General features: G+C 45.5%; 1 protein-coding gene across 1 annotated transcript; it reads left to right on the top strand.

Annotated features, from left to right (window-relative positions):
• Positions 1-35,133: 35,133 nt before the first annotated feature.
• LOC126161564 (glutathione S-transferase-like) lies at positions 35,134-69,551 on the top strand. Its single transcript, XM_049917505.1, has 5 exons — positions 35,134-35,271; positions 64,607-64,754; positions 68,016-68,183; positions 68,602-68,744; positions 69,231-69,551. The coding sequence occupies exons 2-5, from the start codon at positions 64,619-64,621 to the stop codon at positions 69,396-69,398; spliced, it is 615 nt and encodes a 204-aa protein (XP_049773462.1). The 5' UTR covers positions 35,134-35,271; positions 64,607-64,618; the 3' UTR covers positions 69,399-69,551.
• Positions 69,552-72,089: the final 2,538 nt, after the last annotated feature.

The raw sequence follows: 72,089 nt of genomic DNA, 5'->3' as shown, positions 1-72,089 counted from the left end.
GGATGACTTGCCATGAAGGACAACAAAACGGGATGTAGAATATCGTCGACGTACAGCGGATGACAACCAAAAGTGTCCTCATACGAAATAAAGTAGCACCCCAGACGATCACTCCTGGTTGTCGGGTTGTATGGAGGGCGTCAATCGGACTGGTACCCCATTGCTGTCTAAGGTGTCTCCAGACACGCCTTCGGCAGTGATGAATCCCGCTGCGAACTGATCCCCGATGACCAAAGAACACGTGTCTGAAGACGCCTCAGACAGTGGTGGGATTCCAACCGGACTGTCACTCGCCTGACCAGCTGACATCCAGGAGTGATGGTGTGGGCTGCCATTCCTTTTCATAGCAGGAGTCTTACAACACAGCGGTACGTCGACCATGTTCCACGTCCCATTTTGTTCCCATTTATGGCAACCGTCCTGGGTTTAAATTGCAGCAAGATAATGTCCGCTCGCACATGGCGGGAGTTTCTACTTGTTGTCGTGTTTGCCAGTCCCTACCTCGATCAGCAGGGTCGCTGGATCTCTGCCCAATTGGCAACGTTTGGAACGTTATGGACAGGGCCCTCCAATTATCTCAGCATTTTGACGATTTAACAGACATAATTCTGCACTATATCTCTCAGAAGGACATCCACTATCTCTGTCAATCGATGCCTAGACGAATTACTGTTTGCATAAGGGCCAGATGTGGACGAAAGCACTGTTGACTTGCTGAATTTGTGAAACTCTTTGTCTTCAATAAATCATCCAATTTTTCTGACAGTGTAATCAATTGTTTGTCTGTACATGCACATCACATCTACCGATTTCTGTCCCTTAAGGATAATCCCTTCGTGGTACGTCTTCTTTTTGTTTTAGAATGTATTTCCACTGGCCAGTATCCAGTTGGTTCCTGCCGCAGGGTTAACCCACGACGCCTGTGGCGTCTGTGGCGCTTATCTCTGACCATGACCGCCAACTGGAAACTGTCAACACTTGCGTGTGACGCAACGGCACGGGCCTCCAGCGGTGTCAGAGCAGTGACGAGAGCTGTCTGCTGCACTCTTATCGTACAAAGCCGCCTTTCAGCCGTTTTGCGGTAATACGTCGAATATAATCTCCCCGGATGAATATTTCCTGCCAGATATTTCTGCACACCAAGTCGCCTTCTGCAAGTGCTATGCCTGGTGACAAAGGAATCGTCCAATTGATTACAAAATGCCGCTGTCTCCGGTGATTAAATAGCACTTGAGCATTAACATACTTCGAACTCAAACATAATTAGGTATCTCGAACAGACCAAACTCGTCGATGCCTGCCGAATGGATTCCTATAATATCGACCATGTTGAACCTAAATAGCGCTTTTCATACGCGAAATCCTGGAAGTCATGGATCAAAGCTATGGATCAAATATAGCACTTCCTGAATCCCGAAAATCATTTGACTCGTTCCTACACCTGCGTCTATTAACAAAAGCACTATTATATGGGGTATCAAAAAAAATTGTGACTGGGCTGAGAATTCATTGGTAGGATGGACGCAGCATGCATCCTCGATGGATAGCCAAAACTGAAGTGGAAGAAATTTCAGATGACCACATTAAAATATGTTGAGATCCTTTTTGTTCATGTAATATACTAACGATGTGGCAGACAATATTAACATAAACCTCAGCTATTTTTTGCAGACGATGCAGTTATCTGTAATAAGTTTATATATGGGATGATTCCCGCCGGCCGGGGTGGCCAAGCGGTTAAAGGCGCTACAGTCTGGAACCGCGTGACCGCTACGGTCGCAGGTTCGAATCCTGCCTCGGGCATGGATGTGTGTGGTGTCCTTAGGTTAGTCAGGTTTAAGTAGTTCTAAGTTCTAGGGGACTGATGACCTTAGAAGTTAAGTCCCATAGTGCTCAGAGCCATTTGAACCATTTTTTGGGGTGATTCCGTCATGATGTTAAAAACTTTAAGGGATGATGGAGAAGGATAAATGTATCAATCTGAGGTAAAGGATCTGTCTGGAAATGACTGAGTCGAAAGTTATAAGCGAATATCGTGAAGGTATCTCTGACAGACGACCCCTTCTACTGCAAGTTCTTTGCTTTCCGTATTTTGTGAGGACGTAGTATGCTCAAAAACAAGGAAAAAATGTCCAGTAGGCATGTTGTCTAAAGTACATACCGTAAGAGACAGGAGCACTCGTCCATCTCTTCTACTGAATGAGTGCTCATAGCTTTTGAGATAAAGATCTTACAGCCCATGTCGTTTCCGGACCAGAGTCCCTTACCTCAAATTGATACACTTACTCTTCTCCATCGTCTCTGAAAGTTTGTAATAACATCACAGTATACAGGGTGACTCAGGTGCTCCTATCGCTGGGTTTTATTCAGTCTGCAACCCCTTCAAATATCACATGCAAGATTTTCATATTCTCTCGCTCGCTGCATGAAAACTATTAGTCCTACAGAAAAAATGAACTGGACCTTTTTGTAGAAAATTTATTGTAGTTAAGGTACGTATTTCTTGGATAATTCGAAAACTATGGCCTCTAGCAAAAGCACATCCCAGTACAAAATTTAACTACATTAAATTTCCTACAGAAAGGTCCTGTTCATTTTTTCTCTGTGCGGCTGATCCCGGCGGAGGTTCGAGTCTCCCTCGGGCATGGGTGTGTGTGTGTTTGTCCTTAGGATAATTTAGGTTAAGTAGTGTGTAAGCTTAGAGACTGATGACCTTAGCAGTTAAATCTCCTAAGATTTCACTCACATTTGAACACATTTTTTCTATGGGGTTAATAGTTTGCATGTAGCGAGCGAGAGAATATGAAAAATCTTGTGTGTGGTATTTGAAGGCTTTGTGGGCTGCATAAAACCCAGCGGTAGGGGCAGCTGAATCATCCTGTGTAAGTGTTTGTGGGTGAAGGTGACAGTTTTGTCAAGAACTACCAATCGCCAGTCACTGATTTTTGTATTGATGCTGCCCTTGATTTCCCCCTTGTGCAGTATAACATTTGTATATTTAGAGAAAGCTTTTGATAATGTTTACAGGCATACATTCTTTGAAATTCAAAATATAGTAGAGCTAAGATACAGGGAGCAAACGGTCTTTCACAACTTGTACAGAAACCAGACTGCAGTTACAAGAGTAGAAGGATATGGGAGAGAAACAATAGTTGAGTGGAGAATGATGCAGAGTTGTAGCCCATGTTCAATTTGTACACTGAGTAAGCTGTAGAAAAAACCGAGGAGAAATTTTGGAAGGACATTCAATACCAGGGGAAGCAATAAAAACTTTGTTTGCCGAAGGTACAGTAATTATGTTGCAGATGGAAAAAAGATTTGGAACAGCAAATGGTTCATATGGTTCAAATGGCTCTGAGTACTATGCGACTTAACTCCTGAGGTCATCAACCGCCTAGAACTTAGAACTAATTAAACCTAACTAACCTAAGGACATCACACACATCCACGCCCGAGGTAGGATTCGAATCTGCGACCGTAGCGGTCGCTCGGTTCCAGACTGTAGCGCCTAGAACCGCACGGCCACACCGACCGGGAACAGCAATTGAATGGATAATGTCTTGAAAAGAGATTATAACGTGAACGACAAGAAACGAAAAACAAGGATACTCTAATGCAGTCGAATCAAATCAGGTGATGCTGTGGGTATTAGCTTAGGGAATAAGACACTAAAAGTAGTAGATGACTTTTGCTAACTGGGCAACAAAATAACTTTTTAAATGAACACATCGCCATTTGACTGTATTGTTGTTTATTTAAGGCCAGACCAGGTTTAGGGCTTCTATGTCATTTTCAAGTGATTGAGTTTTTCATTAACACATTTTGCAGGACATAAACTCAGTCACTTGAAAACGGCATAAAAGCCGAAACCTGAGTCGTAATTAAATAAACAACAATACAATCAAATCGTGGTGTGTTCATTTAAAAATTATTGTATCACTGTTGCTCAGCAGCACCAAAAATAACTAATAAAAATTGCAGACTGGCAATAAAAGGAAAACTATTTCTGCAACAAGAGGAATTTGTTAACAATTCATATGAAATTAAGTGACGTGAAGTCTTTTCTGAGGGTATTTGTCTTGAGTGTAGTTTTGTATGGAAGTGAAATGTGGTCAAACCCCAACAGTCAAGACTAGAAGTGGCTAGAAGCTTTTGAAATGTGCTGCTACAGAAGAGTGTTCAAGATTTGATCAGTAACTAATGAGGAGGTACTGAGTCGAATTGAGAAAAATGAAATTTATGGCACAACTAGACGGTTGATAGCAGACGTCCTGCAGCGTCAAGGGATCATCAGTTTGGTAATGGAGGGAAAAGGAGGGAGGCCGTAAAAATGTTAGAGGAAGACCGACGATTGAGTAGGCTACAGTAAGCAAGCTTAAATGGATGTAGGTTGCAGCAGCTGCTCAGAGGCGAGACATGCACAGAACAGACTAGTGCGAGGAAATGTATCAAACCAGTCTTAGGACTCATTCACGCCGTCCGTTTTTGGCCGAGTGGTTCTAGGCGCTTCAGTCTGGAACCGCGCGACCGCTACGGTCGCAGGTTCGAATCCTGCCTCGGCCATGGATGTGTGTGATGTCCTTAGGTTAGTTAGGTTTAAGTAGTTCTGAGTTCTAGGGGACTGATGACCTCGCCGTCCGTTTTTGGCCGAGTGGTTCTAGGCGCTTCAGTCTGGAACCGCGCGACCGCTACGGTCGCAGGTTCGAATTCTGCCTCGGGCATGGGTGTGTGTGATGTCCTTAGGTTAGTTAGGTTTAAGTAGTTCTAAGTTCTAGGGGACTTATAACCTAAGATGTTGAGTCCCATAGTGCTCAGAGTCATTTGAACCATTTTTGAACTGTAATAACTTGATACTTAATACGACATTAAATGGTAGATACACTCACCATTATCACTATTTCAGTTATGTCTAATATTGTGGGCACAGGTCTTCAGACTGCGGCTTTGGGTGGAACGGTGTATCTTTCTGTCGTTTGGCTAAGTCAGTCTTCCTCTTATTTTTTTTCTTCAGTGGAGACTTCTCACAATTTCCCGTGTCTCGTCGGTTCTACCTGCGGACTCACGAAGCGTGTCAGATTTGTCGTCGCCAGCAGGTATGCTCATTGTGTGTGTGGCCACACTTTTCCGGCTGGAATGTTCTTCAGACAGTCAGGTCGCAAACCGAGCCATACAGGCTAACAATCAGAAATGCAACTGAAAAATGTCCTTCGTGGTATAAAGTTGTATCTTTTTAGAATTTATTGTCTTGTCTGTGGCACTTAGTGCTTACGATGGCCGGCCGGTGTGGCCGACCGGTTCTAGGCGCTTCAGTCTGGAACCGCACGACCGCTTAGGTCGCAGGTTCGAATCCTGCCTCGGGCATGGATATGTGTGATGTCCTTAGGTTAGTTAGGTTTAAGTAGTTCTGAGTTCTAGGGGACTGATGACCTCAGATATTAAGTCCCATACTGCTCATAGCCATTTGAACCATTGACTCATTCACGTTTGCAATCGTCTCAGCACATTTACTCGTCATTCATGGACGTACACACATGGTCATGACAATTAAAAAATACACTGACTGAAAAATAAAACTGCAACACCAGGAACGAGTTCTGCGACATAAACGAAAGTTGATATGCGTGTTTCTATATCTGAAAGGTGATGTCTGTTTAAATTTCGCGACAGTCACATCATGGTGGTGCAATTAGCTACAATGCAAATCATGTTTGCTATAGTTACCTTTGAGACTGGGTGTTGAGTTGAAGTTAGTCAAGAATTCCTTTAAGGCGACAAAGACGTTATTATCACCACTTCACAGAGTCGTGTAATAGGGCTACGAGAAGCTGGATGCTCCTTCTACGACTCTGCAGAAAGACTGGGTAAGAATGTAGCCATTGCATATTATTGTTGGCAGCGGTGGTCACGGGAGTGTACAGTCGCAACGTATCTGGGCTCCCGACGGCCATGTGACAGGGAAGAAGCCCAGCGTGTACGCCGTTTCGTTCTGGGTCATCGTACTGCATCTGCTGCGACAATACGAACAGCGTTTGGCAACACAGTGACACAACGAACTGTTACAAATCGGTTACTTGAAGGACAACTCCGAGCCAGACACCCTGTAGCGTGCATTCCACTGACCCCAAACCACCACCATTTGCGACTTCGGTGTTGTCAAGCGGGAGCTCCCTGGAGGTCAGGGAGGAAGTCTGATGCGTTTTCTGATGGAATCTGACTCTGCTTCAGTGCTGGTGATGGCCTTGTATTCGATAAAAGGAGGCCAGTGGAGGACCTGCAACGAACCTGTCTGCGTGCTAAACACCTGGAGTTACAGTCTGGAGTACGATTTCGTATGACTGTAGGAGCACTTTCGTGATTATTTCACACACCCTGACTGCAAATCTGTACATCAATCTGGTGATTTGACGTGTTGTGCTGTCATTCATGAACAGCGTTCCGGGGGGTGTTCTGCCAAGTTGATAAATCTCGGCCGCATACCGCTGTTGTAACCCAGCATGCTCTATAGGGTGTCGACATGTTGCCTTCACCTGAACTGTCTCCAATCGAGCACATTGGGACAGTCTTTTCTCTAAATCGCTCCAGGCAAATGCCGGGATGGTTCCTTTGAAAGGGCATGGCCGACTTCCTTCCCCATCCTTCCCTAATCCCATGAGACCGATGACCTGGCTGTCTGGTCTCCTTCCCCAAACAACCCCAACCCACATTGGGACATCATCGGACAACAACTCCAGCATCTTCCACGAACAGCATTAACCGTCTCTGTATTGACCGACCAAGTACTACAGGAATCGAACTCTGTCCCGCATCTGGCACCTGTACAACACAATGCATGCACGTTTGCATGCTTGCATTGGACATTCAGGCTATTACACCGGTTATTAACGTACCAGAATTTCACAATTGCAATGGCGTATCTCGCGTTTGCATTATCCTGTGATCTTGCAATGTTAATCATTTAAATACGTTACCTAGACAAATACAGGGTGTTACAAAAAGGTACGGCCAAACTTTCAGGAAACATTCCTCACACACAAATAAAGAAAAGATGTTATGTGGACATGTGTCCGGAAACGCTTAATTTCCATGTTAAAGCTCGTTTTAGTTTCGTCAGTATGTACTGTACTTCCTCGATTTTCACAGTCAACATGTGTGGGCTGACGAGAATCCCCACGCAATTGTGCATTCACGTCATCAACACAGATTTTCTGTGAACGTTTGGGCAGGCATGGTTGGTGATGTCTCGATTGGGCCCCATGTTCTTCCACCTACGCTCAATGGAGCACGTTATCATGATTTCATACGGGTTACTCTACCTGTGCTGCTAGAACATGTGCCTTTACAAGTACGACACAACATGTGGTTCATGCACGATGGAGCTCCTGCACATTTCAGTCGATGTGTTCGTACGCTTCTCAACAACAGATTCGGTGACCGATGGATTGGTAGAGTCGGACCAATTCCATGGCCTCCACGCTCTCCTGACCTCAACCCTCTTGACTTTCATTTATGGGGGCATTTGAAATCTCTTGTCTAAGCAACCCCGGTACCAAATGTGGAGACTCTTGGTGCTCGTATTGTGGACGGCTGTGATACAATACGCCAGTCTCCAGGGCTGCATCAGCGCATCAGGGATTCCATGCGACGGAGGGTGGATGCATGTATCCTCGGTAACGGAGGACATTTTGAACATTTCCTATAACATAGTGTTTGAAGTCACGCTGGTACGTTCTGTTGCTGTGTCTTTCCATTCCATGATTAATGTGATGTGAGGAGAAGTAATAAAATGAGCTCTAACATGGAAAGTAAGCGTTTCCGGACACATGCCTACATAGCATATTTTCTTTCTTTGTGTGTGAGGAATGTTTCCTGAAAGTTTGGCCGTACCTTTTGTAAGTAGGCTGTTTATGTTTTCTTAGCGCTCTGCATGAAAATCACTGGCTGTGCTGTGTGCAGTCTGTGGCTAGTTTGCATTGTTGTCTGCCATTGTAGTGTTGGGCAGCGGCAGCTGGATGTGAACAGCGCGTAGCGTTGCGCAGTTGGAGGTGAGCCGCCAGCAGTGGTGGATGTGGGGAGAGAAATGGCGGAGTTTTGAAATTTCCAATACTGGATGTCATGAACTGCTATGTATATTATGATTTTTCAACACTATTAAGGTAAATACATTGTTTGTTCTCTATCAAAATCTTTCATTTGCTAACTATGCCTATCAGTAGTTAGTGCCTTCCGTAGTTTGAATCTTTTATTTAGCTGGCAGTAGTGGCGCTGGCTGTATTGCAGTAGTTCGAGTAACGAAGATTTTTGTGAGGTAAGTGATTTGTGAAAAGTATAGGTTAATGTTAGTCAGGGCCATTGTTTTGTAGGGATTATTGAAAGTCAGATTGCGTTGCGCTAAGAATATTGTGTGTCAGTTTAAGCACAGTCATGTATAATTTTTTCTAAGGGGACGTTTCACTTTTTGTAACACCCTGTATATTCCCGAAATTTCATTATTCTACGTTAATTAGTTTTTGCTATCGCGATTTTTTCCGTTAGTGTATTTTAGTACGTGTGCTTCTGTAATAATTATTAGCAACGACAGTGCGATGCTGCAGTTGCCTATTCTCCGAGGGTGTGCTGAAAAGTAATGCGTGCCAGTTATTTATTCTGCTCTAAATATCGGCTGATGTATTACACGTCATGCGTATGACTCGATCAACTTTCCCTCGTCGATGACGCAAACCTCAGCCCTCTGCCTCTAGAGGGCTCCAATTTGTAAATGTGACACGGCGGTGTGCTACATAACTACTCGTATGTCTGTGAGTGAGAAACAGCGTACTGTAATCGAGTTTCTAAGTGCCAGGAAAAGTGCCTCTAATTATTGAAATCCGTAGGAGAATGAAAGTTGTGTATGGTGATGATTGTATATAAGTGCGACGTCGGGTTGTTCGTGCTAGCCTCAACGTGTGAAGGGCTCGGAGTGGGCGACTGCCTACGGCAGCCGACGAAACTCTTCGGAATCGGGGCTTGATTAAATCATCACAGAAAATCGTCGGATAACACAAACACAGCTCTCAAGTGAGTGTGGCATGTCAAGAGAGCGCGTACAGGGCGTCGTTCCACAACTGCGTGCGTAGTGGGTGCCCCGAATGCTCACTCTTGACGTGAAACAGAGGAATGTAGACACCTGTCAACAAATTCTTTTGCGTTTTGAGCGTGAGGCGTGAGGGCGATAGGTTATAAAAGCTGGGTTCGCAGTTTTGATGCCGAAAACAAGAGAGCATCAACCGAGTTTCAACGCCTAAAACGTTCAAGACCGTACCATCGTCAGGGAAAGATATGTGCATAGCAAATTCTGGGATGTTCAACGTGTGGTTCACTTGGAGTTCATGCCTAAAGACACCATCATAAACCTTTCAAGGTACTGTGAGACCCTTAGAAACCTGAAAGCATGAATTCGAAGAATTCGTCCACACATGGAGCACCCTCTCGATCAGCATGACAAGAACGCTGCGACATCTTCAACAATCGGACGCCTTGGGTTCGCTGTCATCGACCATCTTCCATACAGTCCCGACTGGGCCCCATCCGATTTTCATCTGTTACTAAAACTTGGAGATCACCTTCGAGGACTTCACTTAGGTAGTGATGAAGCAGTGCAAGCAGAGGTGAGGGCATGACTCCATCAACGAAGTCAAACAATCTACAGTGGCGGTGTCAACAAAATGGTTCCTCGTTGGGAGAAACGTCTTCGTCGCTAGAGTGACTTTGTTGACAAATAAATCTGTAGACATGAGGAATAAAGATGTAGAAAATTAATACAGTTTGTTTTGTTTCACACTGGATTACTAAATCCTCTTAAAATTCACAATGCAGTAGCGTATAAAACAGAACATTTTGTACTTAATTTTGTATGTAACGTGCCATTGGATATCTAATAATGGTAATTAACTAATTTGTAACTTATTCAGGGTGACACAGAATAACAGGAATGTTTGAAATGAGTAGTGGCAGCCATGCGCAGGTGGCAGCACTGCGGGTTCGTGACAGCGAGTAAACAGTCTGCCATTTCAGTAGTCATGGATCAGTGGAACCGACAACAGCCTGCATTAGCCATAAAAATGTTTTATAAAAATAATGATAGTTTGGTAGCGGCGCAGAGGGAGTTTCGACGTTTTTATAATTTAGGACGTCATGATGACGTTCCATCGAAACACGCGATAAAAGGTTGGATTAATAACTTTGAAGAGACTGGACCTGCCTTCAAGAGGAAACCAACAAGACGACCAAGAAGTGTGAGTTCTTGAGATAACATTGAGGATGTTGTACGCGAATCTGTCTTACGGAGCCCACGGCCTTCAATTCGTAAGCAAGCAGCATTGGTTGGAATGTCCCGGGTGAGTGTTCGCAGAATTCATCATCTTGATTTAAAATTTCATTCGTGCAAACTACAGATGGTGCAATAATTGAACGACAACGTTTATCGGTTACGATTAGGATTCTGTGAATAAATGGTAACAAAAATAAACAGTGACGATGAATCTCTGTACAAGCTGTGGATGAGGCACATTTTCATCTCACAGGTTTTGTGAATAAACAGAACTACCGTTACTGGGCAAACACAAATCCTGATGACGTTCATGAGCGCCCTTTACACGCTCGAAAGTGACAGTATGGTGTGGTGATTCATAACATGGGATTATCGGACCGAATTTTTTCGCAAATGAACAGGGAAATACAATAACTGTCAATGCCGATCGTCACGTGGAGATGTTACGAACTTTCGTTACGCCTGCATAGAACGACTTTCCAAACGATCAAGAAGCCTGGTTTCAACAGGACGGAGCGACATCACACACTGCTCGACTATCAATGGCATATGTGCGATAATTATTCGGCAACCGTCTGATCTCACGATTCGGTAACATTCCCTGGCCCTCTAGATCGCCAGATTTATCCGTTTCTGATTTTTTTCTTGTAGAGCTACCTCAAAAGCAGAGTCTACACGACTCGACCAAGAACCCTGGATGAGTTAAAACAAAGAATTCGCGATGTAATTCACAGTATCCCAGTTGATACTGCAGCGGTCAATGAGGAATCTCAACAGCAGAGTTCACGAATGTATTCGTACAGGAGGACGATATCTAAAGAATGTAATTTAAAAAAAAAATGATAAATGCCATGAATGTTTCGTAAATGGCGAAGTTGTGAGGTTTCAATTACTATGAGTGCAATTTCTTTCCTTCATCACTTCTAGTTTTATTAGATTGTGGAAATGTTCCCGTTTAAAAAAAACTTAAAAATTTTCACATAAAAAATTTGGAGGAATTAATTTTCAGCACGTCCTGTGTTTATATAGCTACACAGTGCAATGCAGCACTAAATATCTTTTGCAACTGTATAACTTTTACTATTGAATTAAATGTCACCGAATTACCGGAAATTTTCCAGTGATGACGCTGCAGTCCACACAATCAGACTCACAACTGTGAGAGTATCCCCGCCTATTTACATTGTCTTCTCCATCTGGCTGGACCCAATCCACAACCAACAAGCACTCTGTTGTCCCTGTCACGACTTCTGTTCACGTCAGGTTAACAGGACGGCTAAAGGCCGGTTCCCACTAGGGCTGCCGCGCATCAAACCCGCGCGTCAACGGCGTGGTTGCCATGGAAACGGCGTCAGCGGCACGGCGCGGCGGGCTCTGCGTCGCGGTTTGCCCATGTCGAACCGCTTCCGCTGCCCCGTGACGCGCTCCAGGTGCGCGCCGCCAATCACAGAACGCGCTGAGCGTGACGTCAGGTACGGCACCCCGGGCCACACGAACTTCCGCCGAAGCGCTGGCGCGGACGCGGCGGCAGCTATGAAAAACATATCATCCGATTCCAAGGAAACTATTCGGTAGAAAAATTTGATTCTTGGGCATGTTATAGCCTGATATCTTCTCTCGATAAAGGACCGAATTTATTTTCGTTATTCGTCGTAGTTACTTGCTGTATCGCATTTACGTAAACCTTTACACGAAATTTTAATGAGTGTGCAGAGGTGAAAACGCATTGCGTGACTTTGCGTACAGTTCATTTTAGGTTATACATTATTGCGTATGAAATTTGGTCAACATATCGAAATTGTTTTTAAAGCTGAGAGCAGGTCGATAGCTATCACCTTTCTCGAGATATTGAATGATATGTCGGCGGACGGGCTGTGCCGTGACCGACCGCGGCTCGCTCGCGACGCGACCGATACTTCGTCCTGCTCGTCGTAAACCATGTGGTTGTATCAACCGCAAATTTCGTAAACGTTTCTAGAAATCGAAACGTGTTTTTTTGCAAACGATAACTTGTGAAAAGTCATGTATTTCGTCGCATGATAAATATCCTAAATCTGTTTATCTACCGAGATATGAAAGTAACTACAGTTTTTCAGAAGGGATAGATGAATTTTTTTAAACGGCATTAATAGCATGTCGAATGAGAAGTTAAACCGAAAGTAATTTGCTGGTATGTATAAGATGTAATTTACTAAATATGTAGAGCTATTGATTATTTCCTTTCTTTTTTCTTTATCCAGTGTACTTTACTGATTCAAGACGAGTTTCGCCTTTTACTTTAAGGCATCTTCGGTGGAATCTAGAATGATTCAGTTTTGTTTTGATATGTGATACTTGCAGATTATAAAACAGTTCACATCTTTTTTTACGTGAATGACTGATTACTTACAGTGAATCGAGTTTTTGGCGGACATATACGTTTCCCCTCACCTGGTCACATGCTGGAGGTTGAACTAAAACTTATATTATGGAACATAAGCACATTTTCGTGTTCGCTCTTTTTTCTTCTGTCACTAGCAGTAGACGTTTTACTGAAAACTCTGATTTGACGTCGTAACTACAATGTGTTCACCTCATGTCCCTTCCTGTCTGGTTTGTTTATGTACATGTTGCCAAACTGCAGAATTATATGCTCAAAACTAATGTTTGTTTATTTTCGTTCTCCTTATATCTGTATGTGTGTGTGGCTAGCCGGTGATAGTTATAGAAAGTTGAAAGTGAATCCAGTAGTTGTCAGACAGTGGTTGAAAGATTTGGTGTTCAGCTGATTTCAGTTTTGGTTTAAATGTTTTGTGGAGGAGTGCATGGAAGAGTAAATTCACTGCTTACATTAACAGATAAAATAGTAGAATAGTATTTCAACAGATGATTATTACCAGAATAGTATCAACCAACCCCTTTGTCCTCACTCTTTGACGCCCCATAATACGTCCTGTCAACTAACCCCTATTGTTGTCCAAGTTGTGCCGTAATTTCCTCTTCCTCCTCTATTTAATTCCGTACCTCTTCTTTAGTCACACGATCCTCGTATCTAATGTTCAGCATTCTTATGAATCACAACGTTTTGAAAGCGTCTATTGTCTTTTTGACAGAACTGTTCATCATCCACGTTTCACTTACGTACAAGGCTGCACTCCACACAAATACCTTTGTAAAATAGTATCCAACCATTAGAATTTATATTCGGCGTGAACAAATTTTCTTTTTCAGAACGCTTTTCTTGCTATTGACAGTCTTCGGTCAGGTTTGCGTCTGCACCAGGAAATGCCTTACAATTTAATATCTGGTTTCGAAAACTGTTCGAAATATATATTATTCTTTCGTGATTCTTAAGCAAGGTGCTGAGATGCTGGCGATGATTACATTATGCTCTGTGGGAAATTCTATCAGGTGGCTTCCACTTTCATCCCTTCCCCCTAGCCTTTGTGTTCTTACTGTTTCGTGTACCTGCTACCGTATCACATTTTAAATTTTTGTCTCCCTTAACTATCTGAATAATTTCTTTTGTCGTACATTGTTTCAATGTGTTAGGAGATAGTGAACAATCGTGAAAGGTAGTCATGAAATCTGTTCATGGTGAAACGAGAAAACATGAATAATGAAATATGTGAAAGAGTACATTGTACAGAAAATGAAAAATTGGGATGTCTTCACCAAACTTCGTCTTTCCTTCATGTAGGTGTAAGATACAGTTAATCAAACGCACCGCGCGATTCAGTGGGCCCTGCCCCGTACCTCAGTGGCTGTCCGTCATTGGCTACCGCTAACGTCTGCCGCTTCCAGATGGGAACGCCAATTCCGCGAGCCGCCGCGTCAACGCGGAAAACGCTTGCCACTGCCGTTTCCGCATGCCGCGCTGCCGCGCTCTAGTCGGAACCGGCCTTAACAGCGAGCACGCCCACAACGCCGTCTTCATTGCGACCGTACCGCTGTTCAGTGTCTCGTGAGACCGTTTCAAAGTTACGCGCAGCACAACAGTACGTTTCGAAACGAGAATATTTTTTTTTCTCTACTGTGATTTTGATCACCTTATACAAAGGCGGGCTGTCTGCAGCATAGTACGCCGCTCTTCAGCCTTGAGTTTTGCAATAAGTATTACATATAGGTGGCACAGAGAATACAATCAAAACGGCGGGCAAAAAATGTAGACAATAAAAAACAAAAAACATGGGGCCGTTCACGCTGGACGAGAAATATCACTAACACTAGTTGACACGGCGCACATAACATGGAAGACGGCGACGGCACACGTGAACAGTGGAGGCATGACGGCGAAAGAACACTAAACACAAAAGAAGGCACACAGACGAGGCACTGATGGCGCTGATCTCCGGCGCGCAAATGTTCACTGAGTGTGTGCGAGTCCGGGGACCTGCCAAGAGAGGAGGAGGAGGAAGGGGAGTGGGAGAGGGAGAGGAGACAGCAGAGATGCCATGGACAGGGGAGATAAGGGGAGGGAGGAAGGGGCAGGGGAAGCCCGGGAGAAGGGCGGAGGAAGGGAGATGGGGGAAAAGGAAAGAGAAGGGAGGAAGGGTGCCTAAAGGAAAGGACACAGGAAGTGGGGGGGGAGGATCAAAGTTGATAGGAGGGGTAGATGGAGGAGAGGAGGACATCATCAGGGAGGGGGAGCTGGCGGAATCCACCTTGGGAGAGGGTAAGGAGGGTGGAGACATGGTGACCGGGTGGGACGTGGGAATACAGGCGCAGCAGCGGGTGGGGGTGGGAGAGGATGGGTGAGACAAGCAGGTGAGGAGGATCGAGTTTGCGGGAGGTGTACAGGATCCGTATCCTTTCAAGGAAAAGGAGGAGGTGGGGGAAGGGGATGAGATTGTACAGGATCCGCGTGGGGAAGGGGAGACAGATGCGATAGGCGAGGCGGAGAGCATGGCATTCAAGGATTTGGAGGGATTTGTAAAAGGTAGGCAGGCCGGAGATCCAGGCCCCATGGGCGTAACAAAGGATAGGGCGGATGAGGGATTTATAGGTGTGGAAGATGGTGGAGGGGTCCAGACCCCATGTACGGCCAGAAAGGAGCTTGAGGAGACGGAGTCGGGAGCGTGCCTTGGCTTGGATTGTCCGGAGATGGGGGGTCCCGGAGAGGCGACGGTGGAGGGTGACGCCAAGGTACTTGAGGGTGGGGGTGAGGGCGATAGGACGGCCATAGATGGTGAGATAGAAATCAAGGAGGTGGAAGGAAGGGGTGGTTTTGCCTACAATGGTCGCCTGGGTTTTGGAGGGATTGACCTTGAGCAACAACTGGTTGCACCGGCGGTGAACCGGTCAAGATGGGATTGGAGAAGGTTTTGGGACCGCTGCAGGATGGGGGCAAGGGCAAGGAAGGCGGTGCCATTGGCAAACTGGAGAAGGTGGATGGGGGGGTGACGGCGGCGGCATGTCCGCCGTATACAAAAGGTACAGAAAGGGGGAGAGGACAGAGCCTTGGGGTACACTGGCGGAGGGGAAAAAGGTGTAGGAATCTGTGCTATGGATGGTGACATAGGAAGGACAGTGGGAGAGAAAGGAGCTGATCAGACGGACGTAGTTAATGGGAAGGGCGAAGGTTTGGAGCTTGAAGAGGAGACCGGAATGCCATACGCAGTCATAAGCACGTTCGAGGTCCAGGGAGTTGAAGATTGCGGAGCGACAGGAATTAAGCTGGTCGGAAAGGAGATGAGTAAGGTGAAGGAGAAGGTCGTCGGAAGAGAAGGACGGCCCAAAGCCACACTGGGTAACGGGAAGGAGGCGGTGCTGGCGGAGATGTTGGTGGATGCGTCGGGTGAGGATAGATTCCAGGACTTTGCTGAAGACCGAGGTAAGGCTGATGGGACGGTAGGAGGAGATGGCGGATGGCGGTTTGCCAGGTTTAAGGAACATCAGGATACAGGAGGTTTTCCACAGGTTGGGGTAGTAACCGGTGGACAGGACTACATTGTAGAGCCTGGCCAGAGTGGAGAGGAAAGAGACAGGAGCTTCATGAAGGTGATGGTAGGTGACACGATCGTGACCAGGAGTGGTGTTGTGTTTGGTGCGGAGTGTAGCAATGAGATCCTGTGTAGTGATAGGGGCATTGAGTTCCATGTGTGCAATGTTGTCCAAGTACTGGAAACCAGGTGCGAGGGGAGGGACAGAGGTGTCAATTCGATTGCGGACATCCAGGAAGAGGGAGTAATCGAAATGGGGATCATCAGGGATGGAAAACACATCAGAGAGGTAGGAGGCAAAGTGATTGGCCTTACTAAGGGTGTCAGGAAAGGGGTGATCATCATGGAGAAGAGGATAGTATGGGGAGGGTTTAGTTCCGGTAAGGCGACGGAAGGCTGACCAGAACTTGGACGAGTTGATAGGGAGGGTGGCATTTAAACGGGTGCATGTCTGTCGCCAGTCCTGGCGTTTCTTAGCCGCGAGAAAATTACGAATGTATCACTGGAGTTGTCGGTGGCATCGTAGTGTGTCCGGGTCACGTGTGTGTAGGAAGGTACGGTAGAGACGGCGGGATTCACGGAGGAGGAGGATGGCCTGTGGGGGTAAGGTAGGATGGTGGGGGTGGATGGCGACAGTAGGGACGTGGGCCTCCACGGCCTCAGACAAGGTCTGCTGGAGAAAGGAGTCGGCATGGGTTATATCGTCAGGGTGGTGGTAGGGGAAGGGGTGGCTATCGACCTGAGTGGAGAGGGTATCCCGGTAGGCATTCCAGTTGGCACGGGAATAGTCATGGACGTACTTAGGGGCAGGGTCATTACGAGGGTCGGGGCGGGGGCGACGACCATCTGAAACGGTGAGGAGGACAGGGAGATGGTCGCTACCAATAGGCTCCAGGACATCCACCGTTATGCGGCCAAGGAGGTTGGGGGAGGAGAGGATAACATCGGGAGTGGAGTGTGCTGGGGGATGGGGTGAGGTTGCCTTGAAGGGAGGACAGGAACCGATGCCACTGCCATAACTGGGCGGTGGAACGACCATGGATGTTGAGGTCGGCGGCGATCACGTAGGAGGAGAAGGTACAGTCAATGTGGGAGAGGAAGTCGAAGGGAAGAGGGGCGTTAGGGCGTACATAGATGGTGGCGCAGGTAACGGTACGGCCGGGGAAGAAGAGACTGAGGATCTGGTGTTCGTTGGTGTTGGGAAGGAGAGGTTGGAGCCGAACGGAGATCTGGCGGTGGTGACCAATGGCAACTCCGCCACACGCAATCAGGAGGGGATTATCGGAGCGGTGAAGGAGGTAGGGTGAAGTGTGGATGGTGTGGTGGGGTTGGAGGAAGGTTTCATTGAGGAGGAAGGCATCCACGTGGTGGGTGGCAAGGGTGTGCAGGAAGAGGTTCTTGTTGGTGGGAAGGGAGCGGTTGTTGTTGAAAAGGATACGGTGCTGTCGCGCCATGACAGGGATTTAGACGAGGGTGTCAAGATGGGAGAAGGTGAAATGGGCCTGGTTGTTGGAGTAGGTGGCACACATTTTTAGGTGGAAAACGGAACAGGCGGCGAGGGAGATCTGTTGGAGGGTGTGGCGGCAGTGAAAAGGATGAACATTCTGAAGGACGATGGTGAGGAATCTGATGATGTCCTCAATGGTAGGGGGTGGGCGAAGGTAACTGCCGGGAGGGGTGGGGGCGTCCAGAGGGCGGACAGGAACGGTGAGTTGAGGAGTGGTAGGAGGGGGTCGGGCCTTACATTTCTGGGAGTAAGTAGGATGAGGGAGGTCACAGGTATTGCAGGAGGAGGGAGACTGGAGATTGGGGCACTGCCGTAAGAAGTGGGCTTGTCTACAGTGCGGGCAGGTGGGGGCCTCACGGCAGTCAGATGTTGTGTGTGCATTATACCACAACCACCTCTGGCAGCGGAGGAATTGAGGAGGGGAACGGGAGGGGTCAACTTTATAACGTTGGTTAAAGAGGAGGGCACCCTCCTTCAGGAGACGGTCTATGGAGGGGGCGTGCTCGGAAAAGACCCCCATAAGGCGGGTGGGGCCGGCAGAGTTGTGGATACGGCGAATCGCACGCACTTCCAGATGGGGATGTGCCTGAAGCTCCACCAACACCTCCTCCTCCATGATCGTCGGACTAAGCCAAGTGATCACTGCGGTGAGGGTCGGTGGGCGACACAGAGGCTGGGGTTGGCGGGAGGGAGGAGGGGAAGGGGCAGGAGTGAGGGAGGCATGAGGGCCAAAGCGGGTGACAGGGAGGCAGGAAAGGAGAACCGTGTCAAGGGTAGGGCTGGTGGAGGAGATGAGAACCGAATCACGGCGAGGAGTGAGGAGGGAGATGGTGGCACCGGGAAAATGCTGGGGATGGAAGAGGGTGAGGTTCCAGGCCTCAAGAAGGGAGGGATCAGGATGGGAGAGGATGTAGCGGAAGGAGGAGGGGGAGGAGGAGGAGGAGGAGGGGGCAGGGACAGGCGGCGAGACATCCATGGCATCCTGGACAGGTGAAGGGGGACGAGGTGGAGCCTTTTTGGATGCAGAAGAGGCAGGGGTGGCGCTAGGGCGTATGACGGCGGCAGAGGAGGTGTGGGGGACGGGAGCAACTGGAAGGTGGTGTGGAGGGGCAGGTCCCGGTGCTGGAGTCGGCGCCGGAGATGGTGAGGGCGAGGGCAACAGTGACGATGAAGACGATGATGAGGGCGAAGAGGAAAGTTGAGCGTGGGCCGTGGCCCTCTGGGCGACCACCCTAGCGGGTGCCGCAGAAACGGAAGGAGCAGAGGGAGGGAGTGGCGGGAAGGGATCAGAGGAGGTGCGTGAGGAAGGAGCCGGGGATGGGGTGACAAATGGTGAGGGAGATGGGAGAGTGAGGATTGGGGGGATGGACTGAGGGGAGGGGGGTGACTGGGCACACCACATGATAGTGGTGGCAGCGGTGGAGGGGTAGGTGTATATGATGGCAGTGGTAGTGGTAGTAGAAGAGGTGGTGGGGGTTGACATTATGATAAGAGGAAAAACACAGGACAAGACAAAGAAGCAAACGAGGGACGGGCAGGGCGACGAGAGACAGAGAGTAGAAGGGAACGGAGAATGAGGAAAGATGAAGGAGTCTGGGGCTGAAGCCCTCTCTGCTGTCGCTGGCGGGAGGGGGCCGACCCGGCTGGCTGGCCGGTGGGGACACCTCCGCTGCTGCTGCTGCTGCTACTGCTGGTGGCAGCTAGGACCACTTCTGGCTGCTGGCTGGTGGCTGGTGGCTGGTGGGTGGTGGCTGGTGGCTGCGACCGCTGGTGGTTGCTGGCCGCTGGCGGGGACCACTGCTGGCTGCTGGCTGCTGGCCGCTGGCGGGAACCACTGGCGGGGACCGCTGCTGGCTGCAGGCGAGGACTGCTGCTGGCCGCTGGTGAGGGCCGCTGCTGGCTGCTGGCGAGGACCGCTGCTGGCGAGGACCTCTGCTGGCTGCCGGCGGGGACCGCTGCTGGCTGCAGGCGAGGACTGCTGCTGGCCGCTGGCGAGGGCCGCTGCTGGCTGCTGGCGAGGACCGCTGCTGGCGAGGACCTCTGCTAGCTGCCGGTGGGGACCGCTGCTGGCTGCTGGCTGGACTGCTGCACGTTGACGGGCTGGCTGGCACCTGCAACACCTGTCGCTTCGATTGGTACCGTAACAGCACAATCGAAGGGCGGTATTCAAACGAATTACCGCTGGAGATTATGAGAATATCTGCCTGCTTTTACATATATTATTATTCATTCAAACAGTTTTCTCACTCTTAATCTTATCACTCTTAATCTTATTACATTTAAAATTATTAACATTTACTCTGAGGTGGCAAAAATCATATGATAGCGATATGCATATACAGAATGGTCCATTGATAGTGACCGGGCCAAATACATCGCGAAAAAACCGTCAAACGCAAAAACTACACAGAACGAAATTTTTCTAGCTTGAAGGGGGAAACCAGGTGGCGCTATGGTTGGCCCGCTAGATGGCGCTGCCATAGGTCAAACGGATATCAACGGCGTTTTTTAAAATAGGAACCCCCATTTTTATTACATATTCGTGTAGTACGTAAAGAAATATGAATGTTTTAGTTGGACCACTTTTTTAGCTTTGTGACAGATACCGCTGTAATAGTCCCAAACATATGGCTCACAATTTTAGACGAACAGTTGGTAAAAGGTAGGTATTTTAAAGTAAAATACAGAACGTAGGTACGTTTGAACATTTTATTTCGCTTGTTCCAATGTGATACATGTACCTTTCTGAACTTACCATTTCTGAGAACGCATGTTGTAACAGCGTGATTACCACATTAATGCAATAAATGCTCAAAATGATGTCCGTCAACCTCAATGCATTTGGCAATACGTGTAACGACATTCCTCTCAACAGCGAATAGTTCGCCTTCCGTAATGTTCGCACATGCATTAACATTGCGCTGACGCATGTTGTCAGGTGTTGTCAATGGATCACGATAGCAAATATCCTTCAACTCTCCCAACAGAAAGAAATCCGGGGACGTCAGATCCTGTGAACGTGCAGACCATGCTGTTCAATACCGCTTCAACCGCACGAGAGCTATGTGTCGGACATCCATCATGTTAAAAGTACATCGCATTCTGTCATGCAGTGAAGCATCTTGTAGTAATATCGGTAGAACATTACGTAGGAAATCAGCATACATTGCACCATTTAGATTACCATCGATAAAATGGGGGCCAATTATCATTCCTCCCATAATGCCGCACCATACATTAACGCGCCAAGGTCGCTGGTGTTCCACTCGTCACAGCCGTCGTGGATTTTCCGTCGCCCAATAGTGCATATTATGCCGGTTTGCGTTACCGCTGTTGGTGAATGACGCTTCGTTGCTAAATATAACGCGTGCAAAAAATCTGTCATCGTCCCGTAATTTCTCTTGTGCCCAGTGGCAGAACTGTACACGACGTTCAAAGTCGTCGCCATGCAATTCCTGGTGCATAGAAATATTGTACGAGTGCAATAGATGTAGATGTAGCATTCTCAACACCGACGTTTTCGAGATTCCCGATTCTCGCGCAGTTTGTCCGCTAATGATGTGCGGATTAGCCGCGACAGCAGCTGAAACACCTACTTGGGCATCATCATTTGTTGGAGGTCGTGGTTGACGTTTCACATGTGGCTGAACACTTCCTGTTTCCTTAAATGACGTAACTATCCGGCGAACGGTCCGGACACTTGGATGATGTCGTCCAGGATACCGATCAATATACATAGCACACGCCCGTTGGGCATTTTGATCACAATAGCCATACATCAACACGATATCGACGTTTTCCGCAATTGGTAAACGGTCCATTTTAACACGGGTAATGTGTCACGAAGCAAATACCGTCCGCACTGGCGGAATGTTACGTGATACCACGTACTTATACGTTTGTGACTATTACAGCGCCATATATCAAAAGCGAAAAAAGTGGTCCAATTAAAACATTCATATTTCTTTACGTACTACACGAATATGTAATAAAAAAAATGGGGGTTCATGTTTCAAAAAACTCAGTTGATATCCGTTTGACCTATGGCAGCGCCATCTAGCGGGCTAACCGTAGATCCATCTGGTTTCCCCCTTCAAGCTAGACGTGTTTCGTTCTTTGTAGTTTTTTCATTTGATGCTTATTTCGTGAGATATTTGGCCCGCTCACTATCAATTGACCACCCTGTATACTGATGGCAGTAGTATTGCCTACGCAATGTGTAAAAGGGTAGAGCTTTGGCGGAGCTGTGTGATTCATGTGAAAAGGTATCCGACGTGATTATGGCCGTACGACGGAGAGTAACAGATTTTGAACGCGGAATGCTATTTGGGGCCAGATGTATGGGGCATTCCATTTCGGAAATCCTTAGGGAATTAAATATTTCGAAATCTACAACGTCAAGAATGTGTCGAGAGTACAAAATTTCAGGCGTTACCTCTCACCACGGACAACGCAATGGCCGACGGCCTGCGCTTAACGACCGAGAGCAGCGGCGTGTGCGTAGAGTTGTCAGTGCTAAGAGACAAGTGAAATAAACACGAAAAACAATGTGGGAAGCACGACGAACGTATTCATTAGGACAGCGTGGCGAAATTTGAGGTTAGTGTATTATGGCAGCAGATGACCAAGGCGTTTTCCTTTCCTAGCAGCCGACCGGAGTGGCCGTGCGGTTCTAGGCGGTACAGTCTGGAGTCGAGCGACCGATAAGGTCGCAGGTTCGAATCCTGCCTCGGGCATGGATGTGTGTGATGTCCTTCGGTTAGTTAGGTTTAAATAGTTCTACGTTCTAGGGGACTGATGACCTCAGATGTTAAGCCCCATAGTGCTCAGAGCCATTTGAACCATTTTATTTTCAGCGTTACTTTTTAGACGTGCAGTTTGGACGGTAGTGGAGGAAGACCGCATCGCTGTCTTATACCATTTCTTATATCCTTTTTAATCCAGATACTTCGTTCGTAAACTTCCGTTCTTATTGTTACCTCTTGGTTTTTGTACGTATTATATACACTCCTGGAAATGGAAAAAAGAACACATTGACACCGGTGTGTCAGACCCACCATACTTGCTCCGGACACTGCGAGAGGGCTGTACAAGCAATGATCACACGCACGGCACAGCGGACACACCAGGAACAGCGGTATTGGCCGTCGAATGGCGCTAGCTGCGCAGCATTTGTGCACCGCCGCCGTCAGTGTCAGCCAGTTTGCCGTGGCATACGGAGCTCCATCGCAGTCTTTAACACTGGTAGCATGCCGCGACAGCGTGGACGTGAACCGTATGTGCAGTTGACGGACTTGGAGCGAGGGCGTATAGTGGGCATGCGGGAGGCCGGGTGGACGTACCGCCGAATTGCTCAACACGTGGGGCGTGAGGTCTCCACAGTACATCGATGTTGTCGCCAGTGGTCGGCGGAAGGTGCACGTGCCCGTCGACCTGGGACCGGACCGCAGCGACGCACGGATGCACGCCAAGACCGTAGGATCCTACGCAGTGCCGTAGGGGACCGCACCGCCACTTCCCAGCAAATTAGGGACACTGTTGCTCCTGGGGTATCGGCGAGGACCATTCGCAACCGTCTCCATGAAGCTGGGCTACGGTCCCGCACACCGTTAGGCCGTCTTCCGCTCACGCCCCAACATCGTGCAGCCCGCCTCCAGTGGTGTCGCGACAGGCGTGAATGGAGGGACGCATGGAGACGTGTCGTCTTCAGCGATGAGAGTCGCTTCTGCCTTGGTGCCAATGATGGTCGTATGCGTGTTTGGCGCCGTGCAGGTGAGCGCCACAATCAGGACTGCATACGACCGAGGCACACAGGGCCAACACCCGGCATCATGGTGTGGGGAGCGATCTCCTACACTGGCCGTACACCACTGGTGATCGTCGAGGGGACACTGAATAGTGTACGGTACATCCAAACCGTCATCGAACCCATCGTTCTACCATTCCTAGACCGGCAAGGGAACTTGCTGTTCCAACAGGACAATGCACGTCCGCATGTATCCCGTGCCACCCAACGTGCTCTAGAAGGTGTAAGTCAACTACCCTGGCCAGCAAGATCTCCGGATCTGTCCCCCATTGAGCATGTTTGGGACTGGATGAAGCGTCGTCTCACGCGGTCTGCACGTCCAGCACGAACGCTGGTCCAACTGAGGCGCCAGGTGGAAATGGCATGGCAAGCCGTTCCACAGGACTACATCCAGCATCTCTACGATCGTCTCCATGGGAGAATAGCAGCCTGCATTGCTGCGAAAGGTGGATATACACTGTACTAGTGCCGACATTGTGCATGCTCTGTTGCCTGTGTCTATGTGCCTATGGTTCTGTCAGTGTGATCATGTGATGTATCTGACCCCAGGAATGTGTCAATAAAGTTTCCCCTTCCTGGGACAATGAATTCACGGTGTTCTTATTTCAATTTCCAGGAGTGTATTACACTTCTCTTCCTGTAGCTCATGCCGTCCGCAGCTCGTGGTCTTGTGGTTAGCGTTGCTGCTATTGGATCACTGGGTCCCGGGTTCGATTCCCGGCCTTGTTGGAAATCTTCTCCGTCCGAGGACTGGGTGTTTGTGTTGTCCTCATCATCATTCAGGAAATGTATGAAGGTAGTACCTGTTCCCGAAAGGACAGATGCCATTGATGACTGTGCAGCTTCTCTACAATGAAATGATAATTAAATTGACACCCTAGCTGCATACAGGCGTTGTATACACCATTGGGGACATGTTGTAAATGTGTGGCTCGACCGGTAGTCGAACCCAGGATCTCCTGCTTACATGGCAGACGCTCTATCCGTCATTCTAGATAAGCTGCACGGTCATCAATGGTATCTGTCCTTTCGGGAACAGATACTACCTTCATACATAGTTAAAATATGGCTACCCGGCCATTAACCTTCTTGTGCGAACGCACACGCTATGCCCCAACTCATACGGGACTTGGTAGATTAAATGGTTCAAATGGCTCTGAGCACTATGGGACTCAACTGCTGAGGTCATTAGTCCCCTAGAACTTAGAACTAGTTAAACCTAACTAACCTAAGGACATCACAAACATCCAAGCCCGAGGCAGGATTCGAACCTGCGACCGTAGCGGCCTTAAGGTTCCAGACTGCAGCGCCTTTAACCGCACGGCCACTTCGGCCGGCACTTGGTAGATTAATCTGCAACGAGTAATAAAATGAGTGTGATGGACAAACATCTATTAGGCGCACTACGAATGTAGTGGTGTGGACATGTTGGGAATGTGGGTCTCACGGGGGCGTCCAAGGGATAAGTCCCTGCAGGCACACTACCCTCTGTGCCTTCGATGCCTCAGATGGATAGAGCGTCCGTCGTGTAGGCAGGAGATTCCGGGTTCGAATCCCGGTCGGGGCACACATATCAACATGTCCCCAATGATGTATACAACGCCTGTTTGCAGCTAGGGTGTCAGGAAATGGCGAGTCTGGAAAGAGAATAGCTTGAGAATTTGTGTGGGCGCTGATAACCACGGCGTTGAGCGCCCCACAAAGTCAAAAATCGTCATCATCTAGCTTATAACCATTTTTCTGAGAATTCCAAAGATTTTACACCACTTTACGTTGTCGAACGTTTTTTCTAGATCGACAAGTCTTACCTAAGTGTCTTGATTTTTCTTAAGTCTTGCTTTCAGATTCTAACGCAACGTCATAACTGCCTCTCTGGTGCATTTACCTTTACTATCGCATTAACGTGTATTAACAAAATGTAAAAGAATACAATGAAACGACAACGAAGACAGACTCGAAACGAATCCGAGACGATACTTCTTACCAATTTCGAAGGTATATTCGCGACGTACGCTTTTAAGCGATTCTGATCGCTGGACTAGCATTGTGTTGCTGTCTCATATACATGGAATCAAGGCCATTCAACTTTCTTATGTAAAAACTTGCAGCCACCTCCGAAGAGACAGATTCGTTTTCTCAACGGTACTGTTGGATCTACAGTTACGTGCACAATTTTTCCATGGACATCATAACATGAAAGCTGAGTGTGTATGCTAAGGTACAAGCGTATTTGCTAGCAGTAGCTATCATTTCACGAACTGAATATTACATATGAAAAAAGTTACTAAGCAAGGCTTGCCTGCCAGAAAATACCGTGAGGAATGAATAGTAGCCCTAATATGGTAACCGAGCGAGGTGGTGCAGTGGTTAGACACTGGACTCGCATTCGGGAGGACGACGGTTCAATCCCGCGTCCGGCCATCCTGATTTAGGTTTTCCGTGATTTCCCTAAATCACTCCAGGCAAATGCCGGGATGGTTCCTCTGAAAGGGCACGGCCGATTTCCTTCCCCATCCTTCCCTAATCCGATGAGACCGATGACCACGCTGTCTGGTCTCCTTCCCCAAACAACCAACCAACCAACCCTAATATGGTAACGTTTACATTCGAAAAATTAAACCCTGTCAACCGTTCAGGACAGTCCGCTCGTTGATATTAATTGATCTGTTGACAATAGACATAATTGTATCATCACCCAGAACATTGCCCATTCCTGGTGGAATACTTTATGTAATCAGTTTTATTAAACTACATTACTAGATATCAGTATTAGTGGCGTTGACAAACAAAACTGCTCAAATCAAACGAGATTCCAGTGCTCAATAGGATCCCTGCTATATTCTGTACGGAATTTGCAGCTTAGTTAGTTCCAGTTTTAACCACGATAATACCGCAGACACAGTGAACAAAACAGCTGTGGCCAATGGTTGGAAGGAAACACAAGTCACACCCATCAACGAGAATGGTAACAGAAGTGATCCATAAAACGAACGTCCCATCTCGTTGACTTCCATCGGCTGTAGAATCCTATAACATATTCTGAGGGCAAATACAATGAGGCTTCTGAAACAAAATAGTCTCTTCCGTGTCAACCAGCATGGATTCCGAAAACACCGATCATGCGAATCTTAACGTGCGCTTTTCTCACATGATATCCTGAAAGTCATAGATCAAGGCAATCGGCGTATGCAGTATTTATTGGCTTCTGAAAAGTGTTTGGCTCGTTACCACATTAACGTGTATTAACAAAAGTACGATTATATATGGTGACACACAAAATTTGTAACTGGAATGACCCTTTATGATTACTCACCTGGCAGACAATATTAATAGTAGCCTCAAACTTTTTTGCAAATAATGCTGTCAGCTTTCATGAAGTACTATCTGGATAAAGGTGTACAAATACCCAATCAGATCTTGATAAGATATCAAAGTGGTGTAACGATCCACAATTTGTTTTAAATGCTTAGACATATGAAACTGTACATTTCACAGAAGGCAGATAAGTACGAGGGGACTTCAAAAATAAGTTGGACATTATGATAGCGGCCCAAATAACTTTTATTGAATGCTGCACTACAATTCAAAGTAGCACAGGTACATAGCATTGGTTGTCAATTTAGTCACCAAGTCTCTGTAAACAATAGTCGGAACAAGGACTGATTTTTGTTTTAGCAAATATTGGGAATTAGATATATCGATATTTAATAATGTATTTGCCGACTCACGATTTTCGTAAAAAATATCGATATTTATATATACTGAAAAAAGATATCGTCGTACCTGCCTATAAAAATATCGGGTGCACATTGTAAATGCACTGCCGGTCTTAGAGTTGTATATTTAAGTATTGATTCATTCTTAGATATTCTGCACATAAACAATTTAACAGTCTTCCTATCCCCCTCAAAGCAAGATCTGAAAGGAAAACGATGCACGTTCACGCTTGGCGATAACTGCTTTGATAATGGTAACGGCATGTAAGTAGCACAATAAAAGGTGTCTGATAGGTCTGTTGGCACCGCCGAGGACGGATCACGTCAGCACTTCCACTCACACGTCTCCGCCCCCCGCAACGACTGATCTCGTCATTTAGATGTTTGTTCATCATTTTGAGCAACTATTTTTGAAGAATGTCGATGTGGAGAAATAGCACACTAGTCGCGCTAAAAATTGTTTGTTTAACGTAACTCGTGTGCTCTTTCTTCACATCAGAAATCCTGTTACTACTTACACACCGCCACTCCTCAGGGCAATCGGAGTTCTGCCTTTGTGTCACATGTTCTTGCTTCACAATGTCAACGAGAAACATTGGACGTGATGAAAGCCCAAAAAGTAGTAAGATTCCTTCAGTGAAAGTAAAATTATGTCCTACTACAAATTCAAAAGAAACACTACAAATATTTTTCCCAAAAATGTGTAAAAATTATAATATAAAATAAAAATATCGGCATTCGGTATTGCCGTTTTGATATCGATATATGGAGGGTAAATATGCCGCCGATATATGTCACCGTTTCGTGGAAAAAATATCTATATATCGATGTTTTATTAACAGCCCAAGTCGGAACGTCTTACCCATAATTCAGTTTTTTTTTTCTTTATTGTGATTTTTATCACCTTACACAAGGCGGGCTGTCAGCAGCTGAGTACGCCGCTCTTCAGCCTTGAGGTTTACAATAAGTAATACATAGAGGGGGCACAGAGAATACAATCAATACGACGGGCAAAACAATGTAGACACTAAAAAACAAAAAACACGGAGCCGTTCACGCTGGACGAGAAAACATCACTGACACTAGTTGACACGGCGCACAAAACATGGATGGCGGCGACGGTACACGTGAACAGTGGCGGCGTGACGCCGAACGTACACTAAACACAAACGAAGGCACACACAGGAGACACTGATGGCAATGACCTCCGGCGCGCGAATGTTCACTGTGCGTGTGCGAGTCCGGGGACCTGCCAAGAGAGGAGGAGGAAGGGGAGTGGGAGAGCGAGAGTGGAGATCAGAGATGCCACGGGCAGGGGAGATAGGGGGAGGGAGGAAGGGGGAGGGGAAGCCCGGGGGAAGAGGGGTGGAGGGAGGGGACGGGGGAAAAGGAAAGAGAAGGGAAGAGAAGGGAGGGAGGGTGCCTAAAGGAAAGGACACCAGAAGTGGTGGGTGGGGCAGGGTCAAAGTTGATAGGAGAGGTAGATGGAGGGGAGGAGGACATCATCAGGGAGGGGGAGCTGGTGGAAGCCACCTTGGGAGAGGGTAAGGAGGGTTGAGAGATGGAGACCGGGTGGGACGTGGGAGTACAGGTGCGGCAGTGGGCGGGGGTGGGAGAGGATCGGGGAGACTATCGGGTGAGGAGGATCGAGTTTACGGGAGGTGTACAGGATCCGTATCCTTTCAAGGAAAAGGAAAAGGTGGGGGAAGGGGATGAGATCGTAGATCCGCGTGGGGAGGGGAGACAGATGCGATAGGCGAGGCGGAGAACATGGCGTTCAAGGATTTGGAGGGATTTGTAAAAGGTAGGGGGGGGCGGAGATCCAAGCCGGATGGGCATAACAAAGGATAGGGCGGATGAGGGATTGATAGGTGTGGAGGATGGTGGAGGGATCCAGACCCCACGTACGGCCGGAGAGGAGCTTGAGGAGACTGAGTCGGGAGCGTGCCTTGGCTTGGATTGTCCGGAGGTAGGGAGTCCAGGAGAGGCGACGGTCGAGGGTGACACCAAGGTACTTAAGGGTGGGAGTGAGGGCGAGAGGACGGCCATAGATGGTGAGATAGAAATCAAGGAGGCGGAAGGAAGGGGTGGTTTTGCCTACAATGATCGCCTGGGTTTTGGAGGGATTGACCTTGAGCAACCACTGGTTGCACCAGGCGGTGAACCGGTCGAGATGGGATTGGAGAAGGTGTTGGGAGCGCTGCAGGGTGGGTCCAAGGGCAAGGAAGGCGGTGTCATCGGCAAACTGGAGAAGGTGGATGGGGTGTGACGGCTGCGGCATGTCCGCCGTGTACATAAGGTACAGACGGGGGGAGAGGACGGAGCCTTGGGGCACACCGGCAGAGGGGAAAAAGGTGTAGGAATCTGTGTTATGGATGGCCATAATTCAGTTCCTCGGAGATAGAAAACCGCTCCTTGAACACGGAGCCATTCGAGAACCGCTGTGTGAACTCATCGTCGGGAAGTCAGCGACTTCCGCGAATCAGTGTCCCGATTGCTGGGCACTGTCGTCTGTGGTCGATTTCGATAGCCTCCCTTTCCGACTATAATCCGTTCATCATAAGAATAAACCTGATTAAACAAACGCAGAAGCGATGATCGGTCAGAAGCTATAGCACACGTACACTGGTGTTGTTACGCTCTTGGAAGTAGGACCTACTTGTCTATTAGATATTTTATTACTAAGTTACGTTAAATTAAACTTTAAGATATTCAAATGTATTAACATCCATCAACGTTCTTCTTAATTACACTTTAGCTACATAGATTTTATTTCAAAACTCGTGTGCAGTTACAGCCTCTGGAGCGTTGTGCTTTGATTGTCGCGCTGTTAATGCACAGAATAAAAATGGCTGAAGCTGCTTTCTGTTCCGTAGTGAAACACGCCCGTGGAACACGGTTAAAAAGGTGCCGAAGAATTGAATGTTCTTAATGTTTTTCGTAAATTTACGGAGATAGTCGGCTTTTAAGTTTTCCCAGAGTTGTATATAATGCAGTTGAGAAAGTTATTTGAATTAAACGTGTAGCGCAGTTGGTAGCACAATGGCGTGTGAAACAACTGCGGTTATTCGTCCGTTGGTTCAAGTCTTCCCAGTCTCATCTTTTCTTCTCGTTCCATTTGAAATACCTACATCTCGTTATTATAAAACTCATAATCATTTTTTTATGAATGATGCACGTCTTCTTATTCCTAATTACATATTGGACGCGAAATTCCTGTTTCCATTTCAGATACAAATTCTTAATTATCGATGTTTTATGAAAGACCATAAAAATTGTTTAAATTAAGAAAACATAAGAATTTAATTTTTAAGGAAAAAATTAAAAAAACAAATCGTTTTTGTTTCGTCTATGTCCATCGTTATATACCACAGAGGTAGATAAGTATCGAAGAAACATGAAAAACAATCATTTTCACACCATTTTTTTTTAATCTTAATGGTTCAAATGGCTCTCAGCACTATGCGACTTAACTTCTGAGGTCATGAGTCGCCTAGAACTTAGAACTAATTAAACCTAACTAACCTAAGGACATCACACACATCCATGCCCGAGGCAGGATTCGAACCTGCGACCGTAGCGGTCGCTCGGCTCCAGACTGTAGCGCCTAGAACCGCACGGCCATTCCGGCCGGCTTTTAATCTTATTTTGTTCGCTTTTGTTCGTTGCGTCTGCTCGGGGTGGACGTCGTAAGACATCCGTTTTAAGTTCGTTGCTGATCGTATAACTCAGTTTTTTTATTACAGAGGGCACGTAACCCTCTGACCGAACACGCTGAGCTACCGTGCCGGCATCCATCGAGCACATCATACAAATGCTGCATTTTTACGTTTGTTACTGTACCATCACAACAGAACTGATCTAGAGCCAAGCGGTGGGATTTGACCAGAGAAGTAACCAGACTGTTAAGCTGCCAGGCGTACTGGAACTAACGCACACATCTTTTTGACACGTCACTGCCGAACGCTGGCGGGTTATAGAACGGCTCGTCATAAAAGTAGAGAAAATGCTGGTTGGTTTCGTGGATTCTGTTGTTGATGGGCTCGTTATCAACGTAGCAAGTGACACTTCCAGAACTAAAACGTATTTCTCGGATTCGGATAAGGAAGGAGCTAAGAGATTACCAGACGACTGACTGTAAGTAATACCTTCAGTGGCTTCAATATTTAACTATACTGTGAAATGTTTCAATACTCTCTTACGTTACACACAGCTTATGCAGATAAACTACCCTGTGGTTAAGTGAGGTATTTTCATCATTCTTGTTTTTAATTACAATAGTACGTTAGCTAAAAACGATAACGTGTTGCGGTTTTCGTCTATTTGTCTGAGGAGCGTGTTGTGGGAGATTTGCAGTATATCATTTCATTCTGCTTAAAAATTAAATGACATTCGAAGGTGTATTGCTCCTCTGCTCGTCTCATTTTTGGTGTGAACTGCAGCTGGCCACGTCACTGCAGGCTAGCTGTACCAGGTGACCGGCCAGTGCTGTAGAAGCTTAATGCGCCGGTAAGGCTGTTGTCCCGCATTATCGCTAAGTCGATGTGCGCGTAACGCACAGCACAAAACGTACCCTTATTATCGTACTTGACAGTACTCAAGACAACTTGGCTGCAGTCCCGCGTAAAAAGGAAATCCAATGAGGTTCCAGCAAACGCGGAAGAATACGTCAGGTTTATTTTTTGATGAATGGATTATAGTATCACCTAAGTCTGTGCGACCTTCGTGAAATTGTTGGCGACATTGCGTATCACGAGAATTGCACGATGAATGTGTGGGCAGTTTGTTGCAACTGACGATATAATAATGCGCGCGATTGCGGAGAATTTGCTATTCGTACTACCAGCTCTATGCAAGCTTGTGGTGGTTCCATTAATGATGCGAGCTTTGTTTACATAGAATAGACTGGGTCCTTTGGTCCAACTGAACCGATCATTAACTGGAAATTGTTATGCTCGGCTGCTTGTAGACCATTTGCGGCCATTCATGGACATGTGATCCCAAACCGCAACGTAATTTTTATCGATGATAATGCGCCATGTCACCGGGCGATTATTGATCACAATTGGTTTAAAGAACACACTGGACAATTCGAGCGAATGATATGGCCATCCAGATCGCCCGACATGAATCCCATCGAACATTCGAAATATCAGACAGTGTAACGCTTTCGCAATTATGGACGACTACAGGGGCTGAAGGGCTCAGTATTTCTGCAGGGGATTTTCAACAACTTGAGCCCATGCTACGTCGAGTCGCTGCACTACGTCGGGCAAAAAGAGGCACGACACGATATTAGGAGGTATCTCATGACTTCTGTTAGGTAAGTGTAAATATACAAGATCGAAGCAGCTGTTGCAAGAATTACTGCAGACACACTGATAAACGTTTGAGAGGAATTCGTCTATCGACTCGATGTGTTCCGTAGGACGAATGGTGCTCGCATTGAACTCTTGTGAGAAAACTGTTTTAGCTGCTCTTTCATTTGGCGTATTATTTATAACTGTAATTTTAATGTAATAAATGCTGCAAAGCCTTAAAACCTCGATATTCGTTTTGAAATAACCGACGCACGAGGGTAATCCCAAAAGTAAGGTCTCCTGTTTTCTTATAAGTACATACCTGTTGATTTCTATAATGGTTTACATCAGTTTACAGCTTGAACATTTAGCTATTTTTCGACATAATCACCATTTCTGTCGATACATTTTTGTAGACGCTGTGGCAGTTTTTTGTAAGCCCATGTCATACCTGCTCGCCGCCATGCTGTTCAGAAAGTTGTGAACCACTTCTTTCACCTCGTCGTCGGAGCTGAATCGCTGGGACCACAATTAACGCTGACAGGTACTGTCAGACTCTGAAAAAACTCAAACGGACAATTCAGAACCGGAGAAGAGGAATGTTGAGCAAGGGCGTACACATTCTCCATGACAACGCTCGCCCACACATTGCTCGGCAAACCGTTGCTCTCCTGCAACAGTTGCAGTGGAACATAAATCACCCACCCGCCCTATTGTCCTGACTTGGTTCCCAGTGATTATCACCTTTCCCTAGGTTAAAAGAATATTTGGCCGGAAAGCGATTCGGCTCCGACGACGAGGTGAAAGAAGAGGTTCATAACTTTCTGAACAGCATGGCGGCGATCTGGTATGACATGGGCATACAAAAACTGCCACAGCGTCTACAAAAATGTATCGACAGAAATGGTGATTATGTCGAAAAATAGTAGAAATAAACAGGTCTATGTACTTATAAAAAGAAATAGGAGACCTTACTTTTGGGATTACCCTCGTATGTTGCATATTAGGTGGAAGAGTTCTGTCATTATAGGTTTTACCAAGGATCTCAATAATTCTGAGGGATTGTGGCACGGCCGCCTGTATTAGAGGCCGGAGGACTGAAATGTGGCAACGTTACGTTAAGGCCTACCGCATGGCTGTGGCTATAAGGTAGCGAACGGAAGCAGTTGTTTACGTACTTTCGCGGTGTCTGTTTTATCCGACATTACAGTGTAATTATGCTATACTGGACTCTGCAAAAATTATAGCAGGTAGTTGTGACTACAGTAGAAGATATAACACAATGTAAGTATACAATTCTGTGAAATTTGTAGTGTTTTTACATGTATATGTGCAAGTGTGCTACGTGAACGACTTTCGTATAGACAATTGCAACAAAAGTTCTATTATATTCTAGATACAATTCGAAAATAAAGTTTTGAATTCATAAGGTTAGTATCAGAATCTTCTCCTAAGTGATTTTGTGTTAATATTATGAATATTTCTACACATTTGATTCTATTGTAGACTTGTATTTCGTGATATCCAAGCAGTAGAAAAAACCAGTCCACTCAAATTCTCATTTGCTATTTCTACATAATAGTATTTTGATTTAATATGTTAGCAATTAATGCATCATTCTATTTGCAGATGCCAGAAAAATGTTGTGTTCCTGGTTGCAACAGGAACTTCAAATCCAGCAATGAAGAGGGGTACATCTCAGTGTTCAGATTCCCTACTGAAGAGGAAAACAGAAAACGATGGACAAGAAATATCCCCAGAAAGGACTCGACTCCATCAAATGGAAGTGTTGTTTGCATTAAACATTTTGAAGAAAGTGACGTATCAAGAGTGGAGATTTACAAGGATTCTGATGGGAACTGTCACGAGTTTCCTCGTCAAAGGCCAGCTTTTACCAGAAGCTGTGCCAAAGATATTCCCTGGGTTACCATCGTATTTAAGTAAGGTGCAGCCTCCAAGAAGGTGTTTGTCATGTTTGTCATTTATATAGGAAGTAACATGGTAATACATTTCAAATAACAGACTGAAATAATTGCAAGTCTGCAAATAATGTTAGGAGGCAACTCACAAAATTGTTTGCTGAACTTGTATCTCCAAATATCGGGTAAGAAACGTCATAATATGAAGCACATGTGAGTTATTGAAAAGTTCATCGTTGCAAGGAAACGAGAATAAAATGCGTAATTCCGACATAAAGTCGGCGTAATACTGCGAGAAATTAACTTTTCTAGGTTACTGTGTTATTTATAGGGACCATATCTAAAAAAAAAGTCATTGTGTATTTATATCTGACACGTCGTCTGCATTCGACGAAATCTAAACTTCAGTCTCGGCCTAGCTGGTCACGCTAGCCGGCCTACTGACGTCACAGGCTACGACGTTGTCAGCTTGACGACTCCGGCCTCTAATACAGGCGGCCGTGATTGTGGTCTACAAGTGCGATTCATTGCATAGCCACGCAGCACGGCGCAGGAGTGTGGGACAACTGTAGGTCATCTTTGGACGGCGGTAGATAAGGCTGTTCCCCTTCCCTTCGCCTCCCCACGCCTCCCCTCCCCACCCCTCTTACCATAACGTGGCAACATTCCGCCGCCCTTCCACTCTCGGACAGCTTCACAGCTGGCTTTATATTGCTACGAACAGTCGACTAGTCGAGCGCTACAGTTGCCGGCCACAGCAGAAGCAAGGAGCGCCTTAATCACCCGGCACAAGTAGGTAAGTGTCTTACTAGTCTTTGCATTATAGTTAATCACCATAATGGGTTCGGAAACTTGACGTTCTTGTTAACCACCTACGCATCTCACGGCGATTCATTGCACAAACGTTGTAACGCTGTCAAAATGCAAAATGTTTTACCCTACAGTCGCTATGGTAATCGTAGGAGCGAACATATTACAGTCAAACCAAGCGAGTGCATGATTGCTTTATAACTGAAATTAGATCGTAATCAATATTTCGTTTGCTGCGGCTCCAGCTTACATATGAAGTATTATACATATGTGCTAACTGGAAACATATACGTTGCCTTACGTAACGTATATTGTGGTCGTACTGAGCGGTGGTAGACCATTAGTTCAAATGCAGGCCATAAGCTTCACATGCAACGCATTATTTGCTGTTGACTGCCTCTGTTTACGTAATTTCGGTTTTCATCTAACCCGTTCGGAAGCTTATCGCTTCACATGCACTCGTAACTGACGTTACACTGTCAATGGTGGCAGAATTAAACGACCTACACGTATATTCCATTAACGAAACTAGGATTGTATACAAAATTTGAAACAACGTACTGAAGAACTTTCCACTTGCCTGTAAACAAATATTAGGCTCTGCGATATTCGTACGTTGTTTCTAACTGCTCAGCAAAAGCAAGCAATGTTATATGTAAAATATACTTGCTGGGCACAAAGGTAACAGTACCGAGACAAGCTTACAAGCAAAAATACAGACTTAACAGACTACTCATTGTTGAGAATTACATCATATCGTATCATATCATATCGTATATCCAACAATGTAAATGTTCGTCTGTTTGTTCATAGTACATTTTCTACACGAAAAGGCAAAATGATCTCACTGGGCAGACACTATTTGTCTGTATCGAAAGTTTGTTCTGAAATTTATAAAAAAATTGTGCACATCAAAGCCTCGCATTAGGGGCGGACTGCTATTACATGCCTCTAACGATTTTAAGAATTTTTAACATTGTGCAGCCTTGTCAGCAACTGTGATAAATGAACATGGAACACGTGAGCCTCAGTTGCAAATAGAAACCATACTTTACCCATGTTTCAGCCAAAATAATTTGGCATTCTTCACAAGCGAGTGACAATGAACTACTGCATGCCAAAGTTTGTCCATGTCAAGTCATCACCACCATCATCAGTCATCTGCTATATTAGCAGGTCCTTTGCCTCTCCATTTTCTGCTATCCATTGCTTCCTTCTTAAGGCTGTTGTATGTTGTACCGTAGATCATGTCATCCAGTATCTGGAATCTCTTCCTTGCTCGCTTCCTTTTCCCTTCTACATAACCTTCTAAAACTGTTTTTATCAGTCCGTCATTCTTTCTTAATATATGCCCAATCAAATTTCTATTTCTTCTCTTTATTACATCTACTGTCTTTTCTCTCCCACTCTTCTCAATACCTCTTCGTTTTTTACTCTGTCCATCCAACTTATTCTTTCCATCCTCCACCATGTCCAGATCTCAAAAGCCTCCAGCCTTTCTGTCTTTCTTCCTCATAGTCAACGTTTCAGCGCCATATAGAACACTCCTTAAAAGACATTTTATGAGTCTCTTTCTGAGTTCTCTGTCCAGATCGCTGCAGAAAATTCTCCTTTTCCTATAAAACGCCCCTTTTTCCATTGCTATCCTTGTTTTAATTTCTGTGGTGCACTTCCAGTCGGTGTCTATTTTGCTTCCAAGATACTTAAAATTTTGCACCTGTTCTAGTATTTCTCCATTCAGCATAATTTTTATTTCTTTAATTCCTCCAAGTGCCAATACTTTTGTTTTATTTGTGTTAATTGTCATTCCATATTTTTTTCCGTTAGTTTCAATGGTGTCCACCAAATCCTGTAATTCTTTTTCCCCTGTAGCTAGAAGGGCCATATCATCAGCAAACCTCAAACACCCTACTCTTCTTCCTCCAATTTCTACGCCTTTGTCATCTAATGAGCATTGGTCAATCATATTTTCCAAGTAGAAGTTGAAAAGAGTAAGTGATAGACAGCATCTTTGTCTTAGTCCTTTTCCTAGTCCGATCCAGTTTGTACTTTCTCCTCACTTTAATTGAAACTTTTTGATTAAGAGATGAGTTTACAAGTCTTCTGGTTTTCCAGTCCACTCTTTTCCCTCATTATAGTCGCCAGCTTGTCTCAAACCACATTGTCATGTGTAAAACAGTAGCTCCGTAGTAACTAGTCATAATCTTCATTACTTGGGCTGAAGAGAAACAGAAGGCCCCACTGCGCGGACGAGCTGCACCGCTGCAGCTCTCGCGGCCTACCGACCTCGTCCGCGTAGTGAAGCCTGCTGTCTCTCTTCAGACCAAGTAATCTAGATTATGACTAGTTACTACGGTTCTACAGTCTTTTAGTTGACATGGACAAACTTTGGCCTGCAGTAGTTCAGTGTCACTCGCTTCTGAAGAAGGCCCAATTATTTTGGCTGAAACCTGGGTAACGTTTGGTATCTATTTGCAACCGAGGCTGATGTGTTACATGTTCAAACGATTTTCATCCCAAGAAGGTATGATTTGATTCTGTGTGGGTGAAGGCTGTTGGCTTCAGTTGGTATGATGGATAAAGTTTGAGTTACTGCGAGATTTAATGTCCTGTAGACGAGATAAGAGACGGGACGCAAACTAGGACTGGACGACGCTGGCCCGTAAAAGGCCTTCCACCGTAAGTATAGCTACAGTTAAGGTAGGGATTGAACAAATGGTGCACTGATGTGATCAGTAATTACGTTCATATTGTTAGACTTTCGGTTGTTAATCATACTGAAACACTCGTTTTAGTTAGACATTTCCTTGTTAGAGATGCTACGGGTTATTCCCGAAGCACCAGGTGATCGTGCTTATGTTGGTTCGTACGGAAAAACTACTCCAGATTTTTTTTTTGTAAAATAACTGTTAGCAATAGTCCCTATTTTTACTACGCCAGTTTTATAGGTTTTATCATATTTGCTAGTTGTTAACTATGTCAAGTTCAGTGAGCTAGATAAAAAAATCAGTAGTATATGTATCTGAATGAGGAACTCGAAACTTTCAGCGCAGGGCAGGAGCATGTAGAGGAAATCTGGTTTAAGTTTAAAAGAGTAGTTGACCACGGACTGTATAGAGATGTACCCAGAAGAAAAATTCCTAGTGGGAGGGAACCTCCATGATACAGTGCAACTGTAAAGGAATTTCGAAAGAAACAGATTGTGCGTTATGGGTGTAAAACAAAGCGTAGTGCTATAAATGGAGATGCTGAATGAAGCGCATTTGGCTGTGAAGAGAGCAGTGCGTGCTTCGTTCAGGAACTACTGTACCAGAATATTGTAAAATGATTTTACAAAATAGTTCTCGTAATAAAGACTGCTATTGGCACTAAAGTTAGTGTCCAATCCCTAGCGAATAAGGCAGGAGATGAAATTGAGGGAAGTAAAAGCTGAAATGCTTAACTCGGTTTTAAAACGTTCCTTTACAAAGGAAAACCCAGGAGGATTACGCCAATGTAATCCTCGTATCACTGAAAAGATGAATGAAATAAGTATCAGTGACAGTGGTGGTCAGAAACAGCTCAAATCGTTAAAATTGAACAAAGCTGCAGGGCCTCTTGGAATCTGCCAGATTCCACTGAATTTGCGGCTGAGTTAGCCCCTCTTCTAACTAAAATCTATCGTAGATCCCTCTAACAAAAAAGTGCTCACTTCTTGGAAAAGAAACAGGTCGCACCCGGCTAAAAAAAGGCTAGTGGAATTATCCACAAAACTACTGTACAATATCCTTGACATACATTTATTGTAGAATCTTAGAACATATTCTGGGCTCAAACATAATGAGGTACCTTGAACAGAATGACCTAAATGCCGACCAGCAAGGATTTCGCAAACCTCGATCATGTGAAATCCAACTCGCACTTACCTCAACTGACATACTGAAAGATTTGGCTTAAGGCAATCAGGTTGACAATGTATTTCTTGATTTCCTAAAAGCATTTGACTAGGTACCAAACCTACGCTTATCAAAAGTACGATCATACGGGGTATGAAGTGAAATTTGTTACTTAGAGTACTTTTTGACAGGGAGGATTCAACATGTTATCCTGGATGGAGGGTCATCGTCAGATGTAGAAGTAACTTCGGGTGTCTTGCTGTTTGTTGTATCTTAATGACCCTGCAGACAATATTACTGGTAAAATCAGACTTCTTGCAGATTATGCGTTTATCTGTAACGAAGTACTACCCGAAAGCAGCTGCACAAATAGTGTCAGATTTTAAGATTTCAAAGTGGTGCAGAGATGGGAACTTGCTTTAAATGTTCAGAAATGTAAAATTTTGCATTTCCCAAAACGAAATAACGTAGTCTCCTGTGACTATAATATCAGATTGTCAGTGTTGGAAACAACTAATTCATACAAATACCTTGACGCAATACTTTGTAGGGATATGAAATTGAATGAACGCTTAGGTTCAGGTATGGGTAAAACAGGTGGTAAACTTCGGTTTACCGTTAGAATACTGGGGAAATGGAATCAATCTACAAAGGAGATTGATTACAAATCACCCGTGCAGCCTGTTCTAGAATATTGCTCAACATATATTACTAATAAGGGATATTGAACGTATAGAGAGAAGGGCAGAACGAATGACCACAGGTTTGTTTAATCCGTGGGAGAGTCAGAGATACCGAAGAAACTGAACTGGAAGACTTTTCAAGAGAGACGTAAATTATCGGGAGAGAGTCTCTTTAAATGATTACTCTAGGAATATACAATCGTCCACCTACATATTGGCCACTTCGTAAAATGTAAATGTCGTGTGGCCAGGGCCTCCCGTCGGGTAGACCGTTCGCTAGGTGAAAGTCTTTCGATTTGGCGCCACTTCGGCGACGTGCATGTCGATGGGAATGAAATGATGATTAGGACAACACAACACCCAGTCCCTGAGCGGAGAAAATCTCCAACCCAGCCGGGAATCGAACCCTTAGGATTGACATTCTTACTGACCACTGAGCTACCGGGGGCGGACGGCCAGCTGATGATCGTAAGGATAAGATTAGAATAACTACTGGACGCACAGGGGCATTGAATCATTATTCTCGCGCTCTATACGTGAATGGAACAGGAAGAAACCCTAACTGGTACAATGGGACGCGCCGTCGGCCAGGCACCACTCGGTGGTTTGCAGAGTATAGATGTAGAATATGAAATACTTTTCCCTTTATATGACGGTAGTATCTGTTCCCGAAAGAACAGTTACCGTTGATGACCATGCAGCTTTGCTAGAAATGAAATGATAATTAAATGGACACCCTAGCTGCAAACAGGCGTTGATATACTTCATTGGGGACGTGTTGAAAATGTGTGCCCCAACCAGGACTCGAACCCGGGATTTCCTGCTTACATGGCAGACGCTCTATCCATCTGAGCCACAGAGGGCACAGAGAATAGTGCGCCTGCAGGGACTTATCCCTTGCACGCTCCCCGTGAGACCCACATTCCCAACATGTCCACACCACACGCACACGATATGCCCGAAGTCGTACGGGACTTAGTACACTAATCTGCCACGAGTAATGAGTATGATGGACAAACATCTATTAGGCGCACTACGAATGTAGTGGTGTGGACATGTTGGGAATGTGGGTCTCACGGGGAGCGTGAAGGGGATAAGTCCCTGCAGGCGCACTACCCTTTGTGTCCTCGGTGGCTGATGGATAGAGCGTCTGCCACGTAAGCAGGAGATCCTGGGTTCGAGTCCCGGTTGGGGCACACATTTTCAACATGTCCCCAATGAAGTATATCAACGCCTGTTTGCAGCTGGGGTGTCCATTTAATAGTCATTTCATAAATATTTTCCGGTAAACATACAGGCTGTCGTCGAGAAATTGGCTGATGGCCGGTTTCCTGTGGTGATCGGGAACATGAAGAGGAAAATGTTTCCTCGTATTTCAGTGCTCAAAACTCGCGGAAGTTGGTTTACAGCACTGCCGAGACATGTTCGTGGCAGGGATGGGTAGGGTGAAACTTACTTGAAACGCTCTCATACTGCATACAACTGTCTTGCGTCCAGAGCAGTGGCGTGGCGATGCTGAAGTAAGTTTTCGGCGGCTTCTCAGTATCCTCCATAAAGAAGTGTGCAGAATATTTGTATAGGATCAGCGCGCTTGTCAGTGGTCTTTAACATAAAACTACCGAACGAAACTAACTACGCGCCAGTCTTCCTTTAGCGAATCTTAATTAAGATTTATTAAAATCAGTTTTCAGTCGAATTTTTCCTGCTGGAAAAAAAGAAGGAAAAACAGTGTAGGGATACAGCGAACAGTACTGTAGCCCCCTCCCCCCGCCATAGACTCCCTTAACACCAGAACTAATCAGGGGAACCCGAACGTATGGCAGATCTGCTACGGTGTCCAAGTATGTCAAAACTATACTTTATTTTTATTAGGGCTGGTGTTCAGTGTTATCTTAATTTTCGAGTCCTGGGAAGATTCCTGTTTGGATAAGATTTTGCACAGCCGAAGTAGCAGCATACTAGGAGCCGCCAGGTTCCCATTGGTGTACGCCTCAATCTGCCAAATGCCAGCCACTGGTCGAAGCAAAATTCTCTGCACATCAGCAACATGAGGTAGAGAAATTTAAAAATTTGCAAGTGCTATATTCACATCAAATGCAGCTCCAGAGCAAAAGATCTTATGTAAGATTCAAATTACAGGGTGTCCGAAAAGTCTTCCCTTGATTACATAAATTGATAACTCAGGCTAGAACTAAGATACAAATATGAAAATGGTGTCTAATTGTTTACAAACTATCAAAGTCCCCCCAGGGGGTCCACAACTCTTTTGTGGATACGTGCGTAACGAGCACGGGACCCCGAGCTAATGTGGCCTTCCTTCCTTTCCGGGCTGCATACCTTCCCTTTCCGCATCCTTCCCCATCCCTATCTTCGCCCCTCCTCCCCTCACCTCTGGCTCTTTCCTTCCCTTTCTCCCCATCTGGGAGTATGGTTTGTGCCTACGTCCGGAGACGGACGCTCGTAAATGTACTGCATTCTTCGCCTTTCTTGCTTTTATGTCTTCTTCCTTCCTTCGTCCTTCTTTTCCTTACCTCTTCTCTTTACCCTTTTCTCCGCTGCGGCGTTTGAGACCTCTCTTCTTTCCTTTCCCTTTCTCTTTCTTCCTCCCTGTGCGTGTCTGAAGGCCGACCCACGCCTTTTGTGCGTAGCGGGTGACGGGGTAACGCGTAATTCCCCGCCCCGGGTAGACAGGTAGGACACGTACGTACCCCCTGGTAACGGCCAGGCCCAGGGAGGGGTGATTACCCGAGCTGATACCTTCCGAAAGTGCCGATTGGTCCCTCAGTCCGTTTGTCGGGAGGTGTGACCTGAGGTGTGAACAATCACCTTAGGCGGGAGTGCCCTCAGTGAGGGCCCCCACAAGGGAGGAGCGCGCCATCGGAGACGCTGGTAATCATGGGGGATTATTCCGCAATGGTTTCCTCACCTTCCACTATGTCTGCTCACAAACGTAAGTATACTGAGTCTCAGCCACAGACAGTTCTTCCATCATTGCCACAGTTCCTTGTTGTTTCTCGGTCTGACGAAGGTCACGACTTCTCCACGGTCAACCCTTTCATTATTCAGAAAGGTGTCGACGCAATTGCAGGTCCTGTAAAGTCTTGTTCCAGATTACGGAATGGCACCCTGTTGTTAGAAACACACAGTGCCCTCCAGGCACAGAAATTGCTGCGTACTTCTCTGCTCCACACCTTCCCTGTCCAGGTGGAACCGCACCGTACCTTAAATTCCTCGCGTGGAGTCGTTTATACACGCTCCCTCGATGGATTGTCTGACGAAGAAATTCAGCACTACCTGTCTGACCAGGGCGTAACGGCTGTTCATAGAGTTATGAAAAGGGTTGACACGAACATCATTCCAACCCACACTGTCTTCTTGACATTTGACAAAGTTCAACTCCCATCGAAAATCAAAGCAGGCTATGAGATAATTTCCGTTCGCCCTTATGTCCCAAACCCTACGCGTTGCTATCGGTGTCAGCGGTTCAATCACACCAGCCAGTCCTGTTCCAATCCGGCCAAATGTGTTACGTGTGGCAAGGATGCCAATGAGGGTGCTTGTCCACCTCCATCCCCTCACTGCATCAACTGTATGGGTGACCACGCTGCTTCCTCTCGAGATTGCCCCGTTTTTAAGGACGAAAAGCTCATCCAGGAAATAAGAGTGAAGGAAAAGGTGTCGACCTTTGCTGCTCGAAAATTATTCGCTAGTCGCAAGCCCACCGTGCCTCAGACAGGAAAATACAGCACTGTCCTTGCTTCTCCTCGGCCAACAAAGGAGGCGGCCACGCAGACTTGCGACTTCACCTTTAGTGCCACGGTCGTCAGATCGGCCAGCGCAAAGATCGCTCGTTCAACCTCACCGCCCCCCCTGCGGGTCCGGGGTAAGAATAGGCCTGAGGTATTCCTGCCTGTCGTACGAGGCGACTAAAAGGAGTTTCAACTGTTTCGGCCTTCCATGTGATGGTCCCCCTTGGGGTTTGACCTCCATTTTTCTAAATTTCTACAGAAGTACGAGCCTTTTGGGGAAGGACACCTTACGTGGTGTACCACTGGTCCTAAGTGCACTCAGACCTTGGCACTCAGCATTGCACCGGCGTTGTAACCATACCCACTATTACTCAAATTGGGCCTAAACGCCTTTTGGGTTGTCCCAGTTACGCCCATAGTGCGTCTCCATCTGCACCAGCGATCATGATGGACTTTCCATGGCACCAGAAATCCAGCACGGTAGCCAGCCCGTTGTGGTGGGGTCGCCATGTACCCTCTAGGTTGTAGCCCCCTGACAACACAGGGATCGTACTGCCGATACCTGAGCTGCACCCTCCCCACGTCGGCCAAAGAGTAGATGCCCGTCTCCTTGGGGCATCAGGACTCCCGGCAATGGTCATCCTGCCAGGTGGCCCTTGCTGCGGCTGGGTGGCGCCCGTGGGGAGAGCCCCTGGTCGGAGTGGGTGGTATCGGGGCGGACGTTTCGCAGATGAAACGTCACCACGTATCGGGTCGCTCTGCGGCCGAGTCTTTCAAAAGAAAAAGTACCGTTTCTGGTTCTGGTTCTCCTGCCCCTTCCCCCTTGGCCACTCCATGGGAGGAGGGACAGGCCCGCCGGCTTGGAGCGAAGTACTTCCCCCGCTATTTGGTCTGTTCTCGAACCGATGGGGGGACATTCGCCACCTCCAAGCCCATGTTCTTTGTTCAGCACATTGAGGACATCTTCGGGGAAATCGAGGCTCTCAGCAAGATGCGTTCAGGGTCCGTACTTATCAAGACCACGTCCGCCACACAGTCGGCGGCGCTCCAGGCGTGCGACCGCCTAGGGGACATCCCAGTCTCCATTGTCCCACATCTGGCACTCAATAGGACGCAGGGGGTTATTTTTCATCATGACCTCCTGCTACAATCTGATGAGGAGCTCAGGGCCAACCTGGAGCGCCGAGGCGTGCATTTCGTCCGGCGAGTCCAGTGCGGCCCCAAAGACCGTCGCATCGACACTGGGGCCTTTATCCTCGCCTTCGAGGGGGACGTTCTCCCGGAGAAGGTAAAGGTAATGTGCTACCGGTGTGACGTGCGACCCTACGTTCCGCCTCCTATGCGCTGTTTTAGGTGTTTGCGCTTTGGGCACATGTCGTCACGGTGTGAGGCTGAGCCCCTCTGTGGCGATTGTGGCCGTCCTCTTCGTGAGGAACATACATGCACCCCACCACCTCGGTGCGTTAATTGTCCTGGCGTCCACTCGCCTAGATCCTCAGACTGCCCCACATATCAGAAGGAGAAGAAGATACAAGAAATCAAAACTTTGGATCGGCTGTCTTACTCTGAGGCCAGGAAGAAGTACGACCGCCTCCATCCCGTGCCATTGACCACTTCATTTGCCTCAGTTGTGTCTACTCCTTCCGCGGTATCCTCACCCCTCTCCTGTCCCCCCTCCGCCTCCTCCGCCCATCAGGGGGCTCTGCCTCCGCCTCCCAAATCCCTCCCTTCCAAATCCTCCTCCCCCGTGGCCCCCACCCTCTCTGCCCCAGGGGCCATCCTTCCTCCTCCTTCTCCCCACACGCCACCTGAGAAGCGATCCTCTTCTCAGGTGTCCATCGGGGACACGTTCCGGACCCCGGCTTCCGAGGTCCGGCGTTCCAAAACGGACCCCGCGCGTGAGGACCTTCTTCGGGTCCAGCCCACCATCCCTGTGCCTCCTCGGCCTTCCAAGAAGGCCTCCAAGAAGAAGTTTCTATCCCCCTCTCCACCCCGGCGCGTTTCGACTGACGCTCCATCCGTGAGTCGCCGCTCCCGGCCGTCCTCAGTTTCGCCGGGACGCTCTGCTGCCAGGCGCTCAGCTGGCCTTTCGTCGGCAAATGATGCTGCCCCTCCTACACAACCAGGGACAGCGGCCACAGCTGGCGACCAGTCGATGGAACCGGATCCGCCTCCCGTCGGTTGTAGCGTTGTTCCCTCGCAACCTGGCCCTCCGCGGCCGTCGAGGTGACCAGCTCTTCCCCCGTCTCGTTCCCCCAACTTTTTGACTAGCGATGGCGTTGTTTCATTGGAACATAAGAGGTATTCGATCTCATCGGGAGGAATTACAACTGCTCCTCCACCTGCACTGTCCGCTCGTCCTTGGACTCCAGGAAACCAAGTTGCGCCCGACTGACCGTATTGCCTTTACCCACTATACCTCGGAGCGGTATGACCTTACCCCTGTGGACGGTGTCCCAGCTCATGGTGGGGTCATGTTGCTCATTCGGGACGACGTCTATTACCATCCCATCCCATTGACCACCCCACTCCAAGCAATAGCTGTCCGCATTACTCTTTCTGCTTTTACTTTTTCAGTTTGTACCATCTACACTCCACCATCGTCTGCCGTTAGTCGGGCTGACATGATGCACCTGATCGTTCAGCTTCCCCCGCCGTTTTTATTGTTTGGCGACTTCAATGCCCATCATCCCCTTTGGGGCTCTCCTGCATCCTGTCCAAGAGGCTCACTCTTGGCAGATGTCTTCAACCATCTCAATCTTGTCTGCCTCAATACCGGCTACCCGACTTTCCTCTCGGACTCCACTCATACCTTCTCCCACTTGGACCTCTTGATATGTTCTACCACTCTTGCCCGTCGGTTCGAGTGGTATGTCCTTTCTGACACCTATTCGAGCGACCACTTCCCCTGTGTCGTTCGTCTCCTGCACCACACCCCATCCCCACGTCCTTCGAGCTGGAACATACTGAAAGCTGACTGGGGACTTTACTCATCACTGGCGACCTTTCCGGACCACGATTTTCCCAGTTGTGACAGTCAGGTCGAATACCTCACGGCTGTTATCATCCATGCTGCCGAACGTTCCATTCCTCGTACTACTTCTTCACGTCGCGTTTCCGTCCCCTGGTGGAACGAGGCTTGTAGGGACGCTATCCGTGCTCGACGACGTGCTTTACGCACCTTTCGCCGCCATCCTACGTTGGCGAATTGTATTGAATACAAACGACTCCGAGCGCAATGCTGTAGAGTCATCAAAGACAGCAAAAAAGCTTGTTGGGCCTCTTTCACCGGCTCCTTTAACAGTTTTACTCCATCTTCCGTCGTTTGGGGTAGCCTGCGCCGGCTGTCGGGTATTAAGGCCCACTCCTCGGTACCTGGCCTGACCTCAGGTAATGCGGTCCTTGTTGATCCGGTGGCTGTCGCCAACGCCTTTGGCCGCTTTTTCGAGGAGGTTTCAAGCTCCGCCCATTACCATCCTGCCTTCCTTCCCAGGAAAGAGGCAGAAGAGGCTCGGCGACCTTCCTTCCACTCGCTGAATCTGGAAACCTATAATGCCCCCTTTACTATGCGGGAACTCGAACGTGCGCTTGCACTGTCCCGGTCCTCTGCTCCGGGGCCGGATGCCATTCACGTTCAGATGCTGGCACACCTTTCTCCGGCGGGCAAAAGCTTCCTTCTCCGTACCTACAATCGCGTCTGGACCGAAGGTCAAGTCCCCATGCGTTGGCGTGACGCCGTTGTTGTTCCTATACCCAAACCCGGGAAGGATAGACACCTTCCTTCTAGTTACCGCCCCATTTCTCTTACAAGCTGTGTCTGTAAGGTGATGGAGCGCATGGTTAATGCTCGGTTAGTCTGGATTCTTGAATCTCGACGGCTACTTACTAATGTCCAATGCGGCTTTCGTCGCCGCCGCTCCGCTGTTGACCACCTCGTGACCTTGTCGACATTCATCATGAACAACTTTTTGCGAAGGCGCCAAACGGTAGCCGTGTTCTTCGACTTGGAGAAGGCTTATGACACCTGTTGGAGAGGAGGTATCCTCCGCACTATGCACAGGTGGGGCCTACGCGGTCGCCTGCCCCTTTTTATTGATTCCTTTTTAACGGATCGAAAGTTTAGGGTACGTGTGGGCTCCGTATTGTCCGACGTCTTCCTCCAGGAGAACGGAGTGCCTCAGGGCTCCGTCTTGAGCGTAGCCCTTTTTGCCATCGCGATCAATCCCATTATGGATTGCATTCCACCTAATGTCTCAGGCTCTCTCTTTGTCGATGACTTCGCGATCTACTGCAGTGCCCAGAGAACATGCCTCCTGGAGCGCTGCCTTCAGCGTTGTCTAGACAGCCTCTACTCATGGAGCGTGGCAAATGGCTTCCGGTTCTCTGAAGAAAAGACGGTTTGTATCAACTTTTGGCGATATAAAGCGTTCCTTCCGCCATCCTTACATCTCGGTCCCGTTGTTCTCCCATTCGTGGACACAACTAAGTTTCTAGGGCTCACGTTGGACAGGAAACTGTGTTGGTCTCCACACGTCTCTTATTTGGCGGCCCGTTGTACACGTTCCCTTAATGTCCTCAGAGTTCTTAGCAGTTCATCTTGGGGAGCGGATCGCACTGTCCTGCTTCGCTTGTATCGGTCCATAGTCCGATCGAAGCTGGATTATGGGAGCTTCGTCTACTCGTCCGCTCGGCCGTCCCTCTTACGCCGGCTCAACTCCATCCACCATCGGGGGTTACGTCTTGCGACCGGAGCCTTCTACACTAGTCCTGTCGAGAGTCTTTATGCTGAAGCTGCCGAGTTACCGTTGACCTACCGGCGCGACGTACTGCTGTGTCGGTATGCCTGCCGGCTGTCGTCTATGCCCGACCACCCCTCTTACAAGTCCTTCTTCGCCGATTCTCTCGACCGCCAGTACGGGTTGTATGTGTCTGCCCTGCTGCCCCCCCGGAGTCCGCTTCCGTCGCCTGCTTCGACAATTGGATTTTGCCCTCCCTACCACCTTCAGAGAGGGTGAGAGCCCGACACCACCTTGGCTCCAGGCTCCGGTTCATATTTATCTCGACTTCAGCTCACTCCCGAAGGATGGTACTCCGGCTGCAATGTATTGCTCACGGTTTGCCGAACTTCGTGCTCGACTTGCCGGTCACACCTTTATTTACACCGATGGCTCCAAAACTGACGATGGTGTCGGCTGTGCCTTTGTCGTCGGGGCCGCCACATTTAAATACAGGCTCCTCGACCAATGTTCCAGCTTTACGGCCGAGCTTTTTGCTCTCCATCAGGCCGTTCAGTATGCCCGCCGCCACCACCATTCATCATATGTACTCTGCTCTGACTCACTCAGTGCTCTTCAGAGCCTTGGAGCTCCCTATCCGGTCCATCCCTTGATACAACGGATACAGCAGTCCCTCCATTCTTTGGCTGATAACGGTGGTTCTGTCAGCTTTCTGTGGGTTCCCGGACATGTGGGAGTGCCTGGGAATGAGGCTGCGGATGCTGCAGCCAAGGCTGCAGTCCTCCTGCCTCGGCCAGCCTCCCATTGTGTCCCGTCATCCGACGTTCGTGGGGATGTCTGTAAGAGGCTTGTGTCGTTGTGGTGGGATGCTTGGTCATCCCTCCAAGGAAACAAGCTCCGGGCAGTAAAACCGCTACCAACTGCTTGGACAACATCCTCCCGACCATCTCGGCGCGAGGAGGTCCTTCTGACCAGGTTGCGGATTGGGCATTGCCGGTTTAGCCACCGCTACCTGCTCTCCGGTGACCCAGCCCCGCAGTGCCCTTGTGGTCAGGCATTAACTGTGCGCCATGTTTTATTGTCGTGTCCCCGTTTTAGTCAATTTCGTGTTGTCCTGTCCCTGCCATCTACTTTACCGGATGTTTTAGCTGATGACGCTCGAGCAGCTGCTCGTATTCTGCGTTTTATAACTTTAACTGGCTTGTCCAAAGACATTTAAACTTTTTACTTATTTTGTCTGCATCTTTGTCGGGTCCTTCTGGTGTCCCCTCCATCCCCTTGAGTTTTACCAGATTCCATGTGCTCAAACAACAGTGACTGGGCGCTAATGACCTCAGCAGTTGAGCGCCCTTAAACCCAACCAAAAAAAAAAAAATCTCACCGCTTTCGCCTGCCCACTCTATGGCTCACCCTTCGTCGGGTTCTGCTAAATCTCGAGCCCAAAAGTCAGACGCCAAGTCTTCGAAAAAAGAGCATACTCGTGAAGAGTTTTTACGTACCGCAACTTCACAACCATCGGTTCCTCCTTCATCTAAACATCATACTTCCAAGAAGGCTACAAAGAAACCCAGTTCCTCTCCTTCTCCGCCAAGGCGTGTCCCATCTACAGCACCACCTGGCGGAAATCGCCGAGGCGCACTGCTGGTGGCCGGTCAACCGGCCGATCGCTGGTGGCAGGGGCTGCTCCTGACCAACCTATGGATCAGGATCTTCTGCCTTCGGCTGAATGCCATTCCATGCTGTCGGTCGCAAGCTCTGAGCAGTCGCTGAGTTGACGGCACCCTTGGTCACATTCCTCCATTTTCTGTTCACCCTATGTCTATTATCCACTGGAATATCCGCGGCATTCGAGCCAATCGGGATGAATTGTCGGTCCTCTTACGATCCTACTCGCTGGTCATCTTCTGTCTTCAGGAAACAAAGCTGCGTCCCCATGACCGCTTTGTTCTCCCTCATTTACAGTCCGTCCGATATGACCTCCCCTCTGTTGAAGGCACTCCAGCCCATGGAGGACTCATGATTCTTCTCCATGATACTCTCCATTATCACCCAATCCCCTTAAACACTTCCTTCCAAGCTGTCGCCGTCCGTCTTTCCCTTTCTGGATACACGTTCTCTCTTTGTACTGTATACATTCCATCATCCACACCAATGGCACGAGCTGATCTCCTTCATCTTCTTGGTCAGCTTCCACCCCCCTATTTGCTGGTTGGGGACTTCAATGCCCACCACCTGCTTTGGGGATCTCCACATCCTTGTCCACGTGGCTCTCTATTGCTAGACGTCTTCCACCAAGCGGATCTAGTTTGCCTCAACACTGGGGTCCCCACATTTTTGTCTGCCTCCACGACAAATTTATCTCATTTGGACCTGGCGGTCGGTACTGTTCTGCTAGCTCGGCGCTTCGAATGGTTCGCCCTTGATGATACACACTCGAGTGACCACTTTCCATGTGTCCTTAGACTGCAGCCTCCACTGCCATATATGCGCTCGCGACGCTGGAAATTTGCCCAAGCCGATTGGACACTTTTTTCGTCTCTAGCGACATTCGATGACCGTCGCTTTCCCAGCGTCGACGATGAGGTCACACATATTACCGACGTTATTCTTACAGCTGCGGAATGTTCAATACCACGCACCTCCGAATTGCCCCGGCGCCCCCCAGTTCCTTGGTGGAACGAGGCATGCCGTGACGCAATACGTGAGCGGCGACGTGCTCTTCGCATTTTCCGTCACCATCCTACTTTGGCCAACTATATCCGCTATAAGCAGCTCCGTGCGCGATGCCGTCGCGTCATCCGCGATAGCAAGAAGGCAAGCTGGAAATTCTTTATTAGCTCATTTAACACCTTCATTCCCTCCTCGGAAGTTTGGAGTCGGCTTCGACGGTTCTCAGGCGCGCCTAGTTTCTCCCCGGTCTCTGCGCTCACTGTCGTGCATGATACCTTAGTGGACCCCGTCGTAATTTCTAACTCGTTGGGTCAGCACTTTGCTGAGATTTTGAGCTCTTCAAATTACCCGCCAGCGTTTCTCCCGAAGAAACGTGCAGCAGAAGTGCGACATCTTGCTTTCTCCTCTCAAAATCACGAAAGCTACAATACTGTTTTCTCCATGCGGGAACTCCAACATGCCCTCTCTTCTTCTCGCTCCTCTGCCCCAGGACCGGATGGTATCCATGTCCAAATGTTGCTGCATTTATCAACCTATAGTCTGCGTTACCTCCTTAGCCTTTATAATCGAATTTGGACCGACAGTACCTTTCCCAGACGGTGGCGGGAAGCTGTTGTCGTTCCCGTTCCGAAACCTGGAAAGGACAAACATCTCCCCTCTAGCTATCGCCCCATTTCTCTCACGAGTAGTGTCTGTAAGGTTTTGGAGCGTATGGTGAATTACCGTTTAGCTTGGTGGCTGGAATCCTGCAGTCTTTTAACACCAGCCCAATGCGGATTTCGGAAGCATCGTTCTGCAGTTGACCATCTTGTTGCTCTCTCCACTTATATCATGAACAATTTTCTCCGGAAACGCCAAACGGTAGCAATATTTTTTGATCTGGAGAGAGCATACGATACCTGTTGGAGGACAGGCATCCTCCGCACACTGTTCTCTTGGGGCTTTCGAGGCCGGCTGCCCCATTTTCTTCGCGAATTTATGGCAGAGCGCACTTTTAGGGTGCGGGTGAACACTACTCTCTCCCGTACTTTCTCCCAAGAAAACGGGGTACCCCAGGAATCCGTGCTGAGTGTTGCACTGTTTGCCGTCGCCATAAATCCAATTATGGATTGTCTCCTTCCTGATGTCTCGGGCTCCCTCTTCGTGGACGATTTTGCGATCTACTACAGCTCTCAACGGACCAGCCTTCTTGAACGACGTCTTCAAGGATGTCTCGATCGCCTCCACTCGTGGAGCATCGAAACCGGCTTCCGTTTCTCACCCAGTAAGACCGTTTGTGTCAATTTTTGGCGACGTAAGGAGTTTCTTCCACCCTCCTTACATCTAGGTCCTGTCAACCTTCCGTTTTCAGACGTCGCTAAATTCTTGGGTCTTATGTTTGACAGAAAACTGTGCTGGTCCTCCCACGTTTCCTATCTTTCGGCTCGCTGTCTGCGATCGCTTAACACCCTCCGTGTCCTGAATGGTACCTCCTGGGGAGCGGACCGAGTGGTCCTTCTCCGCCTCTATCGCGCCTTAGTGCGCTCGAAATTGGACTATGGAAGCATAGTCTACTCCTCTGCTCGGCCGTCTATTCTTCGGCGTCTCGACACTATCCACCACCGTGGATTACGTTTAGTGTCTGGAGCTTTTTACACCAGCCGTGTGGAAAGCCTTTATGCTGAGACTGCTGAACCTCCGCTGTCCAATCGGCGAGCAGTCCTCCTGAGTCGTTATGCTAGCCATCTGTCTTCCATGCCTGCTAATCCAGCCCATGACCTTTTTTTCGACGCCTCCTTTGATGTAGGGTATGCAGGCCGCTCCTCCTCCCTACTACCCCCGGGAGTCCGCTTCCGTCAACTGCTCGATTCTCTTTCCTGCCGCTTTCCTAAAACCTTCTTGACAACTTGGGGTACAGCACCGCCTTGGCTCCGTCCCCGGATCTGCCTGCTCCGTGACCTTTGTCAATTTCCCAAGGATCTACATCTACATTTATACTCCGCAAGCCACCCAACGGTGTGTGGCGGAGGGCACTTTACGTGCCACTGTCATTACCTCCCTTTCCTGTTCCAGTCGCGTATGGTTCGCGGGAAGAACGACTGTCTTCTACTTTTAGTTTCTCCAATTTTATGACTTTGTTCCCATTGCTGCTGGCTTTCAATTTCGGTTTTTTACTGTCTTAAGTCACGGACTGGGCGCTAATGACCATAGAAGTTTTGCGCCCTAAAACCACAAAAAAAAAGCTTCAGTTTGAACGTCCTAACGCAAACTTCAGACGTTATGACGATTTTATTTCGAAAGGCAAGCCTACGTTTCTAGCATTTGTAGACTCAGAGAAAGCGTTTGACAATGTTGATTGGAATACTCTTTCATATTCTGAAGGTGGCAGGGGTAAAATATAGGGAGCGAAAGGCTATTTACAATTTGTACAGAAACCAGATGGCAGTTATAGGAGTCGAGGGCCATGAAAGGGAAGCAGTGGTTGGGAAGGAAGTGAGACAGGGTTGTAGCTTATCTCCGATGTTATTCACTCTGTATGTTGAGCAAGCAGTAAAGGAAACAAAAGAAAAATTCGGAGTAGGAATTAAAATTTATGGAGAAGAAATAAAAACTTTGAGGTTCGCCGATGACATTGCAATTCTGTCAGACAGCAAAGAATCTGGAAGAGCATCTGAACGGAATGGACAGTGTCTTGAAAGGAGTATATAAGATGAACATCAACAAAAGCAAAACGAGGATAATGGAATGTAGTCGAATTAAATCGGGTGATGCTGCGGGAAGTAGATTAAGAAATGAGACGCTTAAAGTAGTAAATGAGTATTGCTATTTGGGGAGCAAAGTAACTCACGATGGTCGAAGTAGAGGATATGAAATGTAGACTGGCAATGGCAAGGAAAGCGTTTCTGGAGAAGAGAAATTTGTTAACATCGAGTATAGATTTGTCAGGAAGTCGTTTCAGAAAGTATTTGTATGGAGTGTAGCCATGTATGGAAGTGAAACGTGGGCGATAAATAGTTTAGGCAAGAAGAGAATAGAAGCTTTCGAAATGTGGTGCTACAGATGAATGCTGAAGATTAGATGGGTAGATCACATAACTAATTGAACAGAATTGGGGAGAAGAGAAATTTGTGGCACAACTTGAGTAGAAGGGATCGGTTGGTAGGCCATTATGAGGCATCAAGTGATCACCAATTTAGTATTGGAGGGCAGCGTGGAGGGTAACAATCGTAGGAGACAGAGATGAATACACTAAACAGATTCAGAAGGATGTAGGTTGCAGTAGGTACTGGGAGATGAAGAAGCTTGCACAGGATAGAGTAGCATGGAGAGCACCATCAAAGCAGTCTCTGGGCTGAAGACAACAACATAGTTAAAAAATTGTATTTTGTATAAATGCGTGGAAAGTGACATAATTGACTGTTGTTTCCTTCTTAGAACACATTTTACTGCAGTAAAGTCACCATAATTTGTATCCAGATGAAAATGCAATGGTTGTTTCATTAGGAAAATTTTAAAGATAAAGGAAAAATGGGTTGCTTCAGTCAGCCAGCACAGGGAAACGACCGTACGTAGAAACGCTATTTAAATCTGTTAAAACGTGCTCAGTCTCGTAGGGTGTTTGTGCATTTTACTCAGTGATCCCTATACTATACGAATGGCGTACTCGGCTGTGTGAAGTAAACGTTCCGGCCAAAGATAGTCACATTTCATTCCTTGCCTAGTTAAAACATGGTTCCCACGAAATTGCACAAGAATGCAAAATGAAATTACTTTTCTATTCTGCTCCCACATCAGCCTATTCATCGTATATTGATATAAAGTTCAAAGCCATAAATAAGTAAAGAATTACTCATCACGTTCAGACTGGTGGAAATTTTGACGAATTAAAACATCGCGGCAAATGCAGATGACAATCTGCAGTCACGTCGGATTTCATGCTCTCTGATCAGAAATGTGCATCCAAGCAATAGAGAGAGGACTGATTTTATTGAACATCTTAGAGTATTCGGCTGTCTTTGACTTTTAAATCTTCGGACGAAATGTGTTCAAGAATATTGACGTTCACTTATATCGCATTCAGATGCTATTTCCGATTTCTTTTGCGCAATATCCGATATAGATATTGGATAGATCTCTGAATAATTCCGAAATTAGTTTCAAAAATACTGAAACAATAGACTAATGCAACACAAAACAATCTGCATTTCTTTGAGAGACAAAAACGAAACATTTTCAAAGCTGTTAGTTGTTTGTGAAACGTGAGGAAACTATTGCGTGCGTCGAAGGATCTGATACTTTTAAAGTAACAGCGTCATTGACGTGGTGTTCAGATTACCCGGACGAAATTATGTAAGTAAACGCACATTTTTCCAGGCATGTCCTTATATGGGATTTAGACGTTGGTTACTATTCTCATACTAACGGGGTTGAATTTACACAATAGAATTTGTGTTTGTTATGTTGACTTTCACCCTGAAGCACCTATATAATTTGTGTGACCACATATACTGGATATGCGCGCGAGTTAAAACAGGACATAAACGGTTGCTAATGGAAAATGTTCCGTAAATATAGAATCTCACATTTTCTCAAATGTTTATATATCCAACTGATATGATTGAGATCATAAGATCGCACTTCGCATTCATCGATAAATCATTCTTTCGGGGAAGTTGAAACATACATACTCTGACGCTGTTGCGTTATATGCGATAATGTGAATAATTTTCTCGGAACTGTGTGATGTACTCGCTACAAAGATATGTGCTGCGTTTAGTACTGGGAAACTTCCTTGATTATGCTATAGAGCGAACTCTCAAAAACATTGGTTAGGACGCTTTTGGTAACCAGTTTTTTCACGTAATGAAAATCATTCGAACACCGGGCTCAACGATTAGAAACAAGTTTCAAATCACCAGATCATTGTTTTAGATTTTGTCCCCGTTTCCCTAAGTAACTTTTTGCAGATACTGATTTGTTTTCTTTACATCGGACATAGCATATTTTCCCCATCCTTGTCAAACTAACGACGGGACGTAAACTCCAGAGCCTGAATGCCATCGTTTGGAATGTTTATTTGCCAGCAGATCATTTCAGTAATATGTTCGCCACCCGTCTTCCTTTTGGTCTTACGTGTTATTAGTTTGCAATACTACTGCTGTATCTCTCTTCGAGGGCGTATTAATTCATTATTACTTTGAAGAAAATTAGAACATGTAATGGACCGAGCGGTTTAGGCGCGGCAGTCGTGGACTGTGCGGCTGGTCCCGGCGGAGGTTGGAGTCCTCCCTTGGGCGGGCGCGCGCGCGCCGATGTGTGTGTGTGTGTGTGTGTGTGTGTGTGTGTGTGTGTGTGCAGTTTGGAAGGTAGAAGAGGTGCTGGTGGAGGTGAGGATGGGTCGTGAGTCACACCTAGGTAGCTCAGTCGGTACAGCACTTGCCCGCGAAACGAAAAGGTACCAGGTGTTTTAATCTGAGAGAAACGTTCAAATCAGCACTTTCTCCTCTGCAGAGTGAAAATTCTTTCTGTTCATAAAACTAATTTCGTCGGACAGACGGTCTGGTACTGATATTTCTTTACACACTTCGCGCCTACCTAGCAGAGGCTATTTTGTAGCTATACAAACGGTCTCCAATAAGCAGAATACTGTCAAGACCAACCTAGCACAAAGCTCATTTTGCGATTGTGTAAGCAGCTCAGTGGGTTTCTGTGCAAACAGCAAACTGCCATACGGAACTTCTCATGAACAAAACTGGTGTTCATGAAACGTATACCACCACATACGATCAATATTAAGCATATTTTAGAGCCGAGCATGTGACACCTACTGCTGCGTGAGGTTAACGAACACCAGATACACATTTTGCTCACTACTGTCAACCCACAAAGTAAAGATTTTTTATACATTCCTCGGTGCAATATTGTCAAATCATTCTTAGACACCTGCATGATGATTTTGACACTTCCCAGAATTAGTTACTATAAAAAATAGTATTATGAAATTGAGGATGAACAGGACAAGATAAATATAAATTATTTTTCACTATTATCCAAACAAACTTTATGCTGTTTCATCCTTTACATAAGGATAATTTTGTTTCAGGACGTATCAAATTTTGTCAAGTTTTCATGTATGATACAGAAACCTCCTGGCAGATTAAAACTGCGTATTGCTCACGGCAGTGAACCAAAACCTTTGCTTTTCAAATTCTCTACCGGTGTGATACAGAGAACGAGAAGAAACTATTACTAACGCGTGCTCTTTAGACAGCCCTCAACTTGCAGATAGCCTGTTCGAATTCGAAAAGTGAAAACAATTTTTCTCATCGCTAGCATTTGTCGTGAACGACTAGGAGACACGAGGATCTGAACCACTGATTACCTTATGTTAAGTCGTAAATGTTCTTAAATGTCGGAGTGAGAACAAACCACACCGTTAGTGACTCACTGGTCAGATCTTAAGGTAATCTTGAAGCATATTAGTGAGTAGGCTACGTGCCAGAACCTAGTTTCATATTTTCCCTTCCCTTGGTCGTCGTCATTTTGACGCGGAACGCACTGAGCAATTACCCACACTGATGCTTCACATGACTCTCCCAACTGTGCTAACAAGATGTCATTGTTCATGAAGAAAGAAAATCATTCTAACTACGCAGCTAAGCCTAGACCTCATGACCTACCAGACAACAATGCCCATACGACATGGTAAATCCTTTGTTTTGCTTTTTGACAGTGTTAGGTACATGATAGTTCTTCATAGTATTAAGTAGAAACAAGTAAACACTGCAGGAATATATATTTCACACATTTGCAAAATTGTACTACCGGCGATGACTAAAATATTGAACAGATTTCGTCACACATCTGAACACTTCTAAGTATGAGATGCCAAGGGCGCAGGTATAAGAAATAAGCAAAACTGTCACAAAAATAAGATATTGTTTAACAGTTAACCTGAAGAGATACGTGAATTCTCCACTCCTTGTATTCCTATCATCTGCTTACGAGAAGCAGCATTTTCCTGGGCCGACAACTGTAAACGCACAATATTCCAGCAGGTTATTTGTGCAGTGCAGCACCATAAGGAAACGACTACTACCGAACAGACGTCTGTTTGCACAGTTGCTGTCTATACGGCTCGCTCATGTTCAGCATTGGAATCTTTGCTGGTACTTTCCCAAGTTACTGTAGAATCTCGAAGATCAGCGTGCTGCTGCTCAAGCAAATATCCAATTTCACCGAGGACTTACGATATTTACCGATGCTGACATACGAGGAGCAAATGAAACCTTTGTTATACATCATACTAAAACGAATGTGTAATAGCTGACATTAACAATAGGATAAAGTTGTGGTTTTACTTTGTCTTATAAGGAAGTTGGTATTATTTGTAATGTATTCACTACAAAGAATGAATCGTAGGATATGAGGACAGACCCTCGAAACATACTGATAAATTTATTGAAACACACATTACATATCTGCATCTACATTCGTACTCCGCAAGCCACCTGACAGTGTGTGGCGGAGGGTACTTTGAGTACCTCTATCGGTTCTCCCTTCTATTCCAGTCTCGTATTGTTCGTGGTAAGGATTGTCGGTATGCCCCTGTGTGGGCTCCAATCTCTGATTTTATCCTCATGGTCTCTTCGCGAGATGTACGTAGGAGAGAGCAATATACTGCTTGACTCCTCGGTGAAGGTATGTTCTCGAAACTTCAAAAAAAGCCCGCTTTCGCGATTGCTAAATGATCCTGTAACGAAGCGCGCTGCTCTCCGTCGGATCTTCTCTATCTCTTCTATCAACCCTATCTGGTACGGATCCCACACTGGTGATCAGTATTAAAGCACTGGGCGAACAAGCGTACTGTAACCTACTTCCTTTGTTTTCGGATTGCATTTCCTTAGGATTCTTCCGGTGAATCTGTCTGGCATCTGCTTTACCGACGATCGACTTTATATGGTCATTCCATTTTAAATCACTCCTAATGCGTACTCCCAGATAATTTATGGAATTAACTGCTTCCAGTTGCTGACCTGCTATATTGTAGCTAAATAAGGGATCTTTCTTTCTATGTATTCGCAGCACAGTACACTTGTCTACATTGAGATTCAGTTGCCATTCCCTGCACCATGCGTCAATTCGCTGCAGATCCTCCTGCATTTCAGTACAATTTTCCATTGTTACAACCTCTCGATGTACCACAGCATCATCCGCAAAAAGCCTCTGTGAACTTCCGATATCATCCATAAGGTCACTTATGTATATTGTGAATAGCAACGGTCCTACGACACTCCCCTGCGGCACACCTGAAATAACTCTTACTTCGGAAGAATTCTCTCCGTTGAGAACGACATGCTGCGTTCTGTTATCTAGGAACTCTTCAATCCAATCACACAATTGGTCTGCGAGTCCATATGCTGTTAGTTTGTTCATTAAACGACTGTGGGGAACTGTACCGAACGCCTTGCGGAAGTCAAGAAACACGGCATCTACCTGGGAACCCGTGTCTATGGCCCTCTGAGTCTCGTGGACGAATAGCGCCAGCTGGGTTTCACACGATCGTCTTTTTCGAAACCCATGCTGATTCCTACAGAGTAGATTTCTAGTCTCCAGAAAAGTCATTATACTCGAACATAATAGGTGTTCCAAAATTCTCTAACTGATAGACGTTAGAGATATAGGTCTATCGTTCTGCACATCTGTCAGTCTTTAGTCAGTTTTGAATGTAAAACCATACAGATTTTAGCATCACTTTCCGTGCATTCCTCCAGGCTGCGAATGATAGCTTTGATCAACTGTTTCAGCATGTTCAGTGGGATCTCCTCCATAGTTGTACATACCTTTGAGTTCAGCCACTGTATGAGGACCTGTGGCGTACACGTCACTATTCAGGTGTCCCCACAAGACGACGTCAGGAAGCCCAAAGCGGTGTTTCCTTGGGCAACTTTATCCTGTTCGTTTAGTTTCTGTACGTGCTGCATTTTGTATGGGTGGAAGTGCAGCTTACCACGGATAATGCGCCGCAGGGAACGATCTGTCATTGTTAGCGCCAAGGCTCTTGGCGCGGGCTTCGGATGAGGGCTTTACGCATCTCCTCAACCAATTCCGCGGTCCGCTGCCACCTTCTTCGCCTTGGACTTTCCTTCTTTGCACAAGACGCTATTGTCCTGAATTTACCACCCACCGTAAAATCGTCCGATGATCGATAGTATCATGTCGTTTCAAACCGCGCGGACTAGGCGCGCGGTTTGAGGCGCCATGTCACGTATCAATCGGTCCCTGCCGCCGGAGGTTAGTGTTCCCTTGGGCTTGTGTGTGTGTGTGTGTGTGTGTGTGTGTGTGTGTGTGTGTGTGTGTGTGTGTGTGTGTGTGTGTGTGTGTTTTGTTCTTAGCATAAGTTAGTTCAAATAGCAGTTTGGTCCCTTAAGAATTCACACACATTTGAACAACTGTCGTTTCAACTGCCAGCCCTGAGTGGCCGAGCGGTTCTAGGCGCTACAGACTGTAACCGTGCGACCGCTACGGTCGAAGGTTCGAATCCTGCCTCGGGCATGGATGTGTGTGATGTCCTTAGGTTAGTTAGGTTTAACTAGTTCTGAGTTCTAGGGGACTAATGACCTCAGCAGTTGAGTCCCATAGTGCTCAGAACCATTTGAACAATTTTTTTTGTTTCAACTCGAAATGTCACCGAAAGAGTCGCTGAACTATAATGGGTGACTCGTTCTTTTAAAGTCTGCCTCGACGTCGAAAGCTCGATGCTCTGACCTCCAAAAGGCCGCCCGCCCCCGGTAGCTGAGTGATTGCCGGCACGGTAGCTCAGCGTGTTCTGTCAGAGGGCTGTGCGCTCTCTGTAATAAAAAACGGAGCCAAGGACTCAACGATCAACTTGAATGCATGTCTTGTGGCGTCCGGCCAGACCGAACACAAGGAACTAAATCGAGAGGGAAAAAAAACAAAAAATAAAAAAAACGGTCAGCGCGACACTGTCAATCCTAAGGGCTCGGGTTTAATTCCCGGCTGGGTCGGAATTTTCTCCGCCCAGGGACTGGGTGTTGTGTTGTCCTAATCATCATTATTTCATCCCATCGACGTGCAAGTCGCCGAAGTGGCGTCAAACCGAAAGACTTGCACCAGCTGAGTGGTCTACCCGACGGGAGGCCCTCGTCACACGCCATTTTCCCAAAAGGCCAGCATTACATATGGCATCCCTTTCTCCATTTATTGTGCACATACATATTTTAAGCTGGTGCAACAACGACGCTGTACTACGGGACTGAAATCCTGCTGTTCATTCTGCCAGTTCTTATCGGTCCACTGAGGGTTTGGCAGAACACACAGTTGCCTCCTCTGCCCGGACGGGGCTGCGGCTGTCTGGACTTGGTGGTCCAGCCTGGTTCTCAACCTACCTGCACCTTTACTCTTCTCCCCCCCCCCCTCCTAGCGTGGTCTGTTACTCTTGTTCATCGTTTCTCTCTGTGCTTCTCTTGCTCTGTCCGCGTTGCTAGCCTTTCGAAGGCAATTTGATTTGAGTCTCTCTGTTAAGAAGGGGGCTGGGGGGATGTACGTCCTCTTGTTTGCACTCTTTCAGAGGCTTCCGCCTGCTCCCTAGAGGGGGCACCTTGCGTGCCTTTCTTCCTGTCTCCCTTTCACCTTTTGCCCCTCATCTCAGCTTCACTGACCTGTGGCTCAACTCTGGGTTTTCTTCCCCCGAGTTTTGCGCAGCATGCTATCTCTGATCTACAGTCAAATAGACATGTCTGTTAGAGGCAAAAGGGACTGATGACCTACAAGTTTCGCCGGCCGGTGCGGCCGTGCGGTTCTAGGCGCTTCAGTCTGGTACCGCGTTACCGCTACGGTCGCAGGTTCGAATCCTGCCTCTGGCATGGATGTGTGTGATGTCCTTAGGTTAGTTAGGTTTAAGTAGTTCTAAGTTCTAGGGGACTGATGACCACAGATGTTAAGTCCCATAGTGCACAGAGCCATTTTTGAACCTAGTAGTTTAGTCCCTTTAAACATCCCACCAATCATTCTGCCAGTCTCCGTACAAAGGCACATTCGTAGGCGTCTGAGTGGCGAGGTGGAGGGGGGGGGGAGGCGCCTAACCTGTATGCAGACTATTCATTCATCAGAATTTTCACATTTGTCAGCGATTGTACTGCACTGCGGGTTTGAACACTGCTTGAGGCCAACGGGAAGTAAAGTGACTAATCACTATACTGTATATCTTGGATTTTTCTGAACTGTGCCGAAACAGTGTCCTAAATATTTTCTGGCGCTTCGTCATAGGTTCGTTATTAAACTGCAGTTTGGATAATGTAATCACAACAGTCTGTGGATGAAGAAAACCCCTGATGACTTGCTGAATATGCATTGGTTTAGTCGGCAAAACTTCTTCAGTTCTCTGAAGAACACGACAATGTAGGTGTACGTTTATATTTAATGATGGGAGTTAAATACACAAGTCGAAAGACCATAATATCAGTCTGACAAACAGCCACCAAATTCTATAGGGCAAAAAATGAAAGATTTTGACAGTTGCAGCGATGCTAGCAGTCAGAGGCTAGTCTGTAGGAACGGAAGAATGGCGCGGTATGGACTGAGAAATAGCTATTTTAAATCCTGTTACTTCCGTGTTTTCCAGTCAATAAAAGGGCCGGTTATGTATCCAAAACGGATAGGAAAAATTAAACTAGTATCCTACCTTCCGGTACAGCCAACATGTAATAAAAGCAATCCCAGTGCGACGTAATACATACCGTCCGCAGTTGTAGAGTCGCAACTGTATAATCAAAAACTCTAAATAATAATAAATGAATTGTGAATTTTAATTTCTAAAGGAACTAAGTAGGAGTGTTTCCGCGGCTATGGTATATGTTTTGAGGCTATGCGCAAACTATAAATCGTTTCCAGTTTACCTCCAGACCGAGCGAGGTGGCGCAGTGGTTAGCACACTGGACTCGCATTCGGGAGGACGACGGTTCAATCCCGTCTCCAGCCATTCTGATTTAGGTTTTCCGTGATTTCCCCAAATAGTTTCAGGCAAATGCCGGGAAGGTTCCTTTGAAAGGGCACGGCCGATTTCCTTCCCAATCCTTCCCTAACCCGAGCTTGCGCTCCGTCTCTAATGACCTCGTTGTCGACGGGACGTTAAACACTACCCACCACCTTTACTTGCCGAATTTGACTCGATTTAATACACTCAAAACTGGGCACCATTTTTTATGGTTTTGAACGTTAGCCGCCGTATATTCTTATAAAATCTCTTTTCATTATTTCTGTGCCTTGCGTGCAGGCTTACCTGTCACGTTTATCTATTTTGCATACCGGATATCAAAATGAGTCTCTCTTAAAGGTTCTCTTTCTCAGATGTAACATTTAGTCCTCCAGCATGTCTACTTGTCGCTTCCTTTTTATTTATGCACGTAACTAAACCTACAGCTAGCACATGTTCCATTACAGTTAGTACATAACCTAATATTTATTTTCAGCGAACACTGCTGCCTCATCAATCTGTCGTATCGTACTAAATTTTGTACTTGACAAACAAGACTTCAACTTCCCTCTTTCCATTTCAATGCAAAAATGAAAACCAGTGGTGACAATGACCATCCTTTCATCAGTTTCCTTGGTTTCGATTTTTTGTATTAATCTGTAGGTACAAATTATTTTAAAAGTTTGCTCTGAAGAAAGTGGATCTCCAGATATCTCTGTTCACGATACCACACTGACTGAAAAGGAAAACAAGAAAACCATTTTAATTCATCACTCCCCCCCCCCCCCCCATTATAAAACAACTGCCCATATTTTATAGCGTCAAAATAAGGTCCGAAATAAGACTTCATCTGCATTTCGAAAGCGCTTATCTACTCCATATACACAACACACAAGCGTTTCATAGTATGTTTATACAGGACAGCTGTGTGTGGTGCTGCAGTAGCGAAGAAACAGTGTTCCGTGATTCATTGTCTTGAACTGATAGCGGAACTATCGTTTCCTGCGGCAAAACAGAGGAAAAAGTGTGAAATTTAAGCCAAATGGCTATCAAATCTGGGATGCAACACAGCTCCAAATAATCATAGTTTATCAGAATTACAAATTCTGCAATCTGACAACCTCAAGATGATTGCCTTTAGTCAGTCTTAGGCTGTTAAAGAGATATCCTAACAGGCAATTTGAGGATATTGGCGGATTTTTCACATTCATCTAGTCGAAAGTCTTCAAAAACTTACTCAAGAATTTGCCTTTGACCATTTCAACCCTCTTTCAACATGTTACAGTTTGGAGACTTCTAATCATCGTTATCTGTCGATAGTTTTTATATTTATTTTTTTCTCTGCATGCTTTCGTGTGTTTAGTCCCTTCATTCTCTTATTCTTTTGTAGTGCCATCAGTTCCACTGTAATTGACCACCTCTTCTCAGTTATTTCACAAAGGCTAATGTGGCACCGCTCCCTTGTTTCTTATGGCATCTATGATTTCTGTGGAATTAAATTAGTGAACTGCAAGAGTCCTAAATAACAATTGACTAATAGTGTATAAATTGCACTAACAATTAACGTCTAACTTTCTAGAATGCATATATCCCAATTTTAGGCACAAATGTTTAATATCTGTCTGATTTTTCAGCTTGATCTAGAGATGGCACCAAAATATAAGTTAACTTACTTCCCTATAATGGCTCTGGGTGAGCCAATTCGTTTTCTTCTATCATATGGCAAAGCTGAATTTGAAGATGAAAGATGTGAGAACGAGAAATGGCCATCTGTGAAAGAATGTAAGTAAAAACACTTGTTTAAGCATATGGGATTAATAAATTTAATCTCCGATCTCATAAAATTAGCAAAATAATTGCTCTCTAAAACAGTAAAACTTTGTATGAGACATTTTGTGCACTAAAAATAGTAAAGTGAGATGATATTGGGTAGGTGATACTGAAAAACAAAGAAAAAACCTGTTGTGTAAAAATGTAATTTATGTAATATTGAAATCTGTTTCGGTGAGTTATTCTAATAGTGAGAAACAAGTAGTTGTAACTATTTAAAAATGTAGTTATAACCACATTTTCTTTTGTAACATGTACAAAGTCAATTTCTGTAAAAGGAGGGTACACATTACAATATCTAATTTTTTTGTCAAGGATTTTGACATTTTTAAACTCTTTTGGCTTGAGTTTGGATTTCTTAATGGTTCTGATACAGAGAAAGCTATTTAGTGAGAATTTACTTAATTCGTTAGATAATAAATTAGAGGCTGCTGGCATTTTCTGTAACCTGTCAAAAGCCTTGGACTGTGTGAGTCACAGCATTCTCTCAAGTAAATTATAATATAATGATGTCACCGACAATGCTGCAAAAGGGTTAAAGTCTTAGCTATCTAACAGGAAACAAAGGGCGTCATTGGGAAACACCTGTGCAGTAAGCAGTCAGTCTTAATCTGACTGGGAATTATGTGTGATGGTCTTCAAGGTTCCATCTTGGGTCCATTGGTTTTTGTGTACGTTAATGACCTCTCATCTACTACATTGCCAGATGTTAAGTTTGTTTTGTTTGCAGATGCTACAAATATTTCAAAAAGTAGCAAGTCAAATACAGATTTAGAAATAACTTATAATCAAATTTTGAATGACATTGAGTGGTTTTAAGCTAATTCACTGTCATTAAACTTTCAGAAGACCCCCTAAATGCAGGTCATGTTAAATTTCTGGCATTGCAACTTGATAATAAATTCAGTTGGGAAGGGCATACCACAGAATTGCTTAAGTGCCTGAACAAGTCTGTATTTGCCGTTAGAATGTCAGATGTAGGAGATCTATAGAAAAACTTGCTTATTTCGCTTATTTTCATTATATTGTCATATGGGATCATGTTTGGGGACTACTCATCAAACTGAGCAAACATTTTTAGGTTGCAAAAGTGTGTGATGAGAATCATTTGTGGTGTAAATTCAAGATCATGTAGAAACCTGTCCAAGGAACTTTGTATTCTAACTGCTGCTTCTCATTATATTTTTCCCTAATGAAATTTGTTGCAAGTAATGCATCTTTGTTTCCAACAGATAGCTCAAGACATAGTATCAATACTAGGAATAAGAACAATCTACATACAGACCTAAAATCACTTACCTTGGTCCAAAAAGGGTCCAACATCCAGGAACACACATTTTCAATAAATTTCCCATTAAAAGCTTGGTTTCAGATAAAACATAGTTTAAACAGAATTTGAAAGAGTTTTGATAGTTTTGCTGGCTCTTTACTATTTGCTTTTTTTTATTATTACTCACGTAACAACTAATATATGAGATAAAATATGTTGCTACGAAAAGAGCCCCGAAATACCTTTTAGTGATGCAGTGCTGCGACTTTCTTTGGATCATTAATTTTCAACAAAACAAAATATATTATGTTCTTATTGTTCTGGATCTGGCTTTCTATTAAATGAACATTTCTTCCTTACTTTATAGTTATTGAAAGGGTTAGTGAAAATTACTTAGTTATCAATACTGATGTTACAGTATGCAATGATTGTTCAACATCAAAATTTTGCAGTGGATTTTTGTTAAACAGTAAAACATCAATAAGTACCACGACTAACACGAGAACATGAGACTATTCTCATAGAAAAAGATGTTTTTACTATAAGGTTTGCCAGACCAGAACTACGCACAGCAAGATTTCTTTTATGTGATGGAGGTAAATTATCTTTTTGCACTGTTAGAAATAAATTATCAGCAGCCCGCGTCAACCTGTAAAACACATCATATAATCTGCTGCTCTGCTCTGCAATTCTGGGAGCTGAAAGAAATAATTTTTGTTCACTATTACCTGCCCGCTTCTTTGCAGTATGATTGATTTCATTTAATGCAGTTTGAATGTGCCGCGGCAGCGGCTCATTTGTTCGCAGCGCAGCTCTGCACCACGAATAATATTTAAATAACTGAAAATTTCTTAAAGGGATGGGATAAAATACCAGGCAAGCTTATTACAAATCATAATGCAAGGTTTAACTAAGTAACTCTATTCAAAACATTTAAACAAATAGTTATTACACACCTTTCCCAAGCTATGTCTAATGGCGTCCCTCTCACAATCTTGACAAAAGAATGCTACGCAAGCATACAATATAATGTCACAGGCTCTTCCTACTCACGTAACTACAAGAAGACGACAGAGAAATTAATGTGCGTTCTGTATTATTTATACTAGTCACATATTCTCATCTTTGTTTGATATTAATAAGTATCGTCTTTGGCGGTTTCAGTACTCGCTGACACAGATATTATCTAAAATAAATAAAAAACAGTACATAATTTTATACAAAAACAAAACATGACACATAATGCTTTCTCTTTATTACATAATGTCCTTTGCCAAGAGACGTTACAATAGGCAACTCCTCCTACTCCATAGATGAAAATCTTAACAGGGACTGTTAGGCCAGCTTAAGTAAAAATATTTTAGATTTCAGTTTTGACAGCAGTTGGTCACAACACTCAAGATTAGGTATTTTGTGTATGATAAATTTATTAATAGTGCATAACAATGTTTCATTCCGACAGCATGTTAATTCTGTAAATATTAGCTGTTCCAGTTTACTGCATTGTATTCACCTATTTTGACAGTCTCCTGACAAGTGATCAGGGTAGTGAGTATTACATACAAATATTTTATGTTTCTGTGTTATACTTTCTGACCTATTCCACACACATGAGAATCATCGCATTTTTGGGTCTATGGAAGGAAAGCTGATTTTAATCTAGTCTCTTTTGTACATATATTTTTCAGGTGTGCAATAATTTTGACTTATTGTCTCACATCAGGTTTGAATTCCGCTGTTCACACTTAAGTTTTATGTTTCATTACTAAATATTCATTAATATTAAAGAAAAATATTTCTACAGTTTTTGGGTGAAAGTGCCATACTCTGACAGTTTTGATCTATAGAAAGCAAGAGTGCTTTCTTGTATCCGTTAAGATTGCAAAAGAAAGCTCTCTTTCATACGGTAGAAATTTTGCTAACATTTTTTTTCTTTTAACTAGCAATGCCCTTCGGGCAGGTTCCAGTTCTTGAAATTGATGGGAAGAGGACATGGCAGTCTCTTGCTATATGCCGTTACTTAGGCAAGCAGATGGGCTTGGCTGGTTCTAATGATTGGGAAGATCTCCAGATTGATATGGCTATTGATACAGTAACAGACCTAAGACTGAGTAAGTTATGTTTCTTTACACTGAAGCCATTTGTTTTTGTATTTACATTTACATATGTAAGAAGACTCCTGCCTGAAATACAAACACCAAAATGAGTAAATACAGTCAATTGTGCACCATTCAGTGGAGATTGTGAGTGATGGATAAATGTAAACAAGATGCTAAACACCATAGTTCAACCTCTGAAGTATCACACTTTAAATTGTCTAAAGACATAAATTTGCCAAGCAAAAATGACACCATGCAGTAATCTGTGATTTTAAAGAAACATTTGAGCTGTGACTGAGATGGTGATCAGTGAGTATGTTCTCCATTGTAAAAATAAATTGATATTCATTTTTCTAGTTTCATATTTTTAAGATAAAAACAAAGTATATGCCAAAATTAATTTTATTTAATGTTGGGTTATTTTTTGTAGAAATAGCAAATTATTCATATGAGACTGATGAAGCTGTGAAGGAGAAGAAAAAGGGACCCCTCTTCAATGAAACTCTACCATTTTTATTGCCAAGACTTGATAATCTGGTGAAGGAAAATGGAGGTTATCTGGCAAATGGCAAGGTGAGCTGAACAATATTGAAATTTGTGGAGTAGTGATACTGATTAAAGTGTGGTAATCTTAAAAATAGTAATCTGCAGGTGCATTCAGACAGAGATGGTTGTGAACAATGTCACATCCAGTTAAATTGCTTAGTCACAAAAGAAATCTATAGCATATATGAAATTGTATAATACTTTCATCTGCATTCAGATCAAGAAACAGTAGTTCACAATTTTAATACTACATAAAAAAAGTAATTTAACAAACTGAACTAAGGCTTTTACTATGCTAAGGAGGATATTTAGTATTTGTGGCTAACTAGCTGTTGCACACATTGTTTTCCAGAATTGCAAGAATTTTGCAAAATCATGATTTAAATTGCTAGGAATTATGAAGTTGATAAATTCTTTTGAAAGAATGTTGGGTAATATGTTGTACTTCATTGACTGACCACATGATTTTGATAATGTTATGCTGCGGTGTTAATGTGAAATCTTCGCTTTCAGCTCTCGTGGGCAGATCTGTATTTCATAGCTATATTGGACTACCTGAACTTTATGGTTGGATTTGATCTAACAAAAGATTATTCAAACCTTGCTGCACTCAAGAATAAAGTACGTGAAATACCGGCTATTAAAGAGTGGGTTGACAAGAGACCAAAATCTGACATGTGAATTCAGCCTCTGTTTTATTTAAAAGATATCTGTTCCTTGTTTATAATACTGAATTATTTGTTCATTAAATTTTTCTAGAATGTCTTATTAAAACTGTGATAAACACTTTTGTATTTGCAAAAAAAGTACAATAAAGTTTCTTATCAAATTGAATACCTTTACATGCCTGGAAATATTTCATATGTGTGAATTATGTTCAAAAGCTATGTGGAAACAGATATGTACACTCACAAGCCACTGTCTTGACAGACTGAAAGATGATAAATAAGATTCATGACAATATCGGTTACACTTCTAATCCTCCTGTTCTCAATGTTAATGAAGATCTTTAGAAAATTTATATGTAATCGTAATGATGACTTCCAGAGCAGCAGAAGTCTCCCAACCTTACTTTAGAGAAAATCAATTATTTTTGTATATAGTTGATGTTCAGTTTTTTTGTATTGGTAGTTTGTGTGCAGCTAATGAATGTGTGTACATAAGACAGTGAAATACAATGAATCATTAAAGTATGAAGAAATGTTAAAATCTGTTGTTGTGTGCTGTTTTGGAAGTCAATGCATTACAGGTTGTGCAGCTTCACAATAAGAGTGCCCAAGTTAGCAAGACAGAAACAGTATTTAGACTTAAATATGTTTACAATACTGTGAATAATATAGATTTAATCTTAGTCCCAGGCTATTTTTTGAATCAGCAAGTTTCTCTTATGTCTCATATTTCTGCATCAGTTCTTCAAAGTATCAATGACGAAATGAAATGAGCTTTTGGTGTCATTGGCCGGGAGGTCCCTTACGGGGCAGGTCCAGCCGCCTTGGTGGAGGTCTTACTACATTTGATGCCACATTGTGCGACCTGCGTGCTGGATGGGGATGAAATGATTATGAAAACAACACCTAGTCCCTGAGTGAAGAAACCCAACCCAGCCACGAATCGAACCTGGGACCCTTAGGACGGCAGTCTGTCATGCTGACCATTCAGCTTTTGGGGTGGACTGAAGTATCAATAATGAGGAGCTGCTGCGTCCTAATGGCATTTGACTTAGCTTTTATTGGTATGTCATCTTCATATTTGAGCAACCTAGGATTAAAACTCCATTTCTGTTGGAACGGCAATATATTTGTGGGAAGACATATTGAGTACCAATCCGTCACACGAATCTTACATTACTTTTGATTTTATGTTTTCACTTTCCCTAATATTTGCCATAAGGACAGGTTCTTTCACACTGGAGGTGGTTCTGTAATCTTTATTCATGGAGTGCTCAACATCAAAAACACATTACTAGCACTTTCCTGGATTATCTTAACCCACTGATTAGGTTTGTAGACAGTAGCTTGCTTGCTTGCTTTTAGCTCTATATGGGGAAAATCAGTCACAAGGCAAGTATAAGTGGCATTATTTCATGGACATGGGCTGCTGTCAATGAAAATGAAAATGGTCCAACATGGGACATATACCTGATGCCTATAATTCAGTGTCAAAGGGTAGATTTGTGCTGTTCTGGAATTAATGACTTTACTTGGTGTAAAGTGCTCCAGAAAAATAAGTGTAATGTATTTAAAATCATTCCAGAGCAGGAAGTGAAACACTGTGCTCTCTTCTACGGGTTGATGCGCTAAGACTGTTGACTATAGTTAATATTTTGAGAAAGTTTTTAATTTTTAGCTTCTTACACACATGGGGAAATAGTGATGTCTAAGATAAATTTAGACAGCTGAACTCACTAATTCTTCCATTTAGTCAAATTGCCTTTGGAAACTTCAGGAAAGTACCTTTCCACTTAGCTTGCTCAGCCACTACTTTACATACCTCTTGGCATGATACAACTGCAACAGTTCATAATGCTAGTTAGGGAACAACTTGCTGTGATCTCCCAACAAGCATCACTTTAAACAAACCAACAAAACTACAAAGGTTTATGTAAGTTAACAAATTGCAATTACCATCATTTTCTGTTTTTGTGTAGTCACTGTAATATTTTAAAACGGTGAAAATTAATTTTGCATATTGAAGTAATTCTAGAATATTTATTCATTAATTAGAAACTGTAAGTAAAAAATAAAATTATAATAGTTGGTTTTCTGGCTATAGAAGTGTCTCAGCAGTACCTTCGAAAGAAAATCTAGAAAGACTTGTAAAATTCTGAAAATTTCTCGAGTTTTCAGCCTGGTAACGTCGTCCAAAAGGGGCAATATTTCGGCAAGCCGACTTCTTGCCTTCTTCAGGCGTTCTTGTCTGATCCCTGATGAAATGCCGACTTTATATAATCTCCACCCCTCTCCTGCAGCCTCCGTCCGGGCGCTTCCGAGCGGTCCGCGGTCGGTGGTGGGGGTAGGGCGGCGCCCTGCGACAGATCATGGGCCGCTTGCGGAACTCTGCCGTCGTGGTGACAATGCTGCTGCTTCTTCAGGTGTCCTGACAGGAGCGGATGCCCGTGTAGACTGTCGTTGTGTTTTAATCATACTCTAAGCTTGATCCCAGGGTTTGCTTAACTGGAAACTGCTGTCTTTATTAGTTCGTCATGCAGGCAGATCTCCACTGCCTCTTTGAGGAGACAATCCCAGAAGGTGTTTGATTGCTGTAACATCGTAGTTCTTGTCATGTCCATGTGAGAGGCGCTTCCCCCAGCGCCACCCTTCCCCCACCACCGGCCGCGGACTGCTCAGAAGCGCCCAGAAGGAAGCTGCGGGA

The sequence above is a fragment of the Schistocerca cancellata genome, chromosome 2, assembly GCF_023864275.1.
Source record: "Schistocerca cancellata isolate TAMUIC-IGC-003103 chromosome 2, iqSchCanc2.1, whole genome shotgun sequence".
Taxonomy (NCBI): domain Eukaryota; kingdom Metazoa; phylum Arthropoda; class Insecta; order Orthoptera; family Acrididae; genus Schistocerca; species Schistocerca cancellata.
This window is presented reverse-complemented; position numbering and strand designations above follow the sequence as displayed.

Bases quoted from the DNA above. Each gene is read 5' to 3' on its own strand.
- LOC126161564 (XM_049917505.1), top strand. From the start codon at position 64,619: ATGGCACCAAAATATAAGTTAACTTACTTCCCTATAATGGCTCTGGGT. The intron at 64,755-68,015 runs GTAAGTAAAAAC...TCTTTTAACTAG, and splicing joins ATGGCCATCTGTGAAAGAAT to CAATGCCCTTCGGGCAGGTT. The intron at 68,184-68,601 runs GTAAGTTATGTT...TATTTTTTGTAG, and splicing joins AGTAACAGACCTAAGACTGA to AAATAGCAAATTATTCATAT.